This window comes from Ambystoma mexicanum, chromosome 4p, assembly GCF_040938575.1.
Source record: "Ambystoma mexicanum isolate Mex_15411 chromosome 4p, UKY_AmexF1_1, whole genome shotgun sequence".
In the NCBI taxonomy this organism is placed as follows: Eukaryota; Metazoa; Chordata; class Amphibia; order Caudata; family Ambystomatidae; genus Ambystoma; species Ambystoma mexicanum.
The window spans coordinates 1,274,670,286-1,274,742,374 of record NC_090927.1 but is presented as its reverse complement, the minus strand read 5'-3'; positions in this window follow the sequence as shown (position 1 = coordinate 1,274,742,374).

Genomic DNA, 72,089 nt, shown 5'->3' with positions numbered 1-72,089 from the left:
AATAGAGGGAGGTGAGGCTCTGCTGCTCGTGCATCAGCAAACCCTGGCAGGCCTTGGCGGGAGGAAGGGGAGATGGCCTTGTGGCTTTACTTGGTTCTCGTGCCTGGGTTGTACAATATATCATACAAGGGAACGGTTAATAAAGTTAGTAGCGTTAAGATGATTACAGATTTCTATTGTTTATACACTCGTTCACTCCTTCTTACATAGCTATAAATGTTTGGCAGTGGCACATTACATAACATTAGTAGAATGCATATTGGTGATTCATAAGGCAACAGATAGATAACACATGAGGTAACATCAGGTTGGATCGTGTACTCAGGAGCATAGAGGCAATACATTCATATACAATTGTGCTTTTGCATTTTTGGTTATACCAACTTAAATGCGTTTCAGTATAGTGCACACGAGTATTCTTAGCAATGCTTTTTCACCTTCCTTTGTACACTAGCAGCATAAATGGTTAGCAGTAAGTGGGGCTTTCGTAAGCCCTTTCATTAAGTCTTCAAGGCACTTGGGGGCCGATTCATGGAACAAACGTGCGCCGAAAATCTACGCGCAAGTAGGCGCAAGCAGGCGCAAGCGGAAAAAAACAGGCGCACGCGCACGCGCGCGATTCATGGAAGTCCCTGCGCGTGTTCACCGCGCGATGTGCGCCAAACCCGTGCATGGCGCACAAGTCACTGCAACATCGCGAAAGGCGTGCGCGACGGTGCGCGACGCGCACAGTGAAAGCGCACAACCTCAGCGCACACAGCAGAAAGTGGGCGGGACATGGGGCGTAACGCGCGGAATGGGGAACAACACGCGAAAATAAGGGCGTAACTGGGGATGCACTGCACGGAAGCAGAGGTAACGCCCACACGCACACGAACCACACGTATTCATGGAATGGAATAGGGCAAACCCACGCACAGCCAAAGCCGCGCACAAGCTGAAACACGTCCGCCACACGAAGGCAGGCGGTAGAGTCCCAGCGCATCAAAAAAGTGGCGCCGCGGGAAGTAAAATACGCGATTGAGCGGGGTACGTGTATTCCGGGGGTGCGCGGGAAGTTACACACGCGAATGAGCGGGCTACGTGTATTCCGGGGGTGCGCGGGAAGTGACACACGCGATTGAGCGGGGTACGTGTATTTCGGGGGTGTGCGGGAAGTTCCACACGCGATTTGGCCGGGTACGTGGATATCAGGGGTGCGCGGGAAGTTCCACACGCGATTTGGCCGGGTACGTGGATTTCGGGGGTGCGCGGGAAGTTCCACACGCGATTTGGCCGGGTACGTGTATTTCGGGGGTGCGCGGGAAGTTCCACACGCGATTTGGCCGGGTACGTGGATATCAGGGGTGCGCGGGAAGTTCCACACGCGATTTGGCCGGGTACGTGTATTTCGGGGGTGCGCGGGAAGTTCCACACGCGATTTGGCCGGGTACGTGGATTTCAGGGGTGCGCGGGAAGTTCCACACGCGATTTGGCCGGGTACGTGGATATCAGGGGTGCGCGGGAAGTTCCACACGCGATTTGGCCGGGTACGTGGATTTCATGGGTGCGCAGGAAGTTCCACACGCGATTGAGCGGGGTACGTGTATTTCGGGGGTGCGCGGGAAGTTCCACACGCGATTTGGCCGGGTACGTGGATTTCAGGGGTGCGCGGGAAGTTCCACACGCGATTTGGCCGGGTACGTGGATATCAGGGGTGCGCGGGAAGTTCCACACGCGATTTGGCCGGGTACGTGGATTTCAGGGGTGCGCGGGAAGTTCCACACGCGATTGAGCGGGGTACGTGTATTCCGGGGGTGCGCGGGAAGTTACACACGCGAATGAGCGGGCTACGTGTATTCCGGGGGTGCGCGGGAAGTGACACACGCGATTGAGCGGGGTACGTGTATTTCGGGGGTGTGCGGGAAGTTCCACACGCGATTTGGCCGGGTACGTGGATATCAGGGGTGCGCGGGAAGTTCCACACGCGATTTGGCCGGGTACGTGGATTTCGGGGGTGCGCGGGAAGTTCCACACGCGATTTGGCCGGGTACGTGTATTTCGGGGGTGCGCGGGAAGTTCCACACGCGATTTGGCCGGGTACGTGGATATCAGGGGTGCGCGGGAAGTTCCACACGCGATTTGGCCAGGTACGTGGATTTCATGGGTGCGCAGGAAGTTCCACACGCGATTGAGCGGGGTACGTGTATTCCGGGGGTGCGCGGGAAGTTACACACGCGAATGAGCGGGCTACGTGTATTCCGGGGGTGCGCGGGAAGTGACACACGCGATTGAGCGGGGTACGTGTATTTCGGGGGTGCGCGGGAAGTTCCACACGCGATTCGGCCTGGTACGTGGATATCAGGGGTGCGCGGGAAGTTCCACACGCGATTTGGCCGGGTACGTGGATTTCAGGGGTGCGCGGGAAGTTCCACACGCGATTTGGCCGGGTACGTGGATTTCAGGGGTGCGCGGGAAGTTCCACACGCGATTGAGCGGGGTACGTGTATTTCGGGGGTGCGCGGGAAGTGACACACGCGATTTGGCCGGGTACGTGGATATCAGGGGTGCGCGGGAAGTTCCACACGCGATTGAGCGGGGTACGTGTATTTCGGGGGTGCGCGGGGAGCAGCACACCCTCTACAGTGTACCCTCTACACCCTCCACGGCCCCTGCAGGTGGCTCACACCACAGGGGCCTACCCAGCACATGTCCTGCAGGCACCCCATCCACCATGGCCATGCCCACCAGCCAACCCACATATCAACTAGCACTACTGCCCACCAACGCATGTCCCCCTGCACCCCCAGCCACCAGGGGCAGCCTCCAGCAGGCCCCCACCCATGTCTCCCCCCACCCCCCACCCCCCAGCAGTGCAGGGGCAGCCTCAAACAGGCCCCCACTCATGTCCCCCTGCACCCCCACCCCCTAGCATCCAGGGGCACCCTCCACCAGGCCCCCACTCATGTCTCCCACCCCCCAGCACTGTGGGGCACCTGCCAGCAGGCCCCCACCCATGTCTCCCACCACCCCCACCCCCCCAGCATCCAGGGGCACCCTCCACCAGGCCCCCACTCATGTCTCCCCCCACCCCCACCCCCCAGCAGTGCAGGGGCAGCCTCAAACAGGCCCCCACTCATGTCTCCCCCCACCCCCACCCCCCAGCAGTGCAGGGGCAGCCTCAAACAGGCCCCCACTCATGTCTCCCACCACCCCCACCCCCCCAGCATCCAGGGGCACCCTCCACCAGGCCCCCACACATGTCTCCCAGCACACCCACCCCCCCAGCATCCAGGGGCACCCTCCACCAGGCCCCCACACATGTCTCCCAGCACACCCACCCCCCAGCATCCAGGGGCACCCTCCACCAGGCCCCCACACATGTCTCCCACCACCCCCACCCCCCCAGCATCCAGGGGCACCCTCCACCAGGCCCCCACTCATGTCTCCCACCACCCCCACCCCCCCAGCATCCAGGGGCACCCTCCACCAGGCCCCCACACATGTCTCCCAGCACCCCCACCCCCTAGCATCCAGGGGCACCCTCCACCAGGCCCCCACTCATGTCTCCCACCACCCCCACCCCCCAGCCACCAGGGGCACCCTCCACCAGGCCCCCACTCATGTCTCCCCCCACCCCCACCCCCCAGCAGTGCAGGGGCAGCCTCAAACAGGCCCCCACTCATGTCCCCCTGCACCCCCACCCCCTAGCATCCAGGGGCACCCTCCACCAGGCCCCCACTCATGTCTCCCACCCCCCAGCACTGTGGGGCACCTGCCAGCAGGCCCCCACCCATGTCTCCCACCACCCCCACCCCCCCAGCATCCAGGGGCACCCTCCACCTGGCACCCACTCATGTCTCCCATCACCCCCACTCCCCAGCAGTGCAGGGCACCCTCCACCAGGCCCCCACTCATGTCTCCCACCACCCCCACCCCCCCAGCATCCAGGGGCACCCTCCACCAGGCCCCCACTCATGTCTCCCCCCACCCCCACCCCCCAGCAGTGCAGGGGCAGCCTCAAACAGGCCCCCACTCATGTCCCCCTGCACCCCCACCCCCTAGCATCCAGGGGCACCCTCCACCAGGCCCCCACTCATGTCTCCCACCCCCCAGCACTGTGGGGCACCTGCCAGCAGGCCCCCACCCATGTCTCCCACCACCCCCACCCCCCCAGCATCCAGGGGCACCCTCCACCAGGCCCCCACTCATGTCTCCCCCCACCCCCACCCCCCAGCAGTGCAGGGGCAGCCTCAAACAGGCCCCCACTCATGTCCCCCTGCACCCCCACCCCCTAGCATCCAGGGGCACCCTCCACCAGGCCCCCACTCATGTCTCCCACCCCCCAGCACTGTGGGGCACCTGCCAGCAGGCCCCCACCCATGTCTCCCACCACCCCCACCCCCCCAGCATCCAGGGGCACCCTCCACCAGGCCCCCACTCATGTCTCCCCCCACCCCCACCCCCCAGCAGTGCAGGGGCAGCCTCAAACAGGCCCCCACTCATGTCTCCCCCCACCCCCACCCCCCAGCAGTGCAGGGGCAGCCTCAAACAGGCCCCCACTCATGTCTCCCACCACCCCCACCCCCCCAGCATCCAGGGGCACCCTCCACCAGGCCCCCACACATGTCTCCCAGCACACCCACCCCCCCAGCATCCAGGGGCACCCTCCACCAGGCCCCCACACATGTCTCCCAGCACACCCACCCCCCAGCATCCAGGGGCACCCTCCACCAGGCCCCCACACATGTCTCCCACCACCCCCACCCCCCCAGCATCCAGGGGCACCCTCCACCAGGCCCCCACTCATGTCTCCCACCACCCCCACCCCCCCAGCATCCAGGGGCACCCTCCACCAGGCCCCCACACATGTCTCCCAGCACCCCCACCCCCTAGCATCCAGGGGCACCCTCCACCAGGCCCCCACTCATGTCTCCCACCACCCCCACCCCCCAGCCACCAGGGGCACCCTCCACCAGGCCCCCACTCATGTCTCCCCCCACCCCCACCCCCCAGCAGTGCAGGGGCAGCCTCAAACAGGCCCCCACTCATGTCCCCCTGCACCCCCACCCCCTAGCATCCAGGGGCACCCTCCACCAGGCCCCCACTCATGTCTCCCACCCCCCAGCACTGTGGGGCACCTGCCAGCAGGCCCCCACCCATGTCTCCCACCACCCCCACCCCCCCAGCATCCAGGGGCACCCTCCACCTGGCACCCACTCATGTCTCCCATCACCCCCACTCCCCAGCAGTGCAGGGCACCCTCCACCAGGCCCCCACTCATGTCTCCCACCACCCCCACCCCCCCAGCATCCAGGGGCACCCTCCACCAGGCCCCCACTCATGTCTCCCCCCACCACCACCCCCCAGCAGTGCAGGGGCAGCCTCAAACAGGCCCCCACTCATGTCCCCCTGCACCCCCACCCCCTAGCATCCAGGGGCACCCTCCACCAGGCCCCCACTCATGTCTCCCACCCCCCAGCACTGTGGGGCACCTGCCAGCAGGCCCCCACCCATGTCCAACTCATGTTCCCCACCCAACATGTCATCACAGTCCAGATCCCTGGTCTCTATGGTCAGCCCCCAAATGCAAAACACCCACCCGAGTATTGCATCCACCCACTCATATTCTGCAATTACATCACAGAACACCAATTGCAAGTTCCAAAACAAACACATGTCCCTCACATACACCCAATGGGTGTCAGTGAATCTCAAAACACATAACATGAAATGCATGAAAACAATGAGACACCACACATTGAAGTGCAACAAATAAATAATGTATTAAAGGAAAGATGAATAGAAACAAAAATGAAGAAACTGAAATGTGAATGGAAAAAAATGAAAAGAAGCATGTCCGTCCAAAAAAAAGAAAAAATCAAAGAATATAGAAATCCAAAGTAATGTACTACAAAGTCAATGTCCACCAAACAAAATCCAATGTGAAAAAAAAACATAAGCCATTGATCCATGGATAATTCAAAAAAAAAAATATGTCCAAGTCCACAACTATGTACAAAGCAAGAAGCCAGGGTCCATCATCCCAACAAAATAAAGGAAACCTAACTAACTACACTAACTAATAAAAAAAACTATATACAAAAATGTGGCCAATGTCCAAAAGGTCCAAATGAAATAAAAACAAAAATGAAACTTAACACTACCTACATAACTATGTACAAGGGCAGCGGGCTAGTTCCACGGCTCACTTCTGGATGTGCCGGGCCAGGGCATCATCGAACTCCTCCTCTATGTCCCGGAGGCGGTCCACCTCCATGGCCCCGAGGGTCCGCAGGGCCGTCGACGTGTCCACCTCCAAAGCCCTGCGGATTGCCTCGAGGCACTCGACCCGCCTCAGGGCCCTCTGCATGGAGTTCTCCGCCCTGACCATTGAGAGCCGTGCCTCTTCCGCCCGCTGCCGCTCCGCATCTATGGCGTGGCCCAACCGCTGCCACACGGAAGACACTTTTTGTCCTGGGTCCTCCTGCCCTCCGGCCGATGCCTGCCCCTCCGATGTCGAAGGCCCCGAGCCTTCATGGCTCCCACCATGGAGCTGCTGCTGCTGTGCCTCTGCCCCTGCACTGCCTCCTGCTGCCTGCACATCCTCCGCCGGCTGGGGTGCAGTCGTTGACGTGGCCACCCCTGCTGGATGTCCGACTCCCGACTGTGGCAGGGATGCCTCCTCCACCAGCCTGGCCGCACCGTCAGAGGCAGCTCCACAGGGCACCCAGGTGACTGATGGGTGGGAAGATGGCACAGAGGACGACTGGCGCGTAGGGGGTCCAGCTGAGGAGGGGGTCGTGGCAAGCCCCATCAGACGGAGGAATCCGGCCTGGGTGACCTGTCCCAGCAGGCTGACGTGGTCAACGAGCCATTCGAGATGACCTGCAGTCTCTTCATGAAAAGACTGCAGGTCGCCTCGCATGGCCCGTTGACGCAACGCCACTCCAGCCAGGACAGGCTCAACCCGGGCCTGGATAGCCACGTCCGCAGGCAGGGGAAGGCCAGTTGACGTCAGCTCATCCCCTGCCTGAAAACTGGTCTGGACATGGGCATCCCTGCTGGTGCAAGATGATGCAGGGACAGGATCAGAGACAGGATTGCACACAGGCACCTCCGCGGCGGCCTGTGCTGCCTCCTGTCCCTGGTCCTGCACTGCACCACTAGCACCAGTGGGATCCCCACCCCCAGACCCCGTCTCCGGTGCTTGCACGGCCTCCTCCTCCACCAAACCCCCCACCAACCTGGATGACTCTGTGCCATCTTCCCCCGTTGGGCCCTGTGGGGTCCCAGCTGCCCCTTCTGCTGCCGAGGAGTCCAACTGCAACCTCCGCCTCTTGGACCTCCCCCCGGCAGCTGCGGCCTGGGACGCGGCACCGGACTCCTCACTCCCCGACGAGATGACAACCTGGGAGGGGAGCCGGGCCTTGCGTCTCCGGCTGGCGGTCGGATCCCCGCCGCTGTGCTCCACAGCACCTTCTCCGCCCTCTTCATCAGTTGACGCTGCAGACAGGGAGAAACAAAACACAGGCATCAGGGCACTGTACAATGTACACATACACACATGACAGTTGTACATGAGTGGCATTGGCAAACCTCTGACATGTCATCACAATCCCCAACACACATGTCATTACAACTTGCACACACGAGCCATACCACAGCCATGTTGCAACTGCCAACACCATCCATACACATACAACAGCATCAGCAGGCAAAGGTGAGCCAGACATCACATGCAACACAGGAAGTGCACCACACATGTACACACACCACCACACTTGCATGCATGTGTACACCTCTGCTAAGTGTCGCAGTGTTCAGACGGGCATCCATGTCACATCTGCCAATCAGGCTTCCACATACCGCTGTCACATGCATCCATGTTGCATCACTGTTGCACCCTTGTCAAATACACACACATGCACATGTACACAGCGCTGATACAATCAGCTGAAAACAACATACATGCGTGACATCACGGACATGTCTACTCACATACACATTCATACAGACTTGTGTGCCCACACAACTGCATTTGGCATGCAAGCCCACACACACAGGCACCATCCATGTCTCACACATTACAGCCCTCGCATGTGTCAGCCCCACGGCCCTGTACACCCGCACCCATATTCGACCCCATACAAACAGATGTGCAACCTGCACACTACTGAACAATCACCACACGCACTGCTCACAATCAGGATGCATGTACACTCACCGCTCGACTCCAGACGGGTCTGCCTCTCAAGGACCTGGACGTGGAGCGCTGGGGATATGTGTTCCAGGACCCTCATCTGTTCTTCCGACAAGTGGCCCCGGCGCCCCTTGGCATCCGCTGCCTTCAAGAGGCGCTGGGCCTTGGTCAGGGTCCTGGACCTGAAGTCCTCCCAGCGCTTCTTGACATGTTGGAAGTCGCGGACTGCCACCCCCTCCGCGTTGATGGCAGTCACGATGTCAGTCCAGATCCGAGTCCGTCCTTCCTTGTCGGCGCGGCAACTTCCGAAGAGGGCATCATACTGGCCCAGGACTTGCTCCACCAGGACACCAACTTCGGTGGCACTGAAGCTGGTGCCCCTCTGCCTCTCTGGCCGGGGGTTGTCAGTGGTCACAGATGGAGTTGGCCCCGACATGACAACCCCAGAGGCAGGAGTGGGTGGGCAACTGGGTCCTGGGGCTGGGCTGTGGAGCGATGGAATCCCAGTCGGGAGTCTTTGGTTCCAGCAGGGGTGGTCACACCAACAGCACCCCTGGCTGATGTGCAGGCAGCAAATGGCAGGGCACGTGGGCAGCAGGCAGTCAGGCAGCAGCAGATGGCAGGTGGGAGCGTGCTCGGGGCTCTGGGGGGCAGTAGTTCGGCCTTCTGGGCAGGAGCGTGGTCTTCCGTGTGCTTACGCGTGGCCAGCTTGATACGGAGTGATTAGGCACGTGAAAATTCTGCACGTCAGCGTGTAATTCGAGGAAAGGCCCTTAGCGCGTAAGCGCGTCTGCACGCATACGCATTTTCATTGGACCAAAGGCCCTCAGCGCGTGAGCGCGTCTGTGACGTGACGTGCGAGGGAGTATCCCTCATTGCACGTGATGACAGTACACACGTGGATCCCAACCAATCGCGTGTGAAAGTTCACGGGACCCCGAAACACACGTACCCCGGCCAATCGCGTGTGGAACTTCCCGCGCACCCCGAAACACGTACCCCGGCCAATCGCGTGTGGAACTTCCCGCGCACCCCGAAACACGTACCCCGGCCAATCGCGTGTGGAACTTCCCGCGCACCCCGAAACACGTACCCAGGCCAATCGCGTGTGGAAATACCCGCGCACCCCGAAACACACGTACCCAGGCCAATCGCGTGTGGAACTTCCCGCGCACCCCGAAACACACGTACCTAGGCCAATCGCGTGTGGAACTACCCGCGCACCCCGAAACACACGTACCCCGGCCAATCGCGTGTGGAACTTCCCGCGCACCCCGAAACACACGTACCCAGGCCAATCGCGTGTACGCCCGCTCCCCTCCGATCACACGCGATGACACCAGAATACGGGAAACCAACGATTCCGCCCACACGGAGGCGTCCCGCGCACAGCATAAAAGTGCGCGCAAACAACAAACGCGTAAATACAGCGACGATGAATGCCCCATTTGTTGCTGCAGTGATTGTGGGACACCGCAGGAGGAGGAGAATAGCCAGGCCACGCATTTTTGCACCACGGACAGGCCTTTTTGGGATGCCTGACGACCAGGTCTACGGCAGGTATAGGTTTCCACCCCATATCATCCTAGACCTGGTCAGGGAGTGGGAAGATGACCTCACATCCCCCACCCTTTGCTCCCAAGCATTGAGCCCCTTGGAGAAGCTGCTCAATGTCTTGCATTTCTTGGCCACTGGGTCGTTTCAGCGGACCACTGCCATAGTGGGGGGGGTCTCACAGGCCACGCAGTCACGCTGCCTACACCAGGTACTGGCAATCATGACAGCGCCCCCCTCAGTCCGCAGGCACATATACATGCCCAGAACACCCGCAGAAAGGCAGGCCGTTGTCCTGGATTTTTTCAGGGTGGCACACTTCCCCAAAGTGCTCGGTGCCATAGATTGCACCCATGTGGCCCTACGTCCACCTAGGGCCACTGAGCACATATACCGAAACCGCAAGCACTGGCATTCCATCAATGTACAGGTGGTATGCGATGCAAAGGGAATCATCACCTCTGTGTATGCAAACTACCCTGGCTCCACCCATGACAGTTTCATATACAGAATGTCCGCCCTGAGCCGGGCCCTGGAAGCTGGGCAGCATGGCGACACATGGCTCCTAGGTGAGTACAAATGCCCTTGCACATGCATGCAAGTCACACACAGACAAATATACCAACCCCAATAATCTGAACAATTATCACCTCCCCAGGGGACAGTGCCTACCCTCTGAGCAACCACATGATGACGCCAATCCGGAACCCCACCACACCACCCCAGGTAAGATACAACGCTGCCCATATTGCAACCAGGGGCATAGTGGAGCGCACATTCGGAGTGCTCAAGTCACGTTTCCGCTCCCTTGACCGCTCTGGTGGGCAACTACTCTATGCACCAGCAGTTGTGTGCAGGATCATTGTGGCAGCATGTGTCCTGCACAATGTTGCAACACGGCAGGGCGTCCCGGTGGACATGGTGGTGCCCCCACATCCCCAACCACAGGCACAGGCGCTGGCCATGGGAGGGGACAGGGCACGTGGCGAGGTAGCCCGGACCCAGCTTGTGGCCACATTTTTCACCTAAACTCCCACCCCTGCGGAGTGCACACAGGCCTGGCACATACCAGGTGACAATCGATGATGACAAAGTGACAGTCAACTGTCACAACCCTACCACCCTGAGATAGTTGCCATGGAAGTGCCACATCGTCTGCATCCCTAGCTACTTAAACACAAGCTATCCTGTGCAACCAAAATGCACACATATGACATGTGACATGACATGAGCCATACACAAGTATTACAAGGCACAATGAGGCAGGGGGGGGGGGAACAAGGGAACACAGAGAATGGTACTACTAGGCCAGGTGTCATTGTGATTGTGCAAGTGCAGGGGTAGGGGGAAGGGAAAAGTGCAAGGGTGGGGGGGAGTCCAGTACAGGGGAAGTAGGCCAAACAATTATACATAGGTCGCCTGGTGGCAACTGCTAAGGTAAGTGCAGACGAGTGCTGGGAAGGGAGGGCTGTAGGGATAGAGAGACAGTACTGCAGTGCAGGGGTTGCCAGGGTGGCAGTGCAAGTGGACAGTGGCTGGCCCAGGGACCGAGGTTGGTGAGAGTGGCCCAGTTGCAGCTCATGTGCAGTTCCAGTGAATAATTCTGCAAGGGAGAGGCAGAGAGTAAGCAGAAGCAAAGAGGAAGGTCTTGAGGTGCTTCCTGAACTGGAGATGGTTCCCCTCAAGTTCAAGTCAGGAAGTCTGTTTGAGGGGGAGGGCCCTGCTGCGGAGAGAAACCTACCCCCAGCTAGTTGCTCTGAGAAGCGGATGACCTGGACATGCAAGGTGTGCATCACACACACCTGCAAAACAGGCCATGGCCATCACTGTCATGACAGTCAAACCCTCCCAAACATCAACATGACATGGCAAGCAATACCCATACACCCACCCAGTAACGATAAGGTACACATTTCCATGTCCTAAATGTACAGTGGCATCGGACAATGATGCCTGACCCGGAATCCGATGAAATGACAGACCAACAAAATGTCCCACCAAAAATTAGTCGATTCCAAATGCATTACAACAGTCGTAGACGTAACATCACAATGAATGCCTGGCTATATGCACATGATGCATTGCAAAATGAACACCGCAGCTCATGTGTGCAATGTCCTACTCCTGCATCACACTGCTCAGCGCACAGCACAGTGAACAGCCATTGTGTGTGATGCACACCCTGAGCATCACATCTAAGTGACAGACTACATCAAACATCAAATTAGGCATGTACTCGAACCATAATCGGTCACAGAACATGTGCTGGCGGGACACAGTGGCCACCAGAAGGCAAACAGTGTACACGTGGATATGCAAGGGTGGGAGTACATGGAGTGCATCCGAGTGCAAGTGTGTGGTTCTGCAAGGACATGCACTCCACATATGCATGTGCACTCAAGTGACCATCAGTGTTCCCTACACATCACATGTGAACATCCACCATGTGTACACCCCAGCATGTCAAACCACTACTATCCCCTCGCACCTGAAAGGAAAACACAACACATGAACAGGCATTGATCAGCAGAACACAACATGTACATAGGACAACAACATTACAATGTCAGAGTTCCCATCACACTGCAGGGCAACGCAACTATCAACAACAACCCCCCCCCTCGCAAATGACCATGACCCACTGAACAACTGCACCTGGGTCATGGAGCCTCCAACCCTCATTCCCACCTGGCCACAGGATCACCTTTACCCTTCGTGTCCATCTCCCACCTTGTGTGTAAAGAGATGCCTGAACCCTCAGAATCCACACTCATTTCCAAATTCACATAATCCAAGGCATGAAAAGGAACCCAAACACCCTCCAGTAGATGACTTGACATAGCAGTACGTCTCAAAGGCCAAGTACTACCACAATGATGCAACAACCAAGGTAGCACAGCAAAACAATGTCACGACTGGATGTGAGACATGTGTGGTACATGACATAGGATGATGCACCATGAATGGATGTGTACTGTCACAGATCCCCTGTACAGGCGCTGGAGTCTCATGAAACAACCACCCACACCATGTCCCGGGTGCCTGCAAGGTCAAACTCACACAGGCCCCTGAGATCCTGGTGGGGAAAGAGGTTCAGGGATATGCAGTCTGGACAGGTGTAGACACACTGGATGACTGGAATGCGTGGCAGGTGAGGGGAGCAGGAATGACACATGAAACCAGGGAATGCACGAAAATGTACAACCTGCATGAACACATGCACAATACAAACAAACTTGGACATCATTGTCATGGCCTTCTGTAGTCCAGGCTCAGGAGTGGTACGAACCAACCACCCCCTCTAGGGTTTTGGCGCCTGCAAGTTCGGGGCTTACACAGGCATCCGCAACCCCAGTGGGGAAAGAGGGTCAGGGAACATTGCTTGGATAGTCATGGGAAGCAGGAACACCGGGTAGAGGGTACAGGTTTCGAAATTGCATAGGATCAAGGGTGATTAGGGTAAAAAACATACCAAATAGGACCACACATACATCCATGCATCAGTACACTCCCCAGCAAGCCTATGCAGGGCAGTTTGTAAGAAAATACAACAAGACACTTAGCTCTGGTTTTGAGTGCTGGCCTCCTGCCTGCGCACTCTCAGGTCCAGTTACAGGAGCACTGCAATGCTGCAAAGAGAGACACAGTCAGCAACCAGTACATGCCAATTGCACAAAAACACAACACAAAACATGCCCCATAACAACATACACCTCTACAAACAGAAAATCTGTGCTCCATGCTTCGTACCCATATATAATATCAACCCTGTGACGGGTCATTCACAGTCAATGCAGTAAGTCAGCCGCTGGTGGGTGCGTGGCAAATGGAACACCAATGTGTCACAATGCACACAACATGCAATGTTCCCTGGGTAAGCAGACAGACCCATATGGCAAGCCATGACTACAGATCAAGTTGCGTACCACCATGACCAAAAGAAAGTTGCCAGTGCATTTATCATGAAGTACGTGGAATAGACATGCACTGCACCCGAGTATGTCCCTTGCTGTATGTCCCTGTGAGCTGCCCCTTTCCATGTCTTGGAAGGCTACATGGTTGATACAAGTGCCTCAATGAACCCTGGTGTACTGCAGGGTATGTGCCACTGCCCCCGCATGTGTCCCAGACAACCCTACTATCAACAGCCATCAGTCCACAAACACATCTGAGCTGCATTCTGTGCTTCAACACCAATATTTGTCTAAGCTCACCCTCAGTGCTGTGACTAAGCCTGCACGTGCAACTCGCCTGGTGCAAGCTTTGCTGTCTCGTGGCCCCCCTGTGATGCTCACCTTGCCTGGAGTTGCTTGGAACATGTCAGCAGTTCTAGGATGTGGGTCTGCAATCACTGTGGCTCTGCTTGTGCACACATGTGCATGTGGGCACCAACAAACGGGTCAGGAATTATGTCGTCCAATGGGCCATGTCTGCTGGCAAAGGTGCTCTGATGCCTCATCCCCCTGCAGAAAGTGCATGAAACACATGATTAATGCATCAAAGTGATCTGTGTGTGTCTCATCAGGCATCTCATTACTTGACCATGTCAGAGAGTCACATCACAAATCACACCATCAGTCCGTCTTTCACCTCCAAAGTGTGGAACACTAACTACAGCATGATTTGCAACAAGCACGTGTACAGGAAAGATATGAAACATAATACACAATGCATAGCAATCAATGTCCACATTAATCATGACACGCCCCATCTAGCAAAAGCTGAACAGTGGACAATTACACCTAAATCATCCCCACTAGGGGTGTCAACACAAGTCAAAAAGCACCAGACATGCCACAGATATGACAGTCCAAAGCCCTTGTGTAAAATTCTGTTACACCGAACCATCCTTGCGAGCCCATGGATAAGGGAGGCAGGAGTGGCATATGTGAGTCAAGGAACCCAAGCAGCAAACACATACACAAGACAACCATGAAGGGCCCAGCTGGAACAGACAGTGGATGCCTTCAAAAACCACAAGGCACCGCACTGTCACATGTAAGCACAATAGACTACAAATTTTAAACTAACTCAACTATTAACTAATTACACTAACTAAGGAAAACCTACATTACCTATTTAAACTAACTATCAAACAGAAACTTAACTAACTAAACTAAATGAAAAATCAAAAATGGCCACATACGACCCGGGGGGGAGGGGAGGCACCCAGGAGGGGGGAGGTACAGGGTGCTGCTCAACATCCACATGCGATGATGCTGAGCCAAAAAAAAATACCTCCATGGGCTCAACGCCTTCACAGCACGACCTATGTGGGAGATAGATGGTCGTCCGAGTCTGGCTCATCCTGGAAAGGAGGACATGGCACAGTAGCCTGGCCACGCCTAGCCGCAGCTTGCCCCTCGTCGGCAGCAAGTCTGCCGGACAGGTGAGCCTGGTTCTGTGTGGCGATGTTACATAGGTCTGCATGCAGGACCTCACGTGATACACGTGCTTCCTCTTGCAAGGTAGCACGTGTAACACGGAGTTCCTCCTGCAAGGCCTGGCTGGACAACCGCTGCACCTCCCGGCAAGCCTGTAGCTCAGCCGAGATGGTGCGCTCAAGCTGTGCAAACCTCTCCTCTGCCCGCTGCCTCTGGGACATCATAAGGACACCCAGAGTGGATCTGAGGGAGGCATACTCCTCCCTCAGGGCATCCATGTGCGCCTCTGCGTGAGCAGCAATTGCTTGACGCAGAGACGACATTTCAGCCTGGCGTGCCCTGTCTGAGGCCGCCATGCCCAGCCTGAGCGAGCGGGCCGTGGACCGTGCCGCCTGCTGCTGGAGTAGCACCTGCCGAGCAGGGGGGAGCACAGATCGGGCCACACGCTCCATGCTGTCAGCGATGTTCTCCATTGCTGCCCCCTGACGTTCTGAATTGGCAGTCATGTCTTGCTCCCACTCAGTATACAGCGGTTGCGCGCGGCGACCGCGTTGCCGGGCTTGACCCCTGCGGGACCCAAGGACCGGGGGTCCTCGCTGTGTTGGCACCGCCTGCGGCTGCACGACTACATGCCCCCGTCGACGTGATGTCCCAGGCACATCAGTGACTGGTGTGGAGGGTGACCCTGCGTCCCGATCCACCACGGGCGGAGGAACCAAGACTGTCTGATCCCTCAGTGCAGGGGTCGCAGACAGAGGAGTGTCCACATCAGAATCACTCACCCCTGACACATGGACTTGATGGTCATCCAACTCAACATGGACGTCAGAGTCGTCATCAAGGCTGGACTCATAGACAGCCAGAGACAGGATGGACTGCAGCACTTGGGGGTTTTCGTGGCCTACCACCCCACGACCCCCACTAGTGCCGGGTTGATGTGGTCTTACCAACCCTGTGTCTGGCATGACAACACCATCCTCTGCATCCATTGCGTCATCACCTGAAAAATAGAGAGGAAAGGGTCAGTACACATGTCAGAAGCACACAACACACACACACACACCGACAGCAAAGGCATCTGGCAGACATGTGACACACAACATATGACCATGCATGCATGCTGGGTCTACTTAGAATAGCTTCTGTGATCAGACCTGTTGAAAGGTGGCAGTTTGCATGGAAGTGGGTCTATGCAGTGCAGAAAATGTGTACGCCACTCACTACCTACATGTACAAGCACTCCATGGTGTGTGCCAGGAAATGTGAAGGCAGTGCAATGTCAAAATCAGACATCACGTGCATTGTGTATTCAATGTGTACCATGTCTAGAAGGCAAGCACCCCTCCACCCCAGTACCAAAGCAGGGATGCCTAGCATGGTATCAAAAGGCTGAGCATACACCTGTGTATTGACAAGCAGTGTTGACTGGCATCAACAGCTTAATGTGATTTCAATTACAACACTGCAAATGATGCTGGGACAGTGGGCAGGACACATGATGGAAGATCCGGAGGCCGGCCACGTGTGTAGAAGACACGACAGGAGTTGGACAGAGTCATTGGCCATTGAACAGGCTGAGGCCTGTGAGCCACACAGATTGTCAGAGCCTAAACATGTGTGCAACGCAGGACTGAGCCACAGTTGACATGGGGAGGCCGATAATATGGCAGGCAATGTATGTAACCAAGGACTCATATTACAGTGATCATCCAGTCAAGGACACATAGGGGCATGTGTGCAATGCACATGGAGCATTAATGGGCACTCATGTCCCTGCGGGACATCTGAGCCATGCACAGTACAAGTGGGATGCCCTGCATCGAGTACTAAGGCTGTACCACACGGCATATGTCTGGCAGTTTCTAAGCTGGAAGTTAGCATCTACACAGGACACATGAACATGAAACTACACATTGGCAAGAATGTAGCAGACCAGTGCAAAGGTGGAACTGGGGTGCAGAGTGGCGGTGGAGGGGCAAGGGGGCATGGCCACATGGAGTCCCGCATGCAGGCAGAGGAGACATGCATGACGGTGGCATTGCATTACTTACACATCAGAACCATGTACAGGTCACATGTAGCAGCAATCATGCACAACACATCCCACATGTGAAACACACACGTCCTCAACAACTACGCATCAACACTCACTGGACTGGGCATCAAAGTCCAGCATCTCTCCCACACCTTCGACCAATTCTGGTGGTATGAACTCCGCAACGAGAGCCTCATGCGGAGTGAGTTCTTCCTCCTCTGGTGCAGGCCCACCGCCAGTCACCAGAGTCAAGTTGTAATTTGAGGCACGCTTGGCCTTAGTGCTGCGCTTGATGTCATTCCAGCGCTTTTTGCACTCCTGCGCCGTGCGCACCTCATGGCCGAATGAACTGACATGTTCCGCCACATGCTTCCAGTGGGTGTCACGTTGGGCAGCCGTAGTCTGACTATTGGCACCCACTAGCATGTCACGGCTGTGTCCCCGCACGTAGTCCACGAGGAAGTCCAGTTCCTGCTTACAGAAAGGCTTCTTCCTCGACGTGCAGGAGGTCGTGGCTGTGTGTGGGGTCCCAGCCTGTGCTGCAGATGCAACCTTCCTCCTCTTGGACTGTGGCGCAGACCCTGGCTGGCTAATGCCGCCCTGACCAGTATGGCCAGTGGGTTGGGTGGATTGAGCCGAGGGAGTGGCAGGTGGAGGGATGACCAAAGGCCTGACTTGTGTCAGTGGCAGCTGGGTGCCCACTAATGGACCCTGCGCAGCAACATCAGCTGTGGCAGGGTCATTGACCGCAACGGTCCTGGTTGGCAGACTCACAACCGGGGTGCTGTTGGGTGCATCTGCCCCTGCACTTGCCAACACCCGGCTGTTCGGGGCAGCAGATGACATGACTGCCCCAGGGACACGTGTCTTGGTCTGAGCAGCCCGGCCTGCCCCAATGGTTTCCCCCCTGGCCTGTTGGAGATCTACCAAGGGCTCTTCAAGTGCCAACGCAGCCTGCGCTGGCAGACCCTGAGCCTGGGTGGCGGTGTCCACAACTGCACCTGCAGCTACCGCTACCCTTGGGCCCGTGGCAGTCGATGTAACGGACTGCCGGGTCATACGGGTGCCAGTGCCAGATGCAGGAGCTGCATCCCCCTGAACCACAGGGGGTGGTGGCATGGCTGCACCGACACATGGCACAAGATTGTGCTCAAGTGGCGCACCCCTGCCTCTTCCCCCTCTGTGGCTGCCCTGGACACCCTGGAGTCCCCCTACTCCCTGGTCACCACGGCCACGTCCCCGACCACGCCCGCCACGAGGAGGACGCCCAGCTGAGGCGCCCCTCACCTTTGGTAGCCTCCCTACCATGGCACAGATGTTATAGTGCTGGCACAGATGGAGTGGTGCCAATGGGAGGTGTACAGCACAATTGACCTGGGCAATTGGGGTGAAGGGGGTGGGAAGCAAGATGTTAACAGCCCCCCTGCACCTGCAAGGCTGTATGTGACCCCGGTGATGTGTTGACGGGTCACGCAACGCTCAGGCACCCCAAAACTGCAGTAAAACCGTGCACGCAACCCTGCAGCCTACGTGCGTGGATTAAACCTCCCGCAGTACGCGGTGGCACCCAGTAACACGTATAACGCGTACGCGTGGGACACGCAGGCTACGATGACATCGAAAATGGGTGCGATACACAGGGGCACCCGCAGTGGGAAAAGGAGCGTTTGCGACTCACCGTCTGACTAGCGCGATGCAGAAAAACACGCGTAGCCAATACCCCCGCCAAAAGAAGAGATACGTCCTTGAGAGCTGTGAAGTAGATGGCGCGCGAAACAACTGGAAGCAGCAACACACGTCGGTCTCCACGATAGGCACGTACAGCGAACTGCTGGGCCCGCTCACCTTTAACCCGTGCTGAGGGAAAACGCACGCGCGCGTCAAGTCACATGCGGACGTGCACTTTTTCACGTTTGATTACGCGCATTACACGCGGACGTGCAGTTTTTCACGCGCGCACGCTTATGCATGGGCCCTTTCCTCCTATTACACGCGGACGTGCAGTTTTTCACGCGCGCTTACGCGCATTACACGCAGCGTGCAGATTTTTCACGTGCCTACTCACTCCGTATGAAGCTGGCCACGCGAAAACGCACGGAAGACCACGCTCCTGCCCAGAAGGACACTTCACTGGCCCCCAGTGCCCCAAGCAGCCTCCCACATGCCATCTGCTGCTGCCTGCCTGCCTGCCTGCTGCCACCGTGCCCTGCCATTTGGTGCCTGCACATCAGCCATCTGCAGGGGTCCAGTTGCTGTGTCCACCCCTGCTGGTACAGAAGAGTCCCGACTCAAATGACATCGCTCCACAGCCCAGCCCCAGGACCCAGTTGGTCACCCACTCCTGCCCCTGGGGTTGCCATGTGGAGCACAACCACATCTGACACCAGTTGCAACCCCCGGCCAGAGGGGCAGAGGGGCAGAGGGGCACCAGCTTCACTGCCACCGAAGTTGGTGTCCTGGTGGAGCAAGTCCTGGGGCAGTATGATGCCCTCTTCGGATCGTCCCGCGCCAAGAGGGAAGGACGGGAGAGGACGCGGAGGGGGTGGCAACCCGCACCATCCAGAAGGTCAAGAAGCGCTGGGAGGACTTGAGGTCAAGGACCCTCATGAAGGCCCGGCGCCTTGTGGAGGGGGGCCGGGGCCGCATGAGTTCCATCCAGTTGAGGGTCCTGGAACGCATACACCCAGCGCTCCACGCCCAGGTCCTTGAGAGGGAGACCCGTCTGGAGTTGAGCGGTAAGTGGCCAAGCATTGCTGTGTGAGACAGGGCATGTTGCAGTGTGCTGGTTGTCTGATACCTGCCTGTATGTGTGACATAGGCCATGTACGCATGTATGTGTGCAGGGACATCATGGTAATGCATGTGCGACCTGTAATGTGTGAACCGCATGGTTGTTGCATGTGTTTGAATGTGACATGGGGAGCCCTGTGCAGATTGCACACATGACAGCATGGAAGTCTCTGTTCCTGGACATGGGTGGGGGCCTGGTGGAGGCTGCCCCTGGTGGCTGGGGGGTGGTGGTGCTGGGAGACATGGGTGGGGGCCTGGTGGAGGCTGCCCCTGGTGGCTGGGGGGTGGTGGTGCTGGGAGACATGGGTGGGGGCCTGGTGGAGGCTGCCCCTGGTGGCTGGGGGGTGGGGGTGCTGGGAGACATGGGTGGGGGCCTGGTGGAGGATGCCCCTGGTGGCTGGGGGGTGGTGGTGCTGGGAGACATGGGTGGGGGCCTGGTGGAGGCTGCCCCTGGTGGCTGGGGGGTGGGGGTGCTGGGAGACATGGGTGGGGGCCTGGTGGAGGATGCCCCTGGTGGCTGGGGGGTGGTGGTGCTGGGAGACATGGGTGGGGGCCTGGTGGAGGCTGCCCCTGGTGGCTGGGGGGTGGGGGTGCTGGGAGACATGGGTGGGGGCCTGGTGGAGGCTGCCCCTGGTGGCTGGGGGGTGGGGGTGCTGGGAGACATGGGTGGGGGCCTGGTGGAGGCTGCCCCTGGTGGCTGGGGGGTGGTGGTGCTGGGAGACATGGGTGGGGGCCTGGTGGAGGCTGCCCCTGGTGGCTGGGGGGTGGTGGTGCTGGGAGACATGGGTGGGTGCCAGGTGGAGGGTGCCCCTGGATGCTAGGGGGTGGGGGTGCAGGGGGACATATGTGTGGGGGCCTGGTGGAGGCTGCCCCTGGTGGCTGGGGGGTGGGGGTGGTGGGAGACATGGGTGGGGGCCTGGTGGAGGCTGCCCCTGGTGGCTGGGGGGTGGGGGTGCTGGGAGACATGGGTGGGGGCCTGGTGGAGGCTGCCCCTGGTGGCTGGGGGGTGGTGGTGCTGGGAGACATGGGTGGGGGCCTGGTGGAGGCTGCCCCTGGTGGCTGGGGGGTGGTGGTGCTGGGAGACATGGGTGGGTGCCAGGTGGAGGGTGCCCCTGGATGCTAGGGGGTGGGGGTGCAGGGGGACATATGTGTGGGGGCCTGGTGGAGGCTGCCCCTGGTGGCTGGGGGGTGGGGGTGGTGGGAGACATGTGTGGGGGCCTGGTGGAGGCTGCCCCTGGTGGCTGGGGGGTGGTGGTGCTGGGAGACATGGGTGGGTGCCAGGTGGAGGGTGCCCCTGGATGCTAGGGGGTGGGGGTGCAGGGGGACATATGTGTGGGGGCCTGGTGGAGGCTGCCCCTGGTGGCTGGGGGGTGGGGGTGGTGGGAGACATGGGTGGGGGCCTGGTGGAGGCTGCCCCTGGTGGCTGGGGGGTGGGGGTGCTGGGAGACATGGGTGGGGGCCTGGTGGAGGATGCCCCTGGTGGCTGGGGGGTGGTGGTGCTGGGAGACATGGGTGGGGGCCTGGTGGAGGCTGCCCCTGGTGGCTGGGGGGTGGGGGTGCTGGGAGACATGGGTGGGTGCCAGGTGGAGGGTGCCCCTGGATGCTAGGGGGTGGGGGTGCAGGGGGACATATGTGTGGGGGCCTGGTGGAGGCTGCCCCTGGTGGCTGGGGGGTGGGGGTGGTGGGAGACATGTGTGGGGGCCTGGTGGAGGCTGCCCCTGGTGGCTGGGGGGTGGTGGTGCTGGGAGACATGGGTGGGGGCCTGGTGGAGGATGCCCCTGGTGGCTGGGGGGTGGTGGTGCTGGGAGACATGGGTGGGGGCCTGGTGGAGGCTGCCCCTGGTGGCTGGGGGGTGGGGGTGCTGGGAGACATGGGTGGGGGCCTGGTGGAGGATGCCCCTGGTGGCTGGGGGGTGGTGGTGCTGGGAGACATGGGTGGGGGCCTGGTGGAGGCTGCCCCTGGTGGCTGGGGGGTGGGTGTGCTGGGAGACATGGGTGGGGGCCTGGTGGAGGCTGCCCCTGGTGGCTGGGGGGTGGGGGTGCTGGGAGACATGGGTGGGGGCCTGGTGGAGGCTGCCCCTGGTGGCTGGGGGGTGGGTGTGCTGGGAGACATGGGTGGGGGCCTGGTGGAGGCTGCCCCTGGTGGCTGGGGGGTGGGGGTGCTGGGAGACATGGGTGGGGGCCTGGTGGAGGCTGCCCCTGGTGGCTGGGGGGTGGTGGTGCTGGGAGACATGGGTGGGGGCCTGGTGGAGGATGCCCCTGGTGGCTGGGGGGGGGTGGTGCTGGGAGACATGGGTGGGGGCCTGGTGGAGGGTGCCCCTGGTGGCTGGGGGGTGGGGGTGCTGGGAGACATGGGTGGGGGCCTGGTGGAGGATGCCCCTGGTGGCTGGGGGGTGGGGGTGCTGGGAGACATGGGTGGGGGCCTGGTGGAGGCTGCCCCTGGTGGCTGGGGGGTGGGGGTGCTGGGAGACATGGGTGGGGGCCTGGTGGAGGCTGCCCCTGGTGGCTGGGGGGGTGGGGGTGCTGGGAGACATGAGTCGGACATGGGTGGGGGCCTGGTGGAGGCTGCCCCTGGTGGCTGGGGGGTGGGTGTGCTGGGAGACATGGGTGGGGGCCTGGTGGAGGCTGCCCCTGGTGGCTGGGGGGTGGGGGTGCTGGGAGACATGGGTGGGTGCCAGGTGGAGGGTGCCCCTGGTGGCTGGGGGGGTGGGGGTGCTGGGAGACATGAGTCGGACATGGGTGGGGGCCTGGTGGAGGCTGCCCCTGGTGGCTGGGGGGTGGGTGTGCTGGGAGACATGGGTGGGGGCCTGGTGGAGGGTGCCCCTGGTGGCTGGGGGGGTGGGGGTGGTGGGAGACATGAGTCGGACATGGGTGGGGGCCTGGTGGAGGCTGCCCCTGGTGGCTGGGGGGTGGGTGTGCTGGGAGACATGGGTGGGGGCCTGGTGGAGGGTGCCCCTGGATGCTAGGGGGTGGGGGTGCAGGGGGACATGGGTGGGGGCCTGGTGGAGGCTGCCCCTGGTGGCTGGGGGGTGGTGGTGCTGGGAGACATGGGTGGGGGCCTGGTGGAGGATGCCCCTGGTGGCTGGGGGGTGGTGGTGCTGGGAGACATGGGTGGGGGCCTGGTGGAGGCTGCCCCTGGTGGCTGGGGGGTGGGGGTGCTGGGAGACATGGGTGGGGGCCTGGTGGAGGATGCCCCTGGTGGCAGGGGGTGGTGGTGCTGGGAGACATGGGTGGGGGCCTGGTGGAGGCTGCCCCTGGTGGCTGGGGGGTGGGGGTGCTGGGAGACATGGGTGGGGGCCTGGTGGAGGCTGCCCCTGGTGGCTGGGGGGTGGGGGTGCTGGGAGACATGGGTGGGGGCCTGGTGGAGGCTGCCCCTGGTGGCTGGGGGGTGGTGGTGCTGGGAGACATGGGTGGGGGCCTGGTGGAGGCTGCCCCTGGTGGCTGGGGGGTGGTGGTGCTGGGAGACATGGGTGGGTGCCAGGTGGAGGGTGCCCCTGGATGCTAGGGGGTGGGGGTGCAGGGGGACATATGTGTGGGGGCCTGGTGGAGGCTGCCCCTGGTGGCTGGGGGGTGGGGGTGGTGGGAGACATGTGTGGGGGCCTGGTGGAGGCTGCCCCTGGTGGCTGGGGGGTGGTGGTGCTGGGAGACATGGGTGGGGGCCTGGTGGAGGATGCCCCTGGTGGCTGGGGGGTGGTGGTGCTGGGAGACATGGGTGGGGGCCTGGTGGAGGCTGCCCCTGGTGGCTGGGGGGTGGGGGTGCTGGGAGACATGGGTGGGGGCCTGGTGGAGGAGGCCCCTGGTGGCTGGGGGGTGGTGGTGCTGGGAGACATGGGTGGGGGCCTGGTGGAGGCTGCCCCTGGTGGCTGGGGGGTGGGTGTGCTGGGAGACATGGGTGGGGGCCTGGTGGAGGCTGCCCCTGGTGGCTGGGGGGTGGGGGTGCTGGGAGACATGGGTGGGGGCCTGGTGGAGGCTGCCCCTGGTGGCTGGGGGGTGGGGGTGCTGGGAGACATGGGTGGGGGCCTGGTGGAGGCTGCCCCTGGTGGCTGGGGGGTGGTGGTGCTGGGAGACATGGGTGGGGGCCTGGTGGAGGATGCCCCTGGTGGCTGGGGGGGGGTGGTGCTGGGAGACATGGGTGGGGGCCTGGTGGAGGGTGCCCCTGGTGGCTGGGGGGTGGGGGTGGTGGGAGACATGGGTGGGGGCCTGGTGGAGGCTGCCCCTGCACTGCTGGGGGGTGGGGGTGCAGGGGGACATGAGTGGGGGCCTGCTGGGGGGTGGGGGTGCAAGGGGACATGTGGCTTGGCTGGGGGGCATGCCCATGGTGGATGGGCTGCCTGCGGGACATGACCAGGGGTGCAGGGTAGTCCCCTGTGGTGTGGGCTGCCTGCAGAGGTCGTGGAGGGGGTAGAGGGGAGACCTGGGAGGACCCACACTGGCAATTCACCTCTTCAACTTCCCGCACACCTACGTAATACACTGCCCCACTCGCACAGGCCCAATCGCGTGTAGAATTTCTCGCGCACCCCTGAAATCCACGTACCCAGGCCAATCGCGTGTAGATTTTCTCGCGCACCCCTGAAATCCACGTACCCAGGCCAATCGCGTGTAGAATTTCTCGCGCACCCCTGAAATCCACGTACCCAGGCCAATCGCGTGTAGAATTTCTCGCGCACCCCTGAAATCCACGTACCCAGGCCAATCGCGTGTAGATTTTCTCGCGCACCCCTGAAATCCACGTACCCAGGCCAATCGCGTGTAGAATTTCTCGCGCACCCCTGAAATCCACGTAGCCAGGCCAATCGCGTGTAGAATTTCTCGCGCACCCCTGAAATCCACGTACCCAGGCCAATCGCGTGTAGAATTTCTCGCGCACCCCTGAAATCCACGTACCCAGGCCAATCGCGTGTAGATTTTCTCGCGCACCCCTGTAATACACGTACCCAGGCTAATCGCGTGTAGAATTTCTCGCGCACCCCTGAAATCCACGTACCCAGGCCAATCGCGTGTAGATTTTCTCGCGCACCCCTGAAATCCACGTACCCAGGCCAATCGCGTGTAGATTTTCTCGCGCACCCCTGTAATACACGTACCCAGGCTAATCGCGTGTAGAATTTCTCGCGCACCCCTGTAATACACGTACCCAGGCCAATCGCGTGTAGAATTTCTCGCGCACCCCTGAAATCCACGTACCCAGGCCAATCGCGTGTAGATTTTCTCGCGCACCCCTGTAATACACGTACCCAGGCTAATCGCGTGTAGAATTTCTAGCGCACCCCTGAAATCCACGTACCCAGGCCAATCGCGTGTAGATTTTCTCGCGCACCCCTGTAATACACGTACCCAGGCTAATCGCGTGTAGAATTTCTCGCGCACCCCTGAAATCCACGTACCCAGGCCAATCGCGTGTAGAATTTCTCGCGCACCCCTGAAATCCACGTACCCAGGCCAATCGCGTGTAGATTTTCTCGCGCACCCCTGAAATCCACGTACCCAGGCCAATCGCGTGTAGAATTTCTCGCGCACCCCTGTAATACACGTACCCAGGCTAATCGCGTGTAGAATTTCTCGCGCACCCCTGAAATCCACGTACCCAGGCCAATCGCGTGTAGATTTTCTCGCGCACCCCTGTAATACACGTACCCAGGCCTATCGCGTGTGGGGACTCCCGCACACCCCTGAAATACACGCTCCCCGCACTGCGTTTGCTGCTGCCCTTTGCGCTGGATTGGGGATTTTGATGGCTTTTTCCTGCGCAAGGGGCGTTCTTGGGGGCGTAACTGACGCTGCTGCAGGGTCGCTGCGCCACTCTGCGCCACGGCTGGTTGTGGATGTTGGAATCCATGAATACGCTGGGCGCCTGAATGTGTTTCGGCGCACGCGGCTGGCGCAGCCTACCGCACGCGCACACTGTGCGCCAGCCGCGTGCGCCACTTGTGCGCCGAATTCTATGAATTGGCCCCTTGGTATTTTACAATGGACTGAGGTCACTGGTGCTTTAGCAATGTTACAAACTTCTCCCCTTTCCAGCACCCGTATCATAATTTCCAAACAACCCAGAGAGTCGGAGGGGTTTGGTATGTAAACACACTCCATTTGGGGGAACATGAGCAGTGATCTGCACAGGAAGGTTATTGACACCATATATTTCAACTGTTAGGGGTTAGTTGCCAGGTCGAGGCCTATTTGATTGAGATGGTTTGTGTTATTTTCCAGACTCAAACTACCAGTCAGGTCACTCCAGGGCCAGTGATGTACTGCGGAAGGTAAATGATACAGTGTTTGTTCTGATACTTGCTCGTGTCTGGTTGCTCGTGAGAACGGGCCTTCAGCGGGCCTGCCATGGGGTGGAGGCACACAGGGAGTGCATGGTTCCCTGTGCGCAGTGAGCGGGGGCCGAGCTGCAGCTTTCTCAGACAGGCTGTTTCATTGGGGTTTTGGTCGCGTCTATCTAAAATGGAGTCGTGGAGCTTTCAAAATGGTGGCCATGGTAGGTTACAGTACAAGCCGATTGCCCTTTGTGTCGATCAGCAGCCACCCTGCCACCCGAGCACAGGTGCATGGGGGGGCGCTGATGAGCCACGAGCCTCACGCAGGTGGGGCATGTCGGGGAGGGGGTCCTATAGACCTATCCTCCCATACAGTGTTTACTTCTGTTGCTATGATCACTGGAGAGGAACACATGGTGTAGCAAATGAGGGGACAGACAAAACAGCTCTCATCAGATTTCTCTGTTCCCACCCTTTGCATGTGCTGATATCACACACTGTTTGTCACATGGAGGAATTTATCAAAATACTGCATCATGTGGTGCATGCCATTTTTCAAACTTCCTTTTCCACTTTAAACTTGTGTGTTCTCCTCAGGGAAAATGTCAGTTCCCATATCAACTGCTGTTATCTCAAGAATTATACTTGTGTAGTCCTCCATAACCAGTGGCCTTACCATAACATCAATGTACAACCACTGTAATGTAATACAGTAAAGGCAATACACACAGCAATATGAAAAAAAGAATGCTAAAATCATTGCAGTCAAAGAATTTACCTTTTCTAGATACCTGGGTGTATAAGCTCATTTCGGTAACAGTAAGAAATATTTAACAATATTTTAAAAATTCATCTCTCTCATCCCCCTTTTTTAAAAGAAAATAAGTATTCACAAGAAAAATGTAGTTAAAATTGAGAGAGCATTCCTTTCTAAAACAATATACGTTTTTCAATAATAGAGCCATACACATGTTCAACACTTCTAACGAAGGGTAAGTATTCAGGAAAAAAGAAAGGACCAGAAAAAACAGAATTTATATAGAGAACATCTGATGCACTTCTTGAAACAGGAAAAGACACACACTCTGTGTTTAAAAAACATCTTTGGAGAAGTTTGAAAAAAGTGTTATTGCAATTAAAAAAACACAATATGTTTTCTCTACTCCTGTTGCTGCTCTTGCTGCTGAATTGCTCTGGTCATCACCCTCGTCTGGGGTCTTCAGATGTCATCTTCCTCTTCTTCTTCTGTATGTTGTGACAGAGGGGTCTCACCACCAAATGGTTTAATGTCACTAACGTGCATCCATGCTCTCCTGCCCTTGATATTTACTGCTGAAGGTGTGGCTATTAATTTATTGGCCATTTATACAGCGCCTATACACTTAACAAGCGTTTCAAAGTGCTCCAACGCAGGGAGGGTGAGTAGGTAAACAAATAATTCACATTTTTAATAGGCATTGGAACATTCAGAATGGCCAAGGGCTATGCATTTAGTGGTACAACACAAGACAGGAGGAATACAAACTGTTACAACATATGACATAAATAATTGTATGTGCCTGACAGTCGTTTCAATAATGCAAGGGCTATACATGAAGAAGCGGAGAAGGGAGGAGGTGGTAGGGCAAGACGAACAAAACAAAATAAGTGCAAGAGACACATAGTGGGAGAGGAGGGGGAGAGAGGGGCAGCAGGGAGAGGCACGCTAGGCACACCAAAAAATAATGGCTGCAGATGTAAAGTCAAAAAAACTTCCAAGAAACAAAGTGTATCCACTAAGTTAAGAAAGGCGCATCTCAGTTTGCCCCAATTTGGTTGCTAATATTCAGTCACTGATTTATGATATGGAAGTAATAGAGTTCCAATAAATTCTTTTGGCAGGAATTGTTTAATTCACATTCCTATATCGTTTGCCGCCAATGGAAGTTTAATTTTTATACATCACACAATGAGTTCTCATCTCAAATTGCCCATAATACTTTGGTGCCAATGCATTTCGGATACAATCCTTCTTCAGGGCGGTATTATAGCAAAAAGCATAAAAATTAGTTTAACTAGTAACAGTATATGTACATGCAAATATAGTAATTATAACAAATATAACAATTATTGCAGACATTTGTAGAGAGTTATTTCGAAAATCACATACCCATCCACGAGTCATGTTCATTTGGAGAGGAAATAAGCAAAACAAAACGGTATGTCAATTAGTTGACTAAAGTAGAAAGACATTCTATCATTATCTTTTAGCTCTATATATTTGTCATACCTCGGTCAAGCCGATCTCTGGACTCGAGTCGTTGTACGTACGTACAATCAGATCTATAAGCAAATTAAACAACAATTTTGAGTCATCCTCAATCTCTTACGTGGGTATGTTAATCCTAATCGGTACTGCTGTACTTACTCAGCTCCTGCCGTGCACAACGTGTAGCTGCAGACTGAGCCGCTTGGAACGCGCTCGTGTAAGTTTACCTTTCGTTTTAAAGGTCACCATGGAGACGGTACGAGGCGTCGTGGACCGACCTGGTGCACGTACGCCTCGCGCCCCACCCCCGAGCGTTAGCCCGGGGGCGGGGATGTCTCCATGGTGACCAGCACTCTGTGAGACAGTGCAAGTAGTTAACTGTCTACAGCGTCAATTGGCGCCGTAGCTGTAGTAATTGGAAAATTAGCAGCGTGTGTCAAATTTTTTTAAATTTTTTGTCGTAGTAGTGTTATGTGCAAGACATGAGGTCCGCATTAACAATTGAACATATGGAACATATGGAAGAGATAAACCGTCTAGAGCATTTTCGCTCCGGAACATATTTTCTGTCGCTACTAAGTCATTAGAGCAATTTGGGGCAAAAAAAAGCGGAATAATACAACTAGAAAATAAATTGTGACAAAAGGATAGCAGATATATGACAGATACAAATGTCTGCAATAATTGTTATATTTGTTATAATTACTATATTTGCATGTACATATACTGTTACTAGTTAAACTAATTTTTATGCTTTTTGCTATAATACCGCCCTGAAGAAGGATTGTATCCGAAATGCATTGGCACCAAAGTATTATGGGCAATTTGAGATGAGAACTCATTGTGTGATGTATAAAAATTAAACTTCCATTGGCGGCAAACGATATAGGAATGTGAATTAAACAATTCCTGCCAAAAGAATTTATTGGAACTCTATTACTTCCATATCATAAATCAGTGACTGAATATTAGCAACCAAATTGGGGCAAACTGAGATGCGCCTTTCTTAACTTAGTGGATACACTTTGTTTCTTGGAAGTTTTTTTGATCATTTTGGTCCTAGTGCTACAGGACCTCTTTTGAGATTGGCAGCTCCAGGCGAGAATAAACCATACAAACTACTAATTATCATATCTATGATTTCTAAAGGACAAACTGTGAACTACAACATGTAGTGCCCTTCTCATCCTCTTTTTCTTAGATTTCTCACTTAGCACAATTAGAGGAGGAGCACACAGGCCAAAAAGAATAATATAGATCATTGAAGCATTTTTCGTATAAAGAATGTCATACACTGACATCGAAGCCCTGACCACTAACAGGGCAGACACACTGGGTTTTTCATCTGAAGAAGCAGAAGCAATATTGGGTTTGATAAAAGACAGCGGCTTTGGAAACAGTAATAACAAACAACAAGATCCTAAACAACAGATAAAACAACTAGAATATCTAATTCGAAAGGAAATAAATCGCAAGCTACATGCGATAACCCTAGGCAGATACCATAAAAGTCAACGGATACCGAGAGGATTACGAATCCAGTTGCGTCCTACATTGTGTAAAGAAAACAAAATCTTTGTGAAGAAATGGGAAGCTATACTTAACAAATGTTCTCTGGACCTTATATTACTGAACATACAAGAATTGGCAAGGGACATATCAGATTTAGGCAAAGAAATTAAGGAAATAGAAGTAGCTCTGGTAACAACACTGAATAGAGAAGAAGTTGATTCTATCCTCCAAGAGATAAATGACAAATTGGAAGACTACAAAACAGAATTAGAATCCAAGAAAATTCGCAAATTCAAAAGAGACACCTATGATTACCTTAAAGATGAAGTTTATAACTGGATGGATAAATATGCTCCTCCACAAAGGAAACCAAAGCCTACGAATTTGAGTGAAACATCAAGTTCAGGAACCGAGACAGAAAGGGAACCCCCGAACCAAGAAGAAGCAGGTACGCCAAGTACTTCAGGCCTTTCGCGAGCAAGAGAAGATACAGCGACTTCTTCTTTTTTAGACAAAGGAAGAAGAGAACGAGACGGGGGAGGAGAAAGACCAAAAGGAAAACCCAACACGAGACTACAACAGAAGAAAACATAGTAATAAACTTATCATCCAGAGTCTTGACTGGGAAAGAAATAGAAACCTTACAGAAAGGCCTTAGTTTCGTTCCTACCTATGACAGCACACTATTTGATTCCAAAATAGAACTCTTTAAACTTATTAGGAAGATGAAACTGAAGGTGTTTTTCAGTGAACTAGAACATCAAGAAGCCAGAGAAGAAGCAGAACTTAAGGAATTCAGAAGTAAAAGTACCTTTATTCCTCCAATAAGTATACCTTCAATAGAAATCTTCGAAAAACAAGTCACAAGAGACTTCGAGAAACTTAAGTTCAAAAGTCAATCACCTCGAAACATGAAACCTCACGAACTTAAATTGATACGTGATCTATATGGAGACCATACAATCACAATAAGGGCTGCGGATAAAGGAGGAGGCTTAGTACTACTTAACACAAGGGAATATGAAGAAGAATGTGAAAGACAACTAAGCGATGGTAATACTTATGCCAGATTGACACAAGATCCCACATCGGAGATTAAAGAGAATTTGAAGACTTTGTTGGACAAGGCGGAGGAATTGGAGTGGATTAATCACCACACAAAGACATTTTTGATTAATACACACCCTAAGATACCACACTTTTATACCCTTCCTAAGATACACAAAGATCTCATCAAACCCCCTGGAAGACCAATCGTAGCAGGGATTAACAGCATACTGGAACCCTTAGGGAAATATGTGGATTACTTCTTACAACCACTGATTCAAAAAACCAGTACATATATCAAGGACTCGACACATTTTTTACAACTCTTGAACGAAACTGTATTCAATTGCAACAACATATGCTTTACTATCGATGTTAAAAGTCTCTACACATCGATCCCGCACGATTTAGGGGGTGAAGCGGTAGAATGGATGCTACTCAATGCTGAAGAGATACCGGCTCAGAAAGAATTTATAATGGTTCTTCTGGAGTTTATTAGTAACAACTCATACTTTCGATATAAGAATGAGTACTATCTCCAAGTGGCTGGGACAGCCATGGGAGCCACCATGGCCCCCTCTTATGCTAATTCATTCATGCATAAATTCGAATCTGAACATATACTACAGAATGAACATTGGTTCCCGAAACTAAGTCTCTGGATCAGGTACATTGACGATATATTCGGAATATGGAAAGATATGGAAGAGGAATACCTAAAGTTCTTCGCACATCTGAACAGCATAGATGCTCGTATCCAATTCACTCAAGAACACTCCCAAACCAACATACACTTCTTGGATGTAGACATTAAGATTACTGACACAGGATATCAGACTACCATTTTTCGAAAACCCACGGATCGTAACAATCTATTACAACGTCTCAGCTTCCATCAACCGAGCCTCATAAAAAATCTTCCATACAGCCAGATGCTCAGGGTGAAAAGATTGGTAAGTGACCCAGAAGACTACAAGCTAGCTATCCGTGAGATGGGGAAAAAGTTCCTGGAAAGAGGATATACAGAAGAGGAAATAAACACAGCAGAATCACGAGTAGCTACACAAAACAGAGAAGAGCTATTGAAGACAAAAACCAGACAGGAATCAGCCCCACCATTAGTGTTTGTGTCTAGATACTCACGACAAAGTAATCGCATTAAGTGCATTATTCAAAAACATTGGAATACTTTATTATGCGATCAGAGAGTTGAACATCTATTTAAGGAAGTACCTACATTTGCTTACCAACGGAGTCAAAACCTAAAAGATAGACTGGTTCAAACTAAACCAGCACCTAAAAAGAAGCTTACAGAAAGAATTGGGACGTTTCCGTGTTTAAGTTGTAGTAATTGCAGCTATGTGATGAGAGGAGAGACAATAAAACATTCACACACAGGAGAGACAATCAGACTGAGAAATTTTGCTACATGTGATTCAACCAACGTGATTTATGCTATCAAATGTCCGTGTGGACTGTACTATGTGGGTCAGACATTGCGAGTAGCAAAAATTAGGTGGAATGAACACAGATCGTGCATAAGAAACCATAATCCTAACTCAGCAGTGTCAAGACATTGGGATGAAAAGAAACACAACTTGGTCCAAATCCGTTTTGTCATCCTAGAGGTGGTTTCAAAAAGAGACATCCACGAGAATTTCCAAAAAAGGATGGACCAAAGAGAATCCTTTTGGATAGACCGGCTGAGCTCCCTTTCTCCGAAGGGGCTCAATGAAGAAATAAACTTTATATGCTTTTTGTAAAAGCATTTTTGTCAACTTAACAATTTCTTTACTCTTCGATTTTTTATCTAAAGAAGATTTACACCTTCCATGTAAATATCTGTCATATATCTGCTATCCTTTTGTCACAATTTATTTTCTAGTTGTATTATTCCGCTTTTTTTTGCCCCAAATTGCTCTAATGACTTAGTAGCGACAGAAAATATGTTCCGGAGCGAAAATGCTCTAGACGGTTTATCTCTTCCATATGTTCAATTGTTAATGCGGACCTCATGTCTTGCACATAACACTACTACGACAAAAAATTTTAAAAAATTTGACACACGCTGCTAATTTTCCAATTACTACAGCTACGGCGCCAATTGACGCTGTAGACAGTTAACTACTTGCACTGTCTCACAGAGTGCTGGTCACCATGGAGACATCCCCGCCCCCGGGCTAACGCTCGGGGGTGGGGCGCGAGGCGTACGTGCACCAGGTCGGTCCACGACGCCTCGTACCGTCTCCATGGTGACCTTTAAAACGAAAGGTAAACTTACACGAGCGCGTTCCAAGCGGCTCAGTCTGCAGCTACACGTTGTGCACGGCAGGAGCTGAGTAAGTACAGCAGTACCGATTAGGATTAACATACCCACGTAAGAGATTGAGGATGACTCAAAATTGTTGTTTAATTTGCTTATAGATCTGATTGTACGTACGTACAACGACTCGAGTCCAGAGATCGGCTTGACCGAGGTATGACAAATATATAGAGCTAAAAGATAATGATAGAATGTCTTTCTACTTTAGTCAACTAATTGACATACCGTTTTGTTTTGCTTATTTCCTCTCCAAATGAACATGACTCGTGGATGGGTATGTGATTTTCGAAATAACTCTCTACAAATGTCTGCAATAATTGTTATATTTGTTATAATTACTATATTTGCATGTACATATACTGTTACTAGTTAAACTAATTTTTATGCTTTTTGCTATAATACCGCCCTGAAGAAGGATTGTATCCGAAATGCATTGGCACCAAAGTATTATGGGCAATTTGAGATGAGAACTCATTGTGTGATGTATAAAAATTAAACTTCCATTGGCGGCAAACGATATAGGAATGTGAATTAAACAATTCCTGCCAAAAGAATTTATTGGAACTCTATTACTTCCATATCATAAATCAGTGACTGAATATTAGCAACCAAATTGGGGCAAACTGAGATGCGCCTTTCTTAACTTAGTGGATACACTTTGTTTCTTGGAAGTTTTTTTGATCATTTTGGTCCTAGTGCTACAGGACCTCTTTTGGGATTGGCAGCTCCAGGCGAGAATAAACCATACAAACTACTAATTATCATATCTATGATTTCTAAAGGACAAACTGTGAACTACAACATGTAGTGCCCTTCTCATCCTCTTTTTTTTTTGCAGATGTAAAGTCACCTACATTCGATTTTAAGCAAAGGCACACTAAACTTATCAAAAAGAAACGTGGCTCCAGATGTAAAATCACTGAAATTCGATTTTAAGGAAAGGCACAATAAACACATCAAAACGAAAAGTGACTGCAGATGTAAAGTCACAAGAAATTGAAATTAGGTGAGCAGCCTACTCACAGGTAAATCTGCTATGCAGGTGTGTCTGAAGTGCAGGTGGGCCACGTGCAATGCATCACAGTCAGCTCGGAGCCCTGGCAGCTTCGTCAGGATGTGTTGCGATGGTGGGGTAAAAGGGGTGGGCAACCTCAAACCATCCACTTTCTTCCGCTTTCACTACTGCTGTCCCACTGTGCCTCTCTCCGCTGCTTTGATCTATCATCTATGAACCATCAATGAAGAGAATGATGGGAATGAAAGGGCATTTTCTTTGACATGGGGCACATCATCATAATAACTAGTGTAGGTAGTACAGTCATGTACATTGTCTCCCTCCTTCACTGGTTCTGCTGTGAAACTTGCAAGGTTCACAATGCAGCATCTCACAATTTTGATTGAGTGATTAGAGATTATGACCTCATTACCTGCCAATCTCTGTGTAGTCACTGTGCTTTTGAGCTTCTCAAGGATGCCAAACAGAGCATGTTCGACATATAACATCCCTGAACAGCCCATCGTTAAATTGGATGACTTTTCAATTGAAACATTGCTACAGCCAGTGCTTGCTCACATGGAAAATGACCTTTCATTAATTGGTCTAGGATCCTGTTGTAAAATTCCATTGGTTTGTATCCCATTGAAGATTTTTGTGTGAGGACAGCTGTCATCACAACTCCATTTGAATGAGGAAACCAGAAAACATCTTCATTGTAATGTGGGATACTAACACGGTGGCTGTGCTTATTTCTTTTAATTCATCAAATGCACTTATCATTTCACCTGTCCTTTGTAAGTGACTTCAATTCAACACTACAGCTAAGTCAATGCCTAGGTAAAGAGATGGGAGGAAAGCACACAGTTCTCAGGAATGCAATCAAATATAATTCAGTTCCCCCCTAGCAAGCTTAGAGGATAACAGGTAGGAGTCTTAAACACAGGCAATATACTTTGATGTGGTTGAAATTAAGTGAAAAATATGCGAAAAATGCTTTTAATTCCCTATAGGAGGTTCAGGGTAGGTGATAGCTACTTTGTATTAGTTCAGGATCACTTTAGCAATGCTCTATGAATGATTGTCAGGTTGCAAACGAATTTCAGCAAAGGAAAGCAAGGACAAATATTTTTACACGTAGCTGAAATTAAGCAAAATGTCAAATCGCGGCAAATTTAGTCGCGTGCGTCGAGCGCAATTACGGAGGGAGTATGAGGAGTAGCAAGTCAGTTTAGAGCTTGTTGGAAAGCTCAGAATCTCAGCTTCAAAATAAAATCTCGCTTCTATCACAAACGGTTCCGGAGATACGGCCAATTTAGTAGAGGTAGTTTTTCGGATTTGAAATTTTAAAGCTCAGAATGACAGATGACAGTTTTCAGGTTTAAAGATGACAGAACGACACGATTCTAGAAGGCAGTTCTAAATAGGTTAAAATAGTTTGGTTTAGATTATTTTAAACTAAGAGATTGTGTTCTGGCGGTACTAACACTATATTTTTGACAGGAATGCGACTTCGCCACGGATCGGGTCAGGATTGGACTGCGGTTCCCTCGCCACGGACGGTCTCGGCCAGGTTCTGCTCACTGGATAATTCTACCTTCTGGGTCAGCTCTGCTAGCGGCACTGCACAGCGGTCTGGATCTCTGGTTCTGACAAAAGTTCTTGGCACTGCACAGTGGTCTGGTCTCTGGCTCTGACAAAAGTTCTTGGCAAAAATTCAAACAGCTCGCCCGGCTGTTGAATAGTTTGCAAATGATTTGGAGGCCTGCTGAAAAAGGATTCAGCTTGTGGATTCAGGCCTCTCTGCTACAATTTCTGGTCTCTGCAGATTGATGGATTTGAAGCCTGGATCTCTGGATGTGAAGTCTGAAGTCAAAATGCTCCGCAGAAAGTGAAAAAGAAAGTCCTATCTGGCTTCCAGTGGCTCTTTTTATGTGTTTAGAAAGCTGGTGGGCCGGCTAATTCTGCATGCCCAACCCTCTCAACTTATCATTGGCCAGTTCCTCCTCTCTCCCTTGATTGGGGGAACTGGGTTGTGAGTCAGAGTGATGAGGTAGGTTTATGGTCAGAGGATCCTCCCCTTGTCAAAGTGCACACAAATCTATTTCTGATCCAAATACATATTTATCTATGTACCATTTTTCTAATATTATACGTCCAGTTAACATATTTTCTGTAGCACTAAACCATCCGATCCCTGTCTTTGTAAGATGTTGTGTACACTTATGACAGAATTCTGCCCTTTTCATCCAAATCATGACCTCTAAACCTTTCCAGATTTTACACAAATGTGCACCCTCCTTCTACACACATTCCAGTAATCTACTAGGTCTCTGGCATAAACCCAGTGTCTGTAATATCAATAAATAGTGGGGTTTGGTCCTAGAACATGGTACAGAGTTGAATCAAGTCTTGAATTGTGGGTACATTTCTTAGATTAAGGTTCTCCAAATTGCACATTTTTGTGAGCTTAATACAATATTTTAGAAGCATTTAACTTAAACATATATTTGCTGCAATATGATTCCACAAAAGTGTCGGGGTCCACCCCCAGAAACTTGGGAGTACCACATGTCTCTCCTCTCCCAGGCAGGGCTCTGTTTACAGTCCACACTGAAAATCAACATACCCCATTCAATTGCAAGAGTCTTTTGTGTCGGCTGAGGTCAGCAGGCCAGGGGGCCACTCTGCATTTGGTTAGCATGAACCTGTGATTTCCTGGGCTGTTGTGTGGGTCTCTGAGGTGAGAAGGTTTCCCAGCCTCTTGGCCTGTTAATGCAATCCGATTGTCTTTGGGAACAGCAGGTGGTTAAGAGTTTTAATTAACAAGCGGGCCTTTAAAGTTTGCAGCTGTCTCAGGAGGCTGATTAGCTTCTGAAGTAGCAGTTCTCCTGTCAGAGTTTAGACCGCTAGTGCTGGTTTGTGGACAAAGCTGGTACTGCACCCATTTTTGGGATCTGTCTTGAATTAATGCATTTCAATAGAGTGGTCTTTTGCTTGATAGTATAGGATCCTTGCGTAACATTGTTTTGGTGGCATCCTTACAGTAGAGTGGAGATGTGGAACCCCCCACAAGAAGGTTGTATCTTCAGAGTGGTCTTGTGCCCATGATTTTAGCAACTTTTTGACATCAATAAAAACGGATTTTGAACAGAACCATCTTTCTTTGCACTGGTGGGTGGCAGATTAGGTGACCATTTTGGTGTTCGCAGACTGCGCGGTTCTCCTGGATTCTGGCGTGAATGTGGGCGGCAACAGCTCATCCCCACATCTACCCAGTCTATTGATTTAGTTTGTTCTGGGATAGAATAATGGGCGGCGACAGCTCATCCCCACATCTACCCAGTCTATTGATTCAACATGGGTCAAAACCCTTGACAAGCTCCCCCGCCCGACTGTGCTTTGATTTGGAGTCGAGGGGGAGTCAGGTGCAAAGGATGTTTTTGATCCACGCGCTGGTATGTCCGCATCATCTTCTTCCAATTCCGTAGATGGCACAGTTCAGCATCTTTTCCTCCATCCGGTTGGATTGATCGGTTCTTCTCGCCGGTCCTGATGGGAATTGTAACGCTCACCTGACTCCCACGGAGGCGCTGATCTGGTTTGGGTTGCTGTGGCCTCTTCTAGGGCGATGCGCAGAACTCGGAAGACCGACTGGACAGGACCCCCGAATCTTGCTTGTCTAATCCGCAGGAGAATCCTTCTGCAGATGGAGAAAGGGGGTTAGCTATCTACGGAGTGACGCTTTGGCTTCCCACCTCCCAGTTCACTCTCCATTGGCCACCTCCTAAAATTCCCCCCGCTAAGTCTCACCTTAGGCTTTGAAAGGATGAACTCTCCATCCTGCTTCTGGTGCAGGGGTGCGTGTATATCCAGTTACTTCACTGGTTAGCTGGAAACGTGAGGTTCAAGTTCACATGACTTTCCAGGCAAGCGCCGTGAGTATGTAGTTCGTAAAAGTTCAAGAAAATGATCTCCCTTTCATCTGTCTTCGAAATCTGAAGTCCGTTCCTTATTATAGAAACTGCAGGAGTTTTAGGAGTGAAGAATGGAATCGCCGGAAATAACTCAGGTGGATAAGAGGTAAGATGATTCCTTGAAAATGTCTTTTAAATACATCCAGTAATGCTTTGTCTTTTTTCCCCTTAGGGGCCGGGGTATGGTAACTGCCCAAGAAGCAGCGCCGACCCGAGATGCTGACAGGACCCGCCTAGTACAGACAGGTAAGTATTAAAGATGGAAACCAGGTTTCATCATAACGATCCTGCTGCTCACCTTTTGTCTTTCTTCTTCCCCTAGGTGCAGGTATGCGGTTGACCATGCAGAGGGTCTCGATGAAGAATGAAGATGTTTCGTGGACAGGTGAGTGAGTGCGGCGCTGCAACGAGCGACGCAAAGCGTTTAAAATAAACTCTTCTTCTTCAGGTAGCCGGCGTGACGACTCCGGACACAGGTAAGCAACTGGCAATGTTCTTGTTCTCACCTTCTCTCTTCTCTCCTCTCCTTATAGGTGTTCCAGGATCTAATTGGGCGTGGCTGGAGCCGGGTTGCAGGAGCTGATACGGTGAGCGTCCAGCTGCTAGGAGTAGAACAACGCGAAGCGTGAGCTGCTGTCTGGGCGTGGCTTAAATAGCCTCCAAAGAAGTTCCAGGTATGTATCCTTCCCCAACCAGGTATGTATCCTTCCTTGACCACGCCCGAGTGGCAAAATATTCCCACAGGTAAAGCAGTCCCATTCAGGTCTCAAGGAGGACTGGATGTTGCAGCATGGTCTGCATCAGGTAAGTTTACACAATATCACTCTTTACATAAGTTCACTTGTTATGAGCCTGGCGCCTATGGCGCCAGGACTGATGTCCAATATGAGTCTGGCGCCAAAGGCGCCAGGACTGAGTCCACAGGGCCCCTACCAGGGGCTGCTGGACCTCCCACCGAGAACATGATGTCTGCTTCCGGGGACGCTGGATCCGATCTGGCTCCTTGGGGATAGGCATCATGACAGTACCCCCTCCCAAAGCCCCTCCCAAGGTTGTTCTCTCTGGGGGTTTTGGTTTGTTTGGGAAATTCCGGTGGAATTTTTTTACCAGCCGAGGCGCATGTACATGGTCGCTAGGTTCCCAAGATCTCTCCTGAGGCCCATATCCTTTCCAATCAATTAGATAGAAGAGTTTTGATTTTGACACCTTGGAATCTAAAATGTCCTTTACTTCGAATTCAGGCTCCCCATCAATTTGAACTGGTTTTGGCGGTTTGATTAGCCTGGCTCCAGGTTGCACTGGTTTCAACAGTGACACGTGAAAAACTGGATGAATCCACATGTTAGCTGGTAGGTCGAGTTTGATGGCCACCGGGTTGATTATAGCTTTGATTGGATAAGGCCCTACATATCTTGGGTTGAAAGTTGCGCGGTCCTTTGAGGGATAAGTGTCTCGTCGCAAGCCACACTTGGTCTCCTATTTGGTATGGAGGTGCCTCACTTCGATGCAAATCAGCATTTACTTTGTATTTTTTCTTTGCTTGCTGTAAATGAGTAGTTGCTTCTTTGAAGGCTCGAGTTATCGTGGAATGCAAATGGTCCACAGCGGGCATTTGGAGACTTTGAGGGGGGTCAAGGTCTGAGGTTCGAGGGTGATGACCATACAAAGTATAAAAAGGAGTTTGCCCCGTTCCAGAATGTACTGAATTGTTATATGCGTATTCGGCGATCTATAGAATATCTTTCCAATTACATTCAGATTGATGCAACATACACCGAAGATACTGTTCAAGGGTCTGGTTGGTTCTCTCCGTCTGACCATCGGTCTGAGGGTGAGGACTGGTTGATAATCGTACATCGATTTGTGCCAGTTGACAACACTTTCTCCAAAAATGGGAAATGAATTGGCTTCCTCAGTCAGAGACCAGTATGGATGGGAATCCATGTAAACGAACGATATTCTCAAGGAATTCCTTGGCTAGGTTGGAAGCCGAAGGTAACCCCTTCTATGGAATAAAATGAGCCATTTTGGAAAATAGGTCCACAATAACAAGGATAGTATTGTATCCATTACAAGGAGGCAGGTCCGTGATAAAATCCAGTGACAAGGTGTGCCAAGGTGCCGGGGGAATGTCTAAGGGTTGTATAAGACCGGCTGGTCTTTTCTTTTGACCTTTATTTTGGGCACAAACACTGCAGGACATCACAAAAGATTTAATATCCTTCCGCCAGGATGGCCACCAGAATTGCTGTTTAATCTTTTCTTCTGTCTTGGCAATACCTGGGTGTCCTTCCATCAGTGTATCATGATAATGGGCAATAACAAGTTCTTGTAATTCTTTGTGAGGTAGAAATAATCGCCCTTGGAAGTAAGGGAGACCATCATTGACGGAAAAGTACGAACCCTTTTGAATCCATTCTTGCAAGGCTGTAGGGTTTAGAAGTTGTTTAACTCTAGCTTGAATGTCTCCAATAGTTTGTAAAGAGGTCAAGCCCAAAATTCCCTGCTCAGGTATTATTGGTACTGGTTCTAAGCTTGAATTCGTTTTTCCCATCCCAATTCGGGATAAAGCGTCCGCTTTACCGTTCTTGCAGCCAGGGCGGTAGGTGATTACAAAATCGAACTCAGCAAAGAATAAAGCCCATCGGAGCTGACGTGATGATTGGGCTTTGGCAGTCTTTAAGTATTGTAAATTTCTGTGGTCCGTGATCACCGTGATGGTATGTCTTGCGCCAAGAAGGTAGTGACGCCAAGCCTTGAAGGTGGACTTAATAGCTAATAACTCCTTGTCGGTGATTGCATAATTAACTTCAGGCGCCGAGAACTTTCTGGACCAAAAGGCTACAGGGTGCAATTGGTTTGTTACAGGATCTCTTTGAGACAGGACAGCTCCCATGGCTAAGCTGGATGCGTCGGTTTCAACTATGTATGGGAGATCTGGACGCGGATGTTTCAAAATAGGTGCGGTGGTACATTTAGTTTTCAGTTCTTGAAAGGCCTGTTCTGCCTCCTTGACCATTCGAAGCGTTTATTTTTCTACAAGAGCGCAGTGATGGGTTCAACCACACGTGAAAATTCCGGGATAAATCTGTGATAGAAATTGGCAAAGCCAAGCATGCTCTGAACACCCTTCACTGGACTAGGTGATGGCCATTTAAGGATGGCATCCACTTTTCGCGAGTCCATTCCGACTCCCTTAGGTGGAAGGATGAATCCAAGAAACTCGACTTCCGTGGCATGGAAAACACACTTTTCGAGTTTTGCAAACAGTTTGTGCTGGCGCAATTTCTCAAGAATTGCCTTGACATGTTTTCTGTGATCGGATTCCGAGGAAGAATATACCAGAATGTCATCGATATATACGATAACATAAACATCGATAAGTTCCTGAAGGACATCATTCATAAAGTATTGAAAGGCAGCAGGTGCGTTGCACAACTCAAAAGGCATTACTTGGTATTCGAAGAGTCCATATTTGGTGCGGAAGGCAGTCTTCCATTCGTCGCCTTCTTTTACTCGTACCAGATGATAAGCCCCCCGAAGATCTAACTTGGTGTATATGCAGGCATCTTTCACTTGGTCGAGAAGTTCAGGGATCAGAGGCAGAGGGTAACGATTCTTAACCGTTATCTGATTTAGGGTAGTCGATACAAGTTCTAAGGTCGCCTTCTTTTTTCGGCACGAATAACAGAGCTGAGGAAGCAGGAGACTTTGACGGGTGAATAAAACCATTGGCCAGATACTGATCTAAATATTGTCGTAAATGAAGATTCTCTGGTTCAGTAAGGGCATAGATTCTACTACAAGGCGGTTGTGCATTGGGTATCAGATAGATTTGACAATCGTACGACCGGTGGGGAGCTAACATGTTGGCCTGTTCCTTTTAGAAGACATCTTGGAATTCTTGGTATTCGGGCGGTAGATGCATAATGGCGGAGGTTACTGTGGCCAGGCCTAAATTTGGATTTCTTGGATAACAAGTTTCTGCACAATCTGGAAAGGTTATTCTCTTCGCTTGCCAGTCATTTCGAGGATTATGTGTTTCTAACCAAGGAATTCCTAGAATTACTTGAAACTGTGGAGCCTTGATTACGTCAAACACAACCGCCTCCCGGTGTCCATCCTGACCCACTAATGTCATTTCTGTAGTGGAATGTGTTACCGGCCTAGAGGCAATTTCGGTTCCATCCACTGTGGTAATGACATCTTTGCTGGTTTTAGGACGGAGAGGGAGATTAATCCTGGAGGCCAATTCACGGTCAACATAGTTTCCAATAGCCCCGCTATCGATGTATGCTTTTATCGCATGCAACCGCCGAGGCTGTCCCGGATCTACGAGGACCATTGGCATAATGAAATGCGAGGTCAAAGAGTTAGTTTTCAAGCTCGGCAAGCGGACCTCTACACTTGTCGGGCTTGGTCGTTTCCCGAATCAGATTCCTTAAGGTTTTTGTCAGCGGCTCCTACCACCTTCTGGGGTGGTTTAACCGGGCAATCTCGTAAAAAGTGTCCAGAAGCCCCGCAATAAAGACATAATTGCTTCTGCCGCCTTCTATCACGTTCCCTTTGAGTTAATGGTCCCTTAACTCCTCCAATTTGCATAGGTTCGGAAACATCGGTACCCTTGGGGTTAACGTGAGTCTTGACCAACACTCCGGTTTCGAACTTGGACCGATCTGCTTTTCTGTTTTGAAGCCTGTGATCTAGTTGGACCACTAAGTCTATATATTCCGCGCAGTCTTGGGACGGATTTACAATTTGTGCCAGGACATCTTTAAGTTCTCCGCGCAGGCCTCGATGAAATAACGTGATCCTTTTATTCTCGGGCCACCCAGTTTCCACAATCAACCTATTAAAGGTGGCGATGTAGGATAAGAGATCCTGATTACCCTGTAGTAAGGACAGAAGTTCGTTGTCCAGGGCCTGTCCCTGGGAGTGTCGAGCAAATAATCTTTCCATGCTTGCTTGGAAGCCTTGAAAGTCTCAGAGAATTGGGTCATCTTGAGTTACCAGTGGAACTGACCAATCGGTAGCACAGCCGCTGAGATATGATAAGACAAAGGCTACCTTGGTTTGATCATTAGGGAAGGCCCCAGGTCTGCATAGAAAGTGCAAGCGGCACTGGTTCATGAATATGGCATATTTTTTGGGGTCCCCAGCAAAACGTTCAGGCGGGGCCAGTGGCATATTTCCAGGTAGATTGATTTGAACCGGGTTATTTGAAACCACAGGAGCGGGATTACCCCTGGAACCAGGTAGAGGAGTTTGTCCAGCCTGACTCTGCAATAGCTGTCTAGCCAGGTCATCAGTTTGTTCCTTGGATAGAATCAGTTCTCTCCTGAGAGTATTAGTCTCTTGGCGGGCGGAATGCACTTCTGCCCGTAATTCCCCCAGTAATTGGGCCAACTGGTCAGTCTCAGAAGTTTCCATAGCGCCTGGGTAGGAAGTTGTAGGTCGGCTTCGCGTTCTGTAACGCTCACCTGACTCCCACGGAGGCGCTGATCTGGTCTGGGTTGCTGTGGCCTCTTCTAGGGTGATGCGCAGAACTCGGAAGACCGACTGGACAGGACCCCCGAATCTTGCTTGTCTAATCCGCAGGAGAAACCTTCTGCAGATGGAGAAAGGGGGTTAGCTATCTACGGAGTGACGCTTTGGCTTCCCACCTCCCAGTTCACTCTCCGTTGGCCACCTCCTAAAATTCCCCCCGCTAAGTCTCACCTTAGGTTTTGAAAGGATGAACTCTCCATCCTGCTTCTGGTGCAGGGGTGCGTGTATATCCAGTTACTTCACTGGTTAGCTGGAAACGTGAGGTTCAAGTTCACCTGACTTTCCAGGCAAGCGCTGTGAGTATGTAGTTCGTAAAAGTTCAAGAAAATGATCTCCCTTTCATCTGTCTTCGAAATCTGAAGTCCGTTCCTTATTACAGAAACTGCGGGTGTTTTAGGAGTGAAGAATGGAATCGCCAGAAATAACTCAGGTGGATAAGAGGTAAGATGATTCCTTGAAAATGTCTTTTAAATACATCCAGTAATGCTTTGTCTTTTTTCCCCTTAGGGGCCGGGGTACGGTAACTGGCCAAGAAGCAGCGCCGACCCGAGATGCTGACAGGACCCGCCTAGTACAGACAGTTAAGTATTAAAGATGGAACCCAGGTTTCATCATAACGATCCTGCTGCTCACCTTTTGTCTTTCTTCTTCCCCTAGGTGCAGGTATGCGGTGGACCATGCAGAGGGTCGCGATAAAGAATGAAGATGTTTCGTGAACAGGTGAGTGAGCGCGGCGCTGCAACGAGCGAGGCGAAGCATTTAAAATAAACTCTTCTTCTTCAGGTAGCCGGTGTGATGACTCCGGACACAGGTAAGCAACTGGCAATGTTCTTGTTCTCACCTTCTCTCTTCTCTCCTCTCCTTCTAGGTGTTCCAGGATCTAATCGGGCGTGGCTGGAGCCGGGATGCAGGAGCTGACAGGGTGAGCGTCCAGCTGCTAGGAGCAGAACAACGCGAAGCGTGAGCTGCTGTCTGGGCGTGGCTTAAATAGCCTCCAAAGAAGTTCCAGGTATGTATCCTTCCCCAACCAGGTAGGTATCCTTCCCTGACCACGCCCGAGTGGCAAAATAGTCCCACAGGTAAAGTAGTCCCATTCAGGCCTCAAGGAGGCCTGGATATTGCAGCATGGTCTGCATCAGGTAAGTTTACACAAAATCACTCTTTACATAAGTTCACTTGTTATGAGCCTGGCGCCTATGGCGCCAGGACTGATGTCCAATATGAGCCTGGCGCCAAAGGCGCCAGGACTGAGTCCACAGGGCCCCTATCAGGGGCCGCTGGACCTCCCCCCGAGAACATGATGTCTGCTTCCGGGGACGCTGGATCCGATCTGGCTTTTTGGGGGTAGGCATCATGACAGGAATATTGGGCGGTACACCGGGCCCCTCGGATCTCTGCTCCCGGTCCCCGGTCATCCTCCTTGGTCCGTCTCCATGGTTTCATCTCTCCTAGGATGAGAAAGCAAAAGCGGCAATACCTATTCGTAAGCATTTCTCCCCCACTATTGATCTAGTGGGGCGGCATGTATATTTTATAAATCAAGAGACATAGCATTCTTATTTTGAAAAACAAGATATAATTCAAAGACAGGTGCATACAAGAATCATAATATTTTAGAGACTATATGAGGGATATTTTAGGGTGGAACTGAATTAATCTGGAGCGGCTCCCTCTGGTATTGCAGAGGACTCCTCCAGTTGCTGCAGAGTGTGCCTGGGATGGCAACACTTTAGCTGGTTTATATGTACCCACTTGTCTTCCCCTTCCGCCAGACTACCTTTGGGGATGCGGATCTTATACGCTACTGGGGAGACCTTGTCTATAATTTCAAACGGTCCCTTCCATGTAGGCAACATTTTTCACTGTTTGGCCTGGTTCCTTTGGAAATTGTATAGATAGACCCGGTCTCCCACAGTATATTCCTTCCTGGTGGTCTTCAGGTCGTAGTGGGCTTTCATGCTATCAGCTGACCTTTCTAGATTCCGCTGAGCATAGGCAAAAACATGCTGAAGATGTTTCCTTAAATTCTCCACATACTCATGAGTTGTGGAGGCATTTCACAGTGTCTGCTCTTGGGTCCTATAGAGCAAATGATGGGGAAGCACCATCTTGCGTCCGGTCATCACCTCAAATGGTGACATTTTAGTTGCAGATGACGGGATGGATCTGATTGCCATTAGGACCAGAGGTAATCGGATATCCCAACTTGGCCCAGAATCTGCCACAAACTTTTTTAAGATGCTCACAATGGTTTGGTTGTATCTCTCCACTGCTCCAGAAGAAGCTGGCCTGTAAGCAATATGTAGCTTCCTTTTGACCCCCGGCTTCGGAATGAGGTAGGAACCACCCACTGATCATGGCCAGCTTGGGATTTCCTTACCAACAAACCGTCTTGGATTCGGAACCTTTTTGGACATTTCATCAACACTCTTAGGTTCTCTTTCCCAATGTAATCGGTATCCGTCAGGGGAAAGTTCTCAGGGTCCTCAATGTGTTGGTAAAACTTACCAATTATTGGGTCCCCCTTCTGAGCTGTAATCAAATCAGCATCAGGGGTCTCCTTACTCCATTGTGCAGTTGAAAGATTATTGTGAGCATTTTTCTGGGACCTAGTGATAGCAGTGACCTGGATTTCCCCCAACAGGGACTCTATTTCTATTAGATCCCCTTGGATGGCCCTGGTTTTGGCCAGCTGATCAGCTAAGTCATTTCTAGTTTTGTCTGGTCCCTCTACTTTGGAATGACCCTTGATCTTTTTCCAGTAGATGGTCATCCCATTCGATGTTAACAGATCATCAATATTTTGGATTGACTTCCCATGTTTCAGGGGTTTGTTATTAGCACATAACATGCCTCTGGTTTTCCAATTAACCAGGTGCTCCACGAACCTGTTCCGTACATAATCCGAAACTGTGATTATGACTAGTTTGTGGAGTTGATGTTGGACAGCAGTGAGGATGGCTTGATGCACAGCCATCAATTCTGCCACCTGACTGCTTTGGGGACCAATTTTGTACCCAGCGGAGGGTTCTGGAAACTTCCTCACCCATGCATTCCCTACACCGGCCACCAGTTCTTTCTCCCTGTTGTTGTCAACATGGTACGAGCATCCATCCACATAGACAGTGGGCATTCCCTCAAACTTGTCTTCTTCTAAGACTTTGTGTGGGGAATTAAGGTATGCCTCCATGTTGTCCTTGATTTGTAGACTTTCGTCCTCGAGACAGTTTTCTCTGGCACAATCATACAAGTCAGCCAGGCCTTGCGCAAGGGGACTCTTCTTGTTTTGGCCATATCTGACCTCCACAGGTAAGTCTTGCATTGACAGAATCCAGGAAGTAATTCGGGAATTACTCACATTTCCGGCCCGGATTCTGTCACTTTGGAGATATTGCAGAGGCTGGTGTGGAGTCTCCACTATGATGTGTTCCCCCTGGATAAACGGGCGGTAATTCTTCAATGCCCACACCGTTGCCAGGAGTGCCTTCTCACAATCGTTGAATTTTTCCTCCACAGAGGATAAAGTTTTGCTCGCATAGGAGATTACTTTATTGACCTTGTCATGCTTTTGGTATAATACTGCCGTCAAGCACGTATTAGAGAACCCTGTCTCCAGGAAGAACTCCTTGTTTCTGACAGGGTAAGCTAGGCAAGGCGCTTGTGAGAGGCTTCTCGTGAGTTATCTTACTGCCTCGGATTGTTCTGGACCCCATTCCCACTTGACCCCCCCTTCAAGAGATGAATCAGGGGTCTAGTGATCTCTGCGTAGCCTTCAATGAACTTTCTGCTGTAATTAGTCAGTCCAAGGAGGCTCCTTAGTTCCCGCAGAGTTGTGGGATCCTTCAGTTTCTGAAGTGCTTCCACTTTCTTTTCCTGGGGACAGGAAAGTTTTGCTCCGGTGGCCCTCAACTGCGTCAGAACATAACGGATCTCCGCTATGTGTTCCTCCACAGATGAACTTTTGATGAGGACATCATATACATAAGCCAGGTTACCCCTCGCACCCAGGTCGGGCATGGACTTATGTAGGAAAATGTTGAATTCAATGCCCGAGTTGAGGTATCCGAAAGGAGTTCGGGTCCATGTGTACTGCTGGCGCCCAAAGGTAAAAGACAGTTTGTATTGGTCCTCCCTACTGACAGGCACGGTCCAGTATCCATTGGTCAGGTCTATTGCTGTGAATACCTGTTAGCCCTGAATCTGGGCCAGCCCTTGGTCAATGTAGGGCAGAGGCCATCGGGAAGTATGGACCCGTTTGTTGAGCTCCCTAAGGTCGGCGCAGAGTCTCCACTGGCCGTTTGGCTTCAATATTCCCAGCACCAGATTATTGAAAGTACTGTGGACTGGACAGATTATTCCCCGGGACTCAAGGTTCTTAATTATTTCAGTAAGGGACTCCATGGATGCGAGAGGCAAGCGATATTGCTTCACCAACACTGGAGTCATGCCAGGGTCCGTGGGAATTGTTGTTGTGTGGATGTCGGTGCGACCACAGTCATATGAGTCTACCACAAAGAGATCTTGGAAATCCAAGAAAACTTGTTTCAACTTTTGCTTCTGTTCCAGAGTCACGCAGGCATCAGCTAGGTTGACTCTCTCTTCCACCATCTGCCTGAAGCCTGGAAAGACTTCTGGTTTAGTTATCTCAGCTGCCTCCTCCAGCTGGGTGGAGAAGTCCCTGGTCAGAGTGATGATTTGGACTGGAGGCTTCAGTTGGGAAAGGCAGCCCTCATGGACCTGGAAAATCACCTCATCCCTCCTGAAGTCACAAGTCACATCTTCCTTACCATAAGGGCAAGAAGTGTACACCAGGAAGTTCCCCCCATGCCGGGTGAAAATCCTGTCTGGTGTTGTATTGTCACCACTGTCACTGTAACAACAGTCCTTGGGGATTGGTCCTAACAGTTCATTTCCTAAATCAATGGAGAAATGAAGGTCATCAACCGCCATTCCAATAATGGTGCCTGCGGCTAGAGTAATACTCTGTAAGTCGCTGCTATCCACCTCTATTGGAATGGTGTCATGTTCTATGTTGACTAAATGTTTTGGGTTGACCCCTAACCCTTGCTGTTGGAGAGAAGCATTTAGATGAATATAAGCATCAGGGTTTTTCAATTTTTGTCCTCTTTTAACTTTCACTTCCAGGGAGAATTGTCGGGTCCTTTCTGGGATGGTGACTTCCTCTTTAATCTGAATTTCAACTGCATAAGGTAGCAATTGAGCTGACCTAAATGCTTTTTCTGGATCATCAAAGCCCATGGGATTATCCGCTAATCGGGACCAAGCTTTGAAGTTTATTAGGTCCAAAATAATGGCAAAGCGATTGAAAATGTCACTGTCGAAGTAAAAGGCGGCAGTGACGTCTCGCACGACCCAACAATTATGGACTATGCTCTTGTTGCCAATGGAGATTTTGGGCATACACCTGCTTGGCAGAAGATGTTTGGAATTGGGTGCTTCCAGGTCCATTTCCCATTTGTCTATCAGTTTTAATGTGGGAATGGCTGGATCTTTTGGGAGTTGGCAGAACATGGCTTCGCTGATGAAGCTCTTACCGTTGTTCACACACACTCGGGCGAGAACAGAGTCCTTCCCATCATTTAACTGAACAGGGATGAACAACTGCTCTCCAATTTGCTGAATATCAGCCAGGCTCTGAGCTGATTTCACATCTTTCTGGACTATAGGAGTGGGAGTGTCTGATTGCGTATTGGTAAAGAATTTCAGAATGTTTCCTTCCAGTGTGGAATACCACCTTAAACCGGAAAGATTTTCAGAAATAGAGAGGACCACCCATCACCAGTCTGTTGTCCTACTGCTATTACTGTCACGTCTGGAATTTGGTTGTTCTGGAAGTGAAATTCTACTTGGTCAGATTTTTGTTCAACCATGTGGCAGGTGCCATTTAAACTAACATGGTTGACAGTCTGTTTTAATTTTATTGGTCGGCTAGTCTGGGCCCAGAGGACCTTGTTTACACAATCTATTAGGGGTGACAACCTTCTCAGGAGGTCATTCCCTAGTAAACAAGGGGTGCCCTCTGGAGTCACTAATATGACCGGGTGTTTCACCTTGTGTCGCCCAATTTTGATGTCCAAATCTGCAGTCCCCTCAACAGGAATTTCCTTCCCGTCAAAGTTCTGCAGTTGTCCAGGAAGAGAGGTGAGAGGAATACGGTAATTCTCCCCCTTCCTGCATTTAGGTCATCAAAGGCCCTTTTGGACATAAGGGTAGCTTGGGATCCAGTGTCCACCAGTGCCAAAATTGTACCCTGCCCCTGTACTTGTACCTGGGCATAGTATCTTCCCTCCTTCTCCTCAAGGGGGCACAGATAATGCACATTTTTGGACAACTCATGGGCTAATTTTCTGGTTTTGGACATTGCTAGCGAAGAGATTTGGCCAGAATTCTGTGGAGAGCCTGGGGAATCTGAAAGAAAAAGTTGGCAACTGGAAATGGTTTCGGGTTCTGGGCCGCCCCCCTCTTTTTGGAGGCAGTCATCAGGATGGGTTTGAACCATGGGATTTTGGTATTGTTGGTTCTGGGATAGAATGATGGGCGGCGACAGCTCAATCCCCACATCTACCCAGTCTGGATTGGAATCCCTTGGGACCCATTTTTCCTTGGGAGGATTTCCCCCATCTCTGAAGGAGAAGATCCTTTTCCAAGGATCCTCTTGGGATCCCTCTCCCTCAAATTGGAAGACCTTTACCTCCTCCACAAAGTGGGTCTGTTTGGGTACTTTGTTTCTCCTAGCCCCCCTCTGCTCCTTGGGAGGCAGACTTTCAGGGTAGGAGATTTTGTTTCCGGTTCCTGGTTTTCCAGGGGCTGTTTACAAGTTGGGAAGGAAGCTTCCTCCCAGGCTTTACACCCCTCTTCCCCTTGTGCCTCCTCCCTGGGAACCGGTGGGTTATCGGGGTGCTGCCACCGCCATTGTTCTGGAGCACCAGGTCCAGAGTTTGGGGCATTCTGTGCCGGCATGCCCATCTTAGGGTTCTGTTGGGCCCTCAGTATGTGACCCAGATCCCGTGCCATATTTTGGACCTGGCGCTCAAGTTGGGAAACCCGCTCAGGTTGATACAGGGTTCCGTTTTCTCCCCTGGTCTGATCCCGGGAAGGGTAGGTATCCCTTCTCTGGTAAATCCCTGGGTTGGGAAGATTTGGGTACTCCTCCACCCTTGACCTCCCCTCTCCCAGATTAGGTTGTCTGAGCTCAGGGAACTGGGGAAAGAAGGATGGATGAGTTTGGGGCTGGAAACCTTGTGGATACTTGGGGAAAAAGTTCGGCCCAGGGTTTGGTGAATTTCTGCCCTCCTGTGGGAAGTTTGGAGGGAAGTTCTCTGGGTTAGGTGCTTGACTGGATTCCCCCCCTTGGGCTGGAGGAGTCCACACATAACACAGGATGGGTCGGTTTCCCTTGTAGCGGGGACTTACATAATCAGGGGAGCGAGGGACCCCATTTGTGGGACTACCTCCTCGACTCCCTGTCTGTGACTGGCCCGAGGGCCTTCTGGGCTGTGAATTATTTGGCGCAGGCAGGTTTTTAGGCCCCCCATCTCCAAATCTAAAACGGGGGCAACCTTTACCTCTGCCACCTTGGCAGCAGCAGGGGTGCTGTTGGTTTTGGGGTTTTTCTGCACATTACTTTTATTTTCTATGGGCTTCTGCACCTCATAGATCCGGGTGGCTTGCTCAATGACCCAGTCTAAAGATCTTTTCTCGTGAAAATCTCTCATGAGCTGGGTCATTATGTACTTTACGCTTCAATTCTTGCACAAATTCTTGTGGGGCCTGATCCTCCCCACATTGCAAATTGTAGGCTGCCTTGCGAGCATCTTGGGGATTCCTATGTACAGAAAAATGTTTCAAGATGGCCGCCCTATATGTGGACCATCTTGAATGGTTTTGGTCCTCAAGCCCTGCAGAGAAACTGGAGTATTCAGGGGAGAATGTCCATTTGAAGTACGTACTGGATGCAGCTACTGCTGTCCTTCAAATGGAAAGTCTCCGTCATTTGCTCATAGAGCTCCAAGTGTTACCAAACAGAATACTTGGCGTCCTTATGATACGGCGTGATGACACTCCTGATTGCCTTAATCTTTTTTAAGGGGTCCTTAGGCAAGGCCCTTTTCACCTTATTGGTCTTTTTGGTTCGGGTAACCCTGGTCCATTCATCCTCTGATTCAGAAGCACTGCTCCCAGAGGTGCCCGTCTGATCTTCCAGGTTTTCCCGGATTCTGCGAGCCTGGGAATAGCTGGCAGAATGTGGGGACATGGTCTCCTGTGCCCTGTGATGCTCAGAGGAGTCTTCAGATCCCTCCTTGCTACCAGGATGTGATGGGTACTCCCCCCACTGACCTAACTGGGCAGAGGTTTTCAGGATGCCCTTAGTGGGCCTACTCTCCTGGGGTTCCCCACTAAATTGCACTGTACTTAGGTGCCCATGCCCGGATGCCCGCCCATCCATTCCTGGGTGGTACTGGCCTATGAGCCCCATACTTTTGGCTGGATAGTAATCTGCCATCCCTGTGGCCCTGTGCTCATGTGCGCCAGGGGACATGGGAATGGCAGAGTCCAGGGACTGGGAGAGATGAAGGCCTTCTGTTACTAGGGCTCCTGAGGTTATGCTCAGGCGTTTCCCTTTCCCAGCGAACCTCATCTCTATCAGCCCCTGCTCCCTGTTGCAATGCAAGAGCCTGCGCTTTCAGTTCCTCAGTTAAGGCCTTACTAGACTCTATCAGTCTCTCCTGCATGGCTACCTGTTGCTGGAGCCTATCATTGTGCTGGCAGAGAGCCTCATTCTCTCTCTGTGCCTCCTGATTGGTCCTGGAGTACTGGGCTAGTCTTTGCTGCAGGAGGGTTACCTCCTGAGTCCCATCCCTACTGGCCTGCTCCTTTCTTGCCAGAGCCTCTTCCACCCTCCTGGTGTGCTCTAACAAGTTTTGATGCTCTTATTGAAGGTCACCCAGCCCCTGGAGGGCCAAGTGATTTTCTTCAGTTTTTCTTTTTAAATGGCAGACTTCCTGGCCTAAGGTGTCCCTTTCCTGACTAAGAGTCTGCATCTGTGCCGTCAGGTTGTCCCTTTGCCTTTGAAAGGCACCAGCTTTCTGGCGCTCCTGATCAAACTCTGCCTGGGTATCCAGGTCTTTCAGGATCAGTTTATTGCCCTCTGCCTTTTCCCTATCTAGGTGGTTTTGCAGGGTGACTACATGCCCTATTGAAATCTAATTGTTGCTCCAGCTTTTTCTGGCTCTGCAGTAGGGAGTCCAAACCTTCTTGGTACTCCTTCTGCAAGGCCAGAAATCTGGTATCCTGGTCAGACTTTTCCTGTTGCAGGATACACATGTCCTCTTTGATTTTAATGAGATACTGTCTGCTCTCATTTTCTGACTCCTGGCTTCTGTGCATCCTCTGCTCATAAGAGACCAGGTCAGATTGGGCCTTCTCTAACGCGATCTGTTGCCTATTCGCCAGATCTTGGCCTTCAGCACATTTGTCCTGCATGGCTCCCATATACAGATACAAATATGCCGCTATCCTAACCATCTTGTCGTGTTCATCTTTAGCTTTAGGAGCCATGTATAGTTCACTCAGGGCCACATGTAAGGGACCCTGATCTCTCCAGGTATATAACCCAGTTGCAGTGACCTTTTGTGTGATTGCCTGCAACCACGCATCCTGGCCCTGCTCAGTCCATTCACCTCTCACAAATAGCTTATGTAAGAAGTGCTCTCTGGCTATTTTGATGTCTACCAGTGTCGTCATTCTGGAATTTGAGTTCCTTCCTGACTTACAGAAGTTTGTATTTTATTTTGCAAAAATGACCGTTTCCTTAGAGCGTTCCTTTAAGGGGTGCTTTCACAGTGTAAAATAGCGTGGTGATCTAACCGGATATGTGTATCCGGTCAGTTGGCACACTGTATTAAGCTGCACAAGTGGTAAACATAACCCAGAATATCCCGGCTCCGAGCCTCCACTTTGTAAGCGACTTCAATTCAACACTACAGCTAAGTCAATGCCTAGTCTGGGATGCTGATGGAAGCCCTTATTGATGTATTTTTATGTCCAGTTCGTTTACTCTAGATGACAACCCTTATATAACACCCCTCTCTTAGAATCCCCCTGACCCACTGAGCCAAGAAGTAGGTTTGTTTTTCAAATTAAAAGGTTTATTTGAAAATTAAACAATATATATATATATATCACACTTTTATAATAACTTAATATTTGATAGAACACTTGTGAAGATGATAGTGATCAACAATGGATAATGTTTCAGTGGTACACTCTTTTTGATGGCTTAGAAGTGATATAGAGAGGATAAAGTAGCTGAGAATGCTTTTATGGCTTCAAGGACAATGCAATGATGATTGAAAATGCAGCACAGAAAATAAACTTGATATGACTTCAACAAAAGACAATGGAATCACTTTTGACAATTCACCCCACCCCCACTTTATGCAAGGTAAAGAGATGGGAGGAAAGCACACAGTTCTCATGAATGCAATCAAATATAATTCAGTTCCCCCCTAGCAAGCTTAGAGGAAAACAGGTAGGAGTCTTAAACACAGGCAATATACTTTGATGTGGTTGCAATTAAGTGAAAAATATGCGAAAAATGCTTTTAATTCCGTATAGGAGGTTCAGGGTAGGTGATAGCTACTTTGTATTAGTTCAGGATCACTTTAGCAATGCTCTATGAATGATTGTCAGGTTGCAAATGAATTTCAGCAAAGGAAAGCAAGGACAAATATTTTTACACATGGCTGAAATTAAGCAAAATGTCAAATCGTGGCAAATTTAGTCACGTGCGTCGAGCGAAATTACGGAGGGAGTATGAGGAGTAGCAAGCAAGTCGGTTTAGAGCTTGTTGGAAAGCTTAGAATCTCAGCTTCTATCACAAACGGTTCCGGAGATACGGCCGATTTAGTAAAGGTAGTTTTTCGGATTTGAAATTTTAAAGCTCAGAATGACAGATGACAGTTTTCAGGTTTAAAGATGACAGAATGACACGATTCTAGGAGGCAGTTCTAAATAGGTTAAAATAGTTTGGATTAGGTTATTTTAAACTAAGAGATTGGGTTTTGCACAGTTCTGGCGGTACTCGCACTATATTTTGGACAGGAATGCGACTTCGCCACGGATCGGGTCAGGATTGGACTGCAGTTCCCTTGCCACGGACGGTCTCGGCCTGGTTCTGCTCACTGGATAATTCTCCCTTCTGGATCAGCTCTGCTAGCGGCACTGCACAGCGGTCTGGAACTCTGGTTCTGACAAAAGTTCTCGGCACTGCACGGCGGTTTAGAGCTTGTTGGAAAGCTTAGAATCTCAGCTTCTATCACAAACGGTTCCGGAGATACGGCCGATTTAGTAAAGGTAGTTTTTCGGATTTGAAATTTTAAAGCTCAGAATGACAGATGACAGTTTTCAGGTTTAAAGATGACAGAATGACACGATTCTAGGAGGCAGTTCTAAATAGGTTAAAATAGTTTGGATTAGGTTATTTTAAACTAAGAGATTGGGTTTTGCACAGTTCTGGCGGTACTCGCACTATATTTTGGACAGGAATGCGACTTCGCCACGGATCGGGTCAGGATTGGACTGCAGTTCCCTTGCCACGGACGGTCTCGGCCTGGTTCTGCTCACTGGATAATTCTCCCTTCTGGATCAGCTCTGCTAGCGGCACTGCACAGCGGTCTGGATCTCTGGTTCTGACAAAAGTTCTCGGCACTGCACGGCGGTCTGGTCTCTGGTTCTGACAAAAGTTCTTGGCCAAAATTCAAACAGCTCGCTGTTGAATAGTTTGCAAATGATTTGGAGGCCTGCTGAAAAAGGATTCAGCTTGTGGATTCATGCCTCTCTGCTACAAATTCTGGAGTTATTTTCTGGTCTCTGGAGATTGATGGATTTGAAGTCTGTATCTCTGGATGTGAAGTCTGAAGTCAAAATGCTCCGCAGAAAGTGAAAAAGAAAGTCCTATCTGGCTTCCAGTGGCTCTTTTTATGTGTTTAGAAAGTGGGTGGGTCGGCTAATTCTGCATGCCCAACCCTCTCAACTTATCATTGGCCAGTTCCTCCTCTCTCCCTTGATTGGGGGAACTGGGTTGTGAGTCAGAGTGATCAGGTAGGTTTATGGTCAGAGGATCCTCCCCTTGTCAAATTGCACACAAATCTATTTCTGATCCAAATACATATGTATCTATGTACCATTTTTCTAATATTTTACGTCCAGTTAACATATTTTCTGTAGCACCAAACCATCCGATCCCTGTCTTTGTAAGATGTTGTCTCCACTTATGACAGAACTCTGCCCTTTTCATCCAGATCACGACCTCTAAACCTTTCCAGATTTTACACAAATGTGCACCCTCCTTCTACACACATTCCAGTAATCTACTAGGTCTCTAGCATAAACCCAGTGTCTGTAATATCAATAAATAGCGGGGTTTGGTCCTAGAACATGGTACAGAGTTGAATCAAGTCTTGAATTGTGGGTACATTTCTTAGATTAAGGTTCTCCAAATTGTACATTTTTGTGAGCTTAATACAATAGCATTTAACCTAAACATATATTTGCTGCAATATGATTCCACAAAAGTGTCTACCCCAGAAACTTGGGAGTACCACATGTCTCTCCTCTCCCAGGCAGGGCTCTGTTTACAGTCCACACTGAAAATCAACATACGCCATTCAATTGCAAGAGTCTAGTGTGTCGGCTGAGGTCAGCAGGCCAGGGGGCCACTCTGCATTTGGTTAGCATGAACCTGTGATTTCCTGCGCTGTTGTGTGGGTCTCTGAGGTGAGAAGGTTTCCCAGCCTCTTGGCCTGTTAATGCAATCCGATTGTCTCTGGGAACAGCAGGTGGTTAAGAGTTTTAATTAACCAGCGGGCCTTTGAAGTTTCCAGCTGCCTCAGGAGGCTGATTAGCTTCTGAAGTAGCAGTTCTCCTGTCAGAGTTTAGACCGCTAGCGCAGGTTTGTGGACAAAGCTGGTACTGCACCCATTTTTGGGATCTGTCTTGAATTAATCCATTTCAATAGAGTGGTCTTTTGCTTGATAGTATCGGATCCTTGCTTAACATTGTTTTGATGGCATCCTTACAGTAGAGTGGTGATGTGGAACCCCCCACAAGAAGGTTGTATCTTTAGAGTGGTCTTGTGGCCATGATTTTAGCAACTTTTTGACATCAATAAAAACGGATTTTGAACAGAAACATCTTTCTTTGCACTGGTGGGTGGCAGATTAGGTGACCATTTTGGTGTGCGCAAACTGCGCGGTTCTCCTGGATTCTGGCGTGAATGTGGGCGGCGACAGCTCATCCCCACATCTACCCAGTCTATTGATTTAGTTTGTTCTGGGATAGAATAATGGGCAGCGACAGCTCATCTCCACATGTACCCAGTCTATTGATTCAACATGGGTCAAAACCTTTGACACCATGCAATGTCATTTTTGTCTTTCTGTGTTTCCTTTAGTCCTTCCAAGAGGGGCTGAACATATGTACTGTAGGCAAAGACCCACATGGGACAATAATTGCAAAGCCCCAAACACTAATGTAACTCTTTCACTGAATCTTGCCAGGGCATTCTGATAATAGCATCTGCTCATTCAGGTGTCACCTTCTTTCACTCTTTTGATATTATCTGGCAGTGATATAATAACTCTTCTTTGTCCACTTTGTACCTAATTTCAGCCAATACTGTCAATAATGTCACTGGGTCATTCCTGTACTGTTCCTCTGTGGCACTGCAAACTAGCAAGTCATCAACATACTGTATTATTGTGCTGTATGTCTGCACATTTCCCAAGTCCATCTTCAACACTCCATTGAAAACACTGGTGGATTCACAGTACCCCTGTGGGAGGCAGCTTTGCTGTAGTCTAATTGTCTGATAGGTCAACCGGGTGTAATATTGTGACTCGTCATGCATGGGATGGAGAAAAAAATAGTTTTCAGGTCCATCACTGTAGAACATTGGGCCTATGTTATATACTATTGTGGCTGGATTTGGCACCAATGGAAACTCTGCCTTAACAATATTGTTCAAAGGGTGTAAATCCTGTATAAATCTCGAAGACCCTCCTGTTGCCTTTTTTACTGGGTACACCGCCGTATTGCATGGCGATTCTGAAGGAACTAAAATACCTGGTTACATAAGGGTGGAAATGGTTTCATAGATACATTTGTCAGCTTCTTTGGAAATGGGATACTGTTTTACTTGTGGTAAAATGGCACCTTTTTCAGTTTTATCTTAACCGCCCCAACCCATTTTAATATGCCCACATCGTATGGACTGCTAGTCCACAATGAACTCGGCACCTGTGCCAAATCTTCCTGAAAAAATGTTGGTACTTTTCTCACCAACATTATAATTTGGGGAACCTCTCTGTACTATATTTGCATTTGATAGTTGATACAAATGTTGAACATCACCCCTCATCATCTGAATAATCATCTTCAAATAGTTTGCCATCAGTCAAGTCGGTAAGTCTGTTTGCTGAGTCAAGCGCTATTACTGTGCACCAAGTCACTCCATTGTCATCAACTCCATGTGATAGCACTCTGTCCTCTCTAACTATTGCTGCTTCTAATTCGGTTGTAATAATCTGCCCTTCTACCACATCTGTGAGTATCCCTGGTCTAAACAATAAGTCTGTTGGTAGGCTTAACAATTTGCCTTGTATTCTTGGAAGCCATGCAAAAACCACTTGCGCCCCATAAAGGAAAACCTCTGGGTTTAGAGGCACTTTCTGCCATATAATGCTGTCACAAATTCTTGTGCATTCACTAATGGCTTTGAACATATTATTACCTCTTCAGTAAAATAAATGGTCATGTTTAATTTGCCCCTTAGGTCTCTCCCCAACATGTTAACTGGTATTTTCTGATAATATAATAATGGCATAGCAATCTCATGTTCTCCTATTGTTATGGGCAAGTCATCTGTAAAAGGAACCATTGTCATAGCCCCAGAGAATCCTTGTGCATCCATTGACATCCCTGATGTTTGAAGGGTTCTCTTTTAACACAGGATCTCGTCACCCCGGTGTCAAACAATAAGAAACAATTTGCCACCTATGGTAACCCCTATCCTTGGTTCCTCTTGTGGATCTGGGTAATCAATAGAATTGGGCACATCAAGCTGCTCTGTGAGTTGTCCTGTTGTGGATACATGTTCAGTCCTGTTCCCGTAAAGGGATTCCCTCTCACTCCTGTCAAACCTCCTACTCCAAGGTCAGCGGCGCTTGTGGCAATATGTCTGTATCCCATTGTGCTATTGCATTTTGTGATTTCTGTGATTGTACATGTGCTTGTTGCATCTGAGCATGTATTGTCTGCTATGGATGCTGTGTTGCAGCTGAACTGCCTGATGTGTTTGCTGTATTTGCAATGCCTGTGCCTGAGTCGGTTGATACTGTGTGTAATCTTGGTTGTTATAATCTTGCTTTGTAGTGAAATATGGCGGTTGGTATGCGGGCCCCCTGCTTGGGCCAAATTGTTGCCAATTCTGTTGTATTCCTCTGCAAAATGTGCATTATGTCCTACTTTTCCACATGGCCAACATCATGCTCCAAATCCCCCAAATTGTGGTGGTCATCCTGTCTGGGTGCTTGAAATCCAAACCCTATTCCTTTTGGTGCAATCGCCCTAGCCCGGGGACAATAATTATATTCTCCTCTTCCCACAAAATTTTCATTTGGGACTGGCTGTATTTTTTGTGTTCACTGAACACTGCTATTGTCCCCATACATTTGTTAACACTGCTCCATCTACAGCCAATTTTGACAATTTGCTTTGTGCCAGTTTCGCTTCTTCTGTCTTTCTTTCCTCAACCTTCTTCCTGTATTTCTTTCTCTTGTTTCAATCTACAATGATGGACAATGGTCATTTGTATCTCAGGCTGTGGGTTTGCCTCAAAATTGGTCAAAATGTTCTTTAATTGCCTTTGTACTTCTTCAGGGAGCCCCTGACATAACATGTGAAACATAATGGTTATATTTTTGTCCCAAGCTTCCCTCGTTTCTAAAAGCCATTTCTCTTGTATGTCTTTTATATAAGCATTGGGATCCTCATCTGGCCCCATTTTCCATTTCATTATTGCACTCATGTATGATGTGTCTGGAAATTGTATTCTGAGTGCCCTCCACATGTCTGCTCGACAATTATTAAAAGGTGCCCACCATGTCTCGTATTTTGGGCTGTCATCTCAGAATACCCGGGCAATTTCCATATGTCTTCTGATTGTTCATTCAGTATAGCAGCAAACACATTTTTCATGTCTCATTAGGCCAAAGTCATGCTACCCGTTTCCCTTCCTAACTCATAAATCCATTTCCCTGTCCCCGCTGTGACAGTCATTTATATATCAAGATATTTTTGTATGACTCTGGTGAAGGTATATATTGTGTTAAAGGCATGGTCCAGTAAAAATGTTTATTGTCCCTACGGGTCGACCATGTTTTTTTAAGTCTAAGTGGCTCGATTTTAGAAAACTTTCCTATGGACCTTACCTGAGTTTTCGTCCATTAAACGCACGTGAAAACAGGCACCAGGGAGCCGCCATTTTGTGATAATCCTATCACTTGCCGCATTGCCCTGGCTGACCTGCTTCTGCAGCACTAAATCAATTCCCCCGCCCCTGAGCCTGTCATCAGCAGACTCGTACCGCCCATTTCCCAATGCCAAAGCACGTCTTGTGTCAACATTCGCTGTGCTTCAGCTAATGACGTGGCGCCATGGAAATGGCAGGACGCCTCTTTCCTCAATAAGTATAAACAGACCGTTTCACAACACACTGCAGCAGATTTTCGATTCCATTCCTCTCTCTGTGTTACTTAGAGTATTTTGTGACTCGTTTCTGTGCTCTGGTCAGCTACCTTCGCCTCTTGTAGCCCATGTGAACACCTGTACCATCTCGGTAAATTATTTTACTTTGTTTACCACACAATGGCTACAATAATGCCCTACATGTACGAGCCCGAGTATACCGAGGAAGAACTACTGGAAAGGAAAGCACGCGAAAACGATGGGGATTCGGACGGCATTGGCAGGACGAATCAACAGATGAAGAGCCTGGGCCTAGTCGCATGGACGGCGTCTCCACCTGGTGCACATGCAATCGGTGCGAGCTAATGCCAACCGAGGAGGAGAACTGCTGCTGCTGAGAAAACTCGGGATGCTTGGCCTACATTTCGGAAGGCGAGCCACGACCGCATTGCATCACTGAGCTGCCAGACTTCAGGGCAGCCTGCCTCACACGGGCCGTGTTGAGAATAATGATGTTGCTTATGCACGAATTTCGCGCAATTGTGCATCCTCGTAATCCGAGTATACTCTGCTTGTCATGCCACTCCTATTTCATGTTCTTCTACTATATCCAAAATTACATCTACATATCATTGTAACGCATGTAAGTCGTTCAATAGTGTGCATTGTCTAGATAGCATTTGTCCGTGCAGAATGCCATTAGTTACAAGAATTGTCATTGACAACAAACATTTATTAAACTTATCTTGGTCATTTAAAAACAGTTTGTTTCATTCCTTTTCACAGGTGGTACAGGCTGGTGGCCTATCGTTCCTTTACATGGTGGCTCCACGGGAGGCTTGGACACCGCGTTCGAAGAGTGATACCCACCTGTGCCGTTCGTGCCATAAGAGAAACGTTCCCGAGTGACAGCGGTCAGTACAGGGGATTTTCTCTCGCTGTGCTGCAACCTGACCTGTATAATCTTTAAAGTCTTGTATTTTTGTGTCATGAGAATAAGATACAAAATAAAACACCACATATATTTTAACAACGGTTGTTTCAATTTTTTAAATGAATCAAGTGTGTCTCCATTCAAGGATGGACGTCAGACATCTGTGCTACGAATGGGTGAAGGTCCGGTCGCTGTGAAGCAGGGTGGTCACTATCTATCTAAGCTAACATAACATATTCTCGATAATGCATGCACTAAATAACACTTGTTCAAAGTCTTTCAGTAGGTTATGTCTCTATAAAAGTCACACATATATCTATACTAACAATTACCATTGGATTATACAGGCCTTAGGGTCTTGACCACTATAATACACCGGTTGAAGTGTGGGTCTGTGCTCACAAGAATCTCTGGTATGTGGCATTTGTTATTGATCAGCAACGATATACTATCAAAGGCGGTTCGCACCCGGGGATGAGCGCTGGCATGGGGGGCTGTCACTGGCGCGAACGGCCAAGGTGCCAAACAGCATGTACACTTCAAAAGGTATCCCATGCCAAGGGGCCTTTGCTCACATGGCCTCCTCAGACCCTGTGTCTCCAGCCAGGCCTCCCCTTGAAGCAGGCCGCCCCCCTGCAATCCACATAAGTGTGTCTCCATTCAGCAGTCTTCCTGTGCCTTATCTGCACGCCCCAGGCCCATCCATCCCACCCCCTCTATCAAAGGCGGTTTGCGCCAGTGGATGCGCGCTGTCAGGGGCGCGAAAGGCCAAGGTGCCAAACTACATGTACACTTCAAAAGGTATCCCACGCCAAGGGGCCATTGCTCACATGGCCTCCTCAGACCCCGTGTCTCCAGCCAGGCCTCCCCTTGAAGCAGGCCGCCCCCCTAATACCACGACATACAAACGTCATTCATTCACAAACACACCCCTGTTTCTAATACTTTATAAACCACTTGATATGTCTCATGAGAACATCTTTGTGCTTTGCAAGTCAACTACCTGCCAAACACGGAGATCTACGCTAATCTGCTCGTCGTCGTGCTATCAGTGAACTTCTGTGACCGCTTAGAGCAAACCCATCAGTGTGCTACCTGTGGCCACCCACCTATTCTCCTGCAACATACTGCTCTGCTTGCTGAATCCAACTGTTTGTTGGTCAAGGTAAGGCCATGTATCCTAGTCATATTTCGCAGATTTTTAAATTTCTATCTATTTGCGAGTAGAGTACACAATAGTGCTATGTTCATTGGTCTCATTGCTATTGACTTGAGTTTCCATTGCTATGCTATCAATAGATCTATTTATTTTCATCTGTGTCTATTGTCATCGAATTGCATCCTTCGGGGTTCCAGCCTATAATGTAAGCATGTTTCCTTTTCGTGCAAGACAGAACATCCAAGGGACGAGTCACATGTTCAGATTTTAGTCACATCATTTATACATTTCTGCAAGTTATGCAAATACTAAGTCGCACATAATGAACTCGTATAGTTCCTGCGACCAAAACAAACCTTGCATTGATCATTGTATGATTCATTTACTTTTGTATCAAATCTTTATTCTTGAAGATTGTATAATAATGTTGATATTTACTTTTCAGATTTATCAACAATGCCTGCCTGTTCGATTAGCGGTTGCCCTTCGAAGACCCACGCGAAATCAGAAGGCACTACAATGCATGTATTCCCAAAAACTGTTGATCGAATAAGAGAATGGGTCAGACATTGCGGATATCCACTGGATGAGCTGGAAAGTAGAGTCCAACAAGTCTTACAGGACAAGAGGGGTGATCGATACTGCATCTGCAGCCGGCACTTTTCCTTGGACATGCACACAACATCTTGGGTAACAAAGAAGAATAAACGCCAAACAACACGGAAATTGCTCAAACGCTATTCCCACTATATTCGTCCACATTCCGCCACCGGTGAGTCAAGTGTCCGGATTTAGCTTTAGGCCTTGCGGTAGTGTGTAGGTAACCGAATGGATTAATTGATATTGTAGGTGTTCTATCCCTTGTAATAATTTCGATATTGATATGAGTGTATAGTTTTTTGAATAATGACATTTATCAATATATTCTTTTTCGATTTCATAACCCACAAACGCAATGTATATATATGGGAACAGGGAACTGTGCTGTATTGAGCATTTTTCAAGTATTCTGTCGCCTTACATGGCTATTTTTAATATCGTCATTTCATTATCAATCATTAATTTACTTTTACAACTTCTTGACTATCCCTTGGATCTGAAGCAAGAACATTCTACATCCTTGACATGGTCGCAGTTATCAACCACTTCTAGCGCGTATCAGGTAATCTTACTAGGCTAATCCGCTACAGACTTGGTTTATGCATGTCAAGTAATAGTTTTATTCTATCGTGTAATTATTTTACTGAATGTTTGGTTAGTGCTTTCCAATTGATATACTCCTTAGGTATCGTCCACTGGTGTTTGTTTTCAGTTATAATTAGTGTTATCCATACTAATGCAAGTACCGTCTTTCAAGGAGATGCTGAATCGTCCGCCACATGTACAACATTTCTAGATGTTCTTCACCAGCAGGAGGTATGGATACTGAGAGCTCCATCGAGCGTCATCATCAGAGCTGGAATTCTTGTTGTTTGATTGTTCTACACAATGTTTCATTCGTGGTTAGCCGTTGATGTGTACCTGTGCTGTTGACCCCAGGTGTGTGTTATGTTTTCACTATTGTAATCCTCACTAATGCAAGTACTATGTTTCAGGCAGTTGATGGAGCGTCAACCCCTGCACTTGATGCAGAGCCTGACATTCAAGTAATTCATGGGGAAGTGGAAGCGGGACCATGCGTATACGAATCGGCGCAACAGCTTTCGGAAGTGTGCACTACATTTGCAACATCCATAGATATTCTTCAGCAGCACGAGGTATGGATACTGACAGCTCCATCATGCGTGATCATATAACGTGATTCCATTTGCTATACTTTCTTCCCTATTAACGCAAGTGCTGTGTTTCAGGGAGACGACGGAGCTTCCACTACAATCACAACATCCCATTTAGATGATGCAGATGTAAATAAATCAGAGAAATAAGTCGATGAAATGTGATCATATTTAGATTTTCCTTGATTCTTTTAGACAATGCATCATTTGTGGTTATCTCTTTATATGTACCTGTGCGTTCGACCCCAAGTGTGTGTTATGTTTCCAATATTGAAAACCATACTAATGCAAGTACTGTGTTTCAGGGAGACGACGGAGCTTCCACTACAATCACAACATCCCATTTTGATGATGCAGATGTAAAGGAATCGGAGAAATAAGTCGATGAAATCTGCATACTTATATTTTCCTTGATTGTTTTAGACAATGCATCATTTGTGGTTATCTCTTTATATGTACCTGTGCCGTCGACCACAAGTGTGTGTTATGTTTCCAATATTGAAAACCATACTAATGCAAGTACTGTGTTTCAGGGAGATGCGGATGCCTCCTCTCCAATACAACCATTCATGGCAGTGCATGCAGAGCCAGAGGCATGGATACGGACAGCTCCATCGAAATAGATCATCACTGGTCGAATACTTGTCGTTTGATTGGTGCACACAATGTTTAAATCGTGTTTGGCTATTGAGATGTACCTGTGTGTTCGTCCTCACGTGTGTTTTATGCTAACAATATTTTGATACATACTAATGAAAGTGCTATGTTTCAGGGAGATGATGGAGCCTCATTCCGTGCTGTCTATGCGGATACAGAAAATATAGTCGTTGCAGCGCAAGAGGAAGGGAGTACATGCGGAAACGAATCGGAGCTACAGCGTGCAGATGTTGAAGGTCGAGTCAAAAAAGTTGCAAAGAAAAAAAAACAAAAAAAAGGTTAGTTACAAACAGTTCATAACTTTAAAAACATGTTTGTGCTGGGGACTATTTTATGTTTTTTTCCACTCAATTGGACTACACTTTATCTTGTGTTTAAACTGAACATCCCTTTTCCAATCTCTCCTCCAGTTACCCGTGGTTGTCAGAACTATACATACGCAGACAGTGAAGCGAATGAGAGATGTTGCTTGCCAGACCATGTACACTATGGAGGAACTATTAATTGAGGCGAGGCGTGTTCAGGCTCGAGATGCTCATGTCCAATGGCCAGAACATGAATTAACTGTGTTTGGAGAATACAGCAAAGTTGCATTGGACCATTGCTACAGTGCGACCGCACCACCACAAGAAGATGTTATTGAATGTATTGAAGATAGCTCTGAAGTAGTTGTAGATCAATTCACACAATCTACACCCGCCAAAAATTTGCCACGCAAAAACCTGTCGACATTGTTGTGTTCTCCCATCAATGTTGAAGTAATAGATGTCGAAATGACAGAGAATGAACCAGCCGCAGCATCCATAGACGCATCAGAACTTGATATCAGCGATATTACTTTCCAATGTGTTGAAATCTCTGCAACGTCACAGGCTGAAACAACTTTGACGCAGGATGACAGTCTAATGAAAGAGAGCAAATACATTGTATTCGACAGTTGTTTGATGGAAATTATAAGTATGCTGAAATGTGTGCATTCCGTTAGAGGGAAAGTATGTGGGAAGCCATTGATTAATGTGACGGGTCAAATAAAAATAAAAGGCAGTAACGTCAAAATAAATGCCGCTTGTAGATTAAATCATAGGTTCTCATGGTCTGCACAAACGATGCTGGGGAAAATGCCAGCAGGCAATCTACTGTGTGCAGCTGCATCACTTTTTCAGTTTTAGAAAGTTAAAGGCTTTCTTTCAGTTTGTGGGACTCCATTTCATTTCTAAATCTCTGTACTACATATACCAACGTGATTATCTGTTTCCGGCCATTAGTGATGCTTGGAAAATTGAACAATTGTCTCTAGTAAGTACATTCGAAGGGAAACGTTTCAGGCTAGCCGGTGATGGACAGTGCGAAAGCCCTGGATTTTCTGCCAAGTACTGCACCTACCACTTTCAGGACATGGATAGTAAGAAAATTGTGAGTTTGGTGGTCGTGCAGGTAACACAATGTACATCCTCAGTAGGCATGGAGAAACTAGGATTTATAAAATCAGTGGAATATCTACAATCAAGGGGAATGCACATCGACCTCATAGCCACGGACAGACACGTTTCAATTGCCAAGACAATGAGAGAGCAGCTCCCACATATTAATCATCAATTTGACGTACGGCATCTTGCTAAATCAATCAGTAAGAAAATCTCGGCTGCAGGAAAAAAAAGGTTTTGAAAGTATTTTGCAGTGGTCCCATCCTATCACCAACCATCTTTGGTGGAGCTCAAAAACTTGTGAAGAGTCAGTGGAAAAATGGCGGTCACTGATGCACCACTGTACCAACATTCACCGCTGGACAGAAAATCAACATTTCCACCAATGTGAACATGGCCCTTTGTCTCCAGAGGAGGCACGGAAGAAGAAGTGGTTGATTCCATCTTCACCGACACACAAAGCCATTGAGAAGATTGTTTTCGACAAAACTCTATCAAGAGATTTGAGAGGACTGACAGAATTCTGCCACACAGGAGATTTGGAGGTGTTCCACAATATGTGCCTAAAGTACAGGCCAAAGCGCTTGCATTTTAGCTTTCGGGGCATGAAACATCGCACTCTACTAGCAGTCTTGGCCCATAACAGCAATGTCGGATGTGAACAATCTAGGACTAGGGGTAAAGTAAGGATGCCTTGCTACACTAAGGTGTTTTTAAAATGAAGTAAGCAATGGGTGATCAAACCAGTCTATTATGAAATGCAGTTTGACTTTGTGAAAGGCCTTATTGTTGCTGTGTTAGAGAAGCACAGATATGGAATTTTGGACGTTTCTGTGCAGAGCAGTGATCCATTGCCACCGAACATTGCAACTGTGCCATGCCCACCCGAAGCACAGCTGGTTGTGAAGTACAAATCCCGGTTTAAATAATTTCAATACAATTGTCTTTTTGTAAATAAATGTTATTGTACAGTGTACCTGTAACCCTTACCCCTACCTTCACCATCATGGGTGGCGAACAAGCTGGGTGTCATCTTTGAATTTTCTCTATTCACCTCATATATGTGTATGTATATATTTTTTTCATGTCTCATCTCATGTAAATGTAAATGCTGCGCACTGTTGCGCACTGTTAATGGAGGGGAGGCTTGCGTATTGCAAATAATAAAACAAACAAACAATAAATCTCACTTTTAACTCTACTCCTGTGGTACTTTATACTTTCCCTGACCTTCCGCCAAAAATTAAATGTCTCCATTTGGGCTGCAAAGCTCGCAGACAATTGGGACAAAATTGGGGGCCTTAGAACGCGCCAAGCGGGCCGTGGCATTTGGGAGAGAAGCCAGTTCACATTTGCACATTGAGGCGCACTACATAGAGGGATTCTAAACTTCAAGTTCTCACAGATGCCTTTACTACGTGATGTTGCAAATAAAGAATGCGAAGGACAGTGGCTTTGATTTTCAGCTTGCGCCCAGAAGAGGCCCACAAGTCGCACTGGAAGTATAAGGGTCTATTGTTTTTTGACCTTGAGACAGGGACCATGCCGAAAGAACTACATTTGAAGGGGGTGCGCAATAACGTAAGAGACGATAAGGCAGAAAATTCAGAAACTAGACCGAGTTTCATTTTAGTTCAGTATACGAAAATCGTTGTCAAGAGCACGGTCCGTTTTACAGACTGCATTACGAAGAGACACAATGGAAATTTCAAATATAATGTGAGTAAATCTTTAGACGCTTTTATACCGGAATGAAGATTTAATGAATGGATGCATGAATAAATGAATGAATGAAGAGCTAGGAAAAGCAAGGAAAACGTGTTCGTAGTGTGCAAATGGGCATGCAGGTCCACTGGTCTCACCGATCTCGGTCCTTGGCCCAGCCACTTTTCCCTTCACTGCCTACCTGCACTACAGCACTTTTACCCCCCTCCCCCCTTCCCCATGCGCGATCAGAAAGACACCTGGCCTAGTAGGATCGTTGTCTGTCTGCCCTTGTTCACCACCTGCCTCGTCGCGCCTTGAAACACTTGTGTATAGGCACGTTACAAATGCCATATCATATATCATATCATTCCACACGCATGTAGACTAACTGTCGTTTATCATTGTGTGTTGGCCTCGATTTATTTTGTTACTTTTCGCATTGATTTTAGAGCCAAACATACTCCATTGAACTATCCTTGCAAGCAAATAGTTTCTGATCGGCTGTAATAAATAAAATGAGTAATATTAATGAAGATCGGCTGGCGAGACTAATTATAATTTTTTTGTTTTCATAACAGGTATTTGCTCCCCTTCTGCTACTGTCATTGTTTTGAGACACCGGCAGACGGTTTCTTTGTGAGACACCTGCAGCTTCGTGTGAACAACTGGAGCACACTGACAATTTTAGGGGACGATCGCCAAGGGCCCACATGCCCTTGCGCTGTACTAGTGGCTAGAAGCAACATATCAACCTTTACGATGGACTAGTGCCTAGTTAATGGAACAGCCTTGCGGTTCACCGTGCTTTCAAAGTGCTTCTTTTAACGAAAAGCAACACCCTGTGTACCATTGCGGATACAGATAAAAGAAAATAAATGGCTTTCGGAGTTCATATGGCAATTGCTGAATATTCTCTAAACATTTAATGTCAAATAAATGTACTTTACTAAATGTACCGTGTTGCTGTTTGATTTTAAAGTACAGTTTCATATTCCGAATTGTGGCGCGCTGTGTTGTGAGATGGTCTGTGTTGGTTTCCAGGTTCTGTGTGAAGTCGCGTAGAAGACGACTGGGCGCGTTTGCCTACGCAGCACAGTAATGTCACGGAGAGAGAGGCGGGGAATATGAATGTTTGGATAATGTCAGGCTCAGGGGCGGGGGAATTGATTTAGTGCCGCAGAAGCAGGTCAGCCAGGGCGATGCGGCAAGTGATAGGATTATCACAAAATGGCGGCTCCCTGGTGCCTGTTTTCGCGTGCGTTTAATGGACAAAAACTCGGGTAAGGTCCATAGGAAAGTTTTCTAAAATTGAGCCACTTAGGCTTAAAAAAACATGGCCGACCCGTAGGGACAATAAAATTTTTTACTGGACCATGCCTTTAATCATCTCCTTTCTGTAATAAGGGGAATTGTGTCAATCTGCTTCTGTGCATGGGTGCTGCCATGTCCTTTGTCTTTGTCAGCATTGCTACCATACAAACATTTTGTTCGACCTGGTAGATCTCTTAATCTATTTACATATGGTGTGGTCCTTTTTGAACTCATTGGATATCTCTCTGGGAGCAATGGATACCTAAGGGCTCTATCGCTCTTCCCTCCAAATCTATCAAATCAACCTCTCTGCCGATAAGCGCACCTGTAGGAGGTGCTTGTGTAACTGCCTCTTCTCCACTCTCATCGTCACCTTCCCATTCTTACTGTCTTTCTTTTTCCTCCTCATCTTCATCCTCCTTTTCTTCCTCAAACTCTAGCCTTCTAAGAGGCTCTCTCGCATAAGTCCCACTCACTATCTCCCCAATACATTCCTAGCCCTACTTTCCATAGACACCCCCCCAGCTCTCCCTTCTACTCATGCTGTCTCTTCTGCTCCTATTTAAGCTGTCAATGTTCCTTCTTGTAATGTTTTTCATCTCTCTGTCAGTTAATGTGTGTCTGCTAATTATGTCATCAACTTGCTTCCAGCATCTCACTCTCTCTTTCACTTCCTCTTGTTCCTTTCTTTTTCTCTCTTTTCGTCCCCTTTTCTTTCTTTTTCTTCATCCTGTTTTCTTTCTCTTTTTCTCTCTACTACCACCCTTTTCTTTCTCTTTCTCTCTCTTCTTCCACCCTTTTCTCCTTCTCTACCTTCTGTATATCTCCATCTTCTAGTGCCTTCTCTTTAGAATCGTCAATGCCTTGTCCATCAAGTTTAAGTATTATTTGCCCTCCTATCTATTTATCAGTAACAATCGTTGTCCCATCCCCTTCTGCCGGCATACCTCCAGCTCCTTGACCTTCCTCCTCTGCTTTTGGAAGCTTCGCTTGTAGGATACGCAGCACATCATATTCTAGCTACAGCAGCATTGGTATTGGTTTGTTACTTTCTCCCCCGTTATGTTGTCATCATCACTATATGCTGGGGCAAATATTTGGAATTGTTATACCCTGCAGCAGCCTTTGATGGGTATAGTCCCTGTACAGTCGGGGACGGGGTACAGGTCAGAAGAGGAGGATGAAAAGCTGTGGCCGATGTGCACCCTTTGTCATGCTGATTAAGCATCCATTCTTTCTTACTTGGTTCCACTGCCTCTTCCTTGAACATTTTCCACAGCTCGGGTATACTGAATTGTTTTCCGTTATGTGTGGCATGCAAATATGTGCACATGTGTTGCAGCACCTCTTTCGAATGAGTACTGTATTGAATACAAGGCATAAGCATCTTAATGCCGTATCTTTGACCCACTGAACGTGGTATTTAAGGATCTTGTCCTTGTATCTGGGAAGTGGCTTATACAGATGCACAATGGAAGTGTCCGACATAATAGCAATTTAAGAACCGCAACTTACCAATAGTCAATAATCAATTCTTCAATACTCGCCCACCCTTGCTTCTACATTTCCTAACCCTTCCTACAACATTTTTCCAAAACACTAACATACCCACATATCTCTCTGAGACCATGTGGCCCAAAATTCCCCTCCTGAGCAGCACCAAAAAAACTGCCTGTAGTCAAAACCACTTTCCTTATCAACAACACAATTTTGCTCTTCTGCTTAACACAACAAACTCCTTTATTATGAAACACTACCCCACAACAAAACCAATTGGCGCCTAAAATCACTAACACATAAAAATATGCAGCTGCTTTCCCATTATGTGGCAGATCATTTTCTTTTATTTTTCTGCCCCTAAAAAGGGGCTTACCACACAGTAATTTCCGATCCTTGGCAAACAATGTCTCTCTTTTTATCTCACACAATCAATAATATTCAAAACACTAACAGGGTAATTCGTAGATTTCATCGCAGAGGCAGCACACGTGAGCAGCGCAGAGAGCTAGCGTGCGCCAGTGTGCGCCAGCCGTGTGCGCTAAACAGCATTCTGGCGCACCGCGTATTCATGGAAGATCAAAGCCATTTTGAGCGCTGGCGCAGAGAACATCCCACAGCGCCAGTTACGCCCCCAAGAACACCCCTTGCGCAAGGATAAGGCATTGAAATCCCCAATGCAACGCAAAGGGCGGCACTAACCCTGCACCAGTTCACAGGGCAGGGACAGTGCATTTGGGGGGTGCGCGGGAAGTTTCACATGCAATAGGTGTTGGGCGAGCAGGGTACGTGTATTTCGGGGGTGCGCGTGAAGTATCACACACGATAGGCCTTGTGCTAGCGGGGTACGTGTATTCCAAGGGGTGCGCAGGGAAAATCACACGCGATAGGCCTTGTGCTAGCGGGGTACATGTATTTTGGGGGTGCGCGTGAAGTATCACACGCGATAGGGCTTGGGCTAGCGGGGTACATGTATTCCGAGGGGTGCGCGGGGAGAATAACA